The 71,085-nt window shown below is 40.4% G+C and overlaps 4 protein-coding genes and 1 non-coding gene across 11 annotated transcripts; 2 read left to right on the forward strand and 3 right to left on the reverse strand.

Annotated features, from left to right (window-relative positions):
• Positions 1-3,880: 3,880 nt before the first annotated feature.
• rel (v-rel avian reticuloendotheliosis viral oncogene homolog) lies at positions 3,881-18,337 on the reverse strand. Of its 2 annotated transcripts, none has more exons than XM_074676550.1 (11): positions 18,268-18,337; positions 17,949-17,984; positions 16,412-16,551; positions 15,412-15,560; positions 14,533-14,624; positions 8,491-8,631; positions 5,564-5,668; positions 5,172-5,390; positions 5,009-5,074; positions 4,847-4,921; positions 3,881-4,725 (listed from the first exon to the last, which is right to left on the reverse strand). In XM_074676550.1, the coding sequence occupies exons 1-11, from the start codon at positions 18,272-18,274 to the stop codon at positions 3,881-3,883; spliced, it is 1,875 nt and encodes a 624-aa protein (XP_074532651.1). In that variant the 5' UTR covers positions 18,275-18,337. The 2 variants fall into 2 exon arrangements, with proteins under 2 accessions (XP_074532651.1, XP_074532650.1); XM_074676549.1 differs by having other exon boundaries at positions 3,881-4,728.
• Positions 18,338-19,733: 1,396 nt separating this feature from the next.
• On the reverse strand, positions 19,734-36,433 carry papolg (poly(A) polymerase gamma). Of its 2 annotated transcripts, XM_074675488.1 has the most exons (25): positions 36,119-36,433; positions 35,255-35,416; positions 34,923-34,989; positions 34,736-34,817; positions 32,810-32,919; positions 32,595-32,648; positions 32,086-32,197; positions 31,159-31,248; positions 30,856-30,994; positions 30,668-30,740; positions 29,073-29,193; positions 28,678-28,762; positions 28,281-28,334; positions 27,939-28,058; positions 27,706-27,815; positions 26,710-26,831; positions 26,466-26,623; positions 26,235-26,315; positions 26,083-26,198; positions 24,162-24,367; positions 23,999-24,079; positions 23,859-23,918; positions 22,613-22,716; positions 22,414-22,514; positions 19,734-21,600 (listed from the first exon to the last, which is right to left on the reverse strand). In XM_074675488.1, the coding sequence occupies exons 1-25, from the start codon at positions 36,133-36,135 to the stop codon at positions 21,425-21,427; spliced, it is 2,601 nt and encodes an 866-aa protein (XP_074531589.1). In that variant the 5' UTR covers positions 36,136-36,433; the 3' UTR covers positions 19,734-21,424. The 2 variants fall into 2 exon arrangements, with proteins under 2 accessions (XP_074531589.1, XP_074531588.1); XM_074675487.1 differs by having other exon boundaries at positions 26,083-26,315.
• On the forward strand, positions 36,260-43,504 carry haao (3-hydroxyanthranilate 3,4-dioxygenase). Of its 5 annotated transcripts, XM_074675492.1 has the most exons (13): positions 36,260-36,361; positions 36,477-36,602; positions 37,694-37,714; positions 37,840-37,949; positions 39,664-39,742; positions 40,336-40,419; positions 40,581-40,687; positions 40,970-41,059; positions 41,180-41,223; positions 41,368-41,513; positions 42,024-42,092; positions 42,191-42,273; positions 42,719-43,504. In XM_074675492.1, exons 5-13 carry the CDS (start codon positions 39,686-39,688, stop codon positions 42,789-42,791), a joined length of 753 nt encoding a protein of 250 aa, XP_074531593.1. In that variant the 5' UTR covers positions 36,260-36,361; positions 36,477-36,602; positions 37,694-37,714; positions 37,840-37,949; positions 39,664-39,685; the 3' UTR covers positions 42,792-43,504. The 5 variants fall into 5 exon arrangements, with proteins under 5 accessions (XP_074531593.1, XP_074531591.1, XP_074531592.1 ...); XM_074675493.1 differs by lacking the exons at positions 36,260-36,361; positions 36,477-36,602 and adding an exon at positions 36,612-37,190; XM_074675490.1 differs by lacking the exons at positions 36,260-36,361; positions 37,694-37,714 and having other exon boundaries at positions 36,453-36,602; positions 37,904-37,949.
• Positions 43,505-44,031: 527 nt separating this feature from the next.
• On the reverse strand, positions 44,032-52,107 carry LOC141794702 (transmembrane protein 229B-like; the record flags this gene model as incomplete). Its single annotated transcript, XM_074675122.1, has 3 exons — positions 44,032-44,528; positions 46,409-46,480; positions 52,086-52,107. Coding segments are annotated over 3 exons (591 nt in total), but the record flags the coding sequence as incomplete, so codon positions are not given.
• On the forward strand, positions 50,969-51,062 carry trnai-uau (transfer RNA isoleucine (anticodon UAU)). Its single transcript has 2 exons — positions 50,969-51,006; positions 51,027-51,062. It is a non-coding gene; the product is annotated as a tRNA-Ile (tRNA).
• Positions 52,108-71,085: the final 18,978 nt, after the last annotated feature.

Consider the following 71,085-nt stretch of genomic DNA (forward strand, 5'->3'; position numbering starts at 1 on the left):
AAGTGAAAAAAATTATGGGTTTTTTATTAACACATCTGGCTCAGTTTAGCAGATTCATTTTTTTTAAAAATTTTAGTAATAATAATAATAATAATAATAATAATAATAATAATAATAATAATAATAATAATAATAATAATAATAATAATAATGATAATAATAATAATAATAATAATAATAAGAAGAAGAAGAAGAAGAAGAAGGTGATTCTTTTATAAACAGTGAAGCTCAAAGTGAAAGTGCAAAGTCATGTGAGAGAGTGGATGTAGTCATGAGTCAGGATGAAGCTGACTATCAGGTGATCAGCTCATTTTCTCAAACAGAGAAAACCCTCATCTAGCTCAGCACACTGTTGATCAGTTGATTCTGTGTTTATGCTTTGGAGTGTTATCCTCTTCATTTATCTTCAAACCTTTCAAATCAAACTCAAAGCAGCCAGATCTTTATCAAACTCCAGTGTGAGCATGTTACCTTCTTGTTTGATTTAGAGGGTCACAGTTTTACTTTCTGCAAATAAAATGAAAAAAAAAAAAAAAAACAGGAAGTCTTTCTGTTGCACTGACTTTGAGCTTAGTTTGACTAAGCTAACTAGCTCAGATGTCTAAGAACAGCTAGCTTGAGTTGATAAAGGCTGACAAATTTAACTTCCTGAGGAGACCAAGTCATCTTTTTAGACAAAATACTAAGCTAACTGGCTGCTGGTTACAAGTAGGTATAGAGGTGTAAATACAATTAACTAGTTTAAAAGCTCTGAGAACTATCTGTTTAATATTAATGCAGTGATACATTTGCATTGGAAGCAAATAAATGGGGTGCAGATCTTCTTTTTAACTACTTTTTTGATCAAGAAAACTTTTTGCAATATGTAATTTATTGGTATAATGAATTAAGTTTATGAATAATTGGTTTTGGCCCAGATAATTTAATTTCAAATCATGAGTATTGCAAATATACAAAAGTGAGACTATTTCAAGATCACTTATGCAGCCCTTTAAATATGTCCCATATTGCACTCTGTGGAGTCCAGGGCTGACTAAACTAACTTCACATGGAAAGTGATTGAGTGCACAAGGCTGCAATGAATGATATAACTAGAAATGGGACCGCCCTTTATGACTTCCTACATGACGTGCATGACATCATGTAGCTCGTCTTAGAGGCATAAGGAATTTTTATTGCGCAATTTCTTTTTTCCCTTAACCCTGGGTGCTGGAGGGAACAACTGACTGATTTTCACGTGATCAAGGCTCTCGCTGTACAGGCTGAATGAGGAGAAACTGCTAATTCAACAATGTACCCTTCTTTTTGTCTAAACAGCTAAATTGTACCTTATTTTCATGTGTATCAAGTTTAGGCTGATATACCGAGACGCAAACTTTGATTGGACTATCCATCTTCGTTCTTAATCACCTTTTTTTGTATTTCTGTCTTGTGGTATTTCTTTCTTTCTTGAGGGCTTCCCCCTAGGAATCCCGTACATCACGTAAAAGTGCTATGAACTATGGGTAGTTCCCTCATGCTAAGTCTGCAGATGTGCCCACTTACTTCTGTAACAGATAAGGAAAGGGCTCAGAAGTCTGCAAGAAACCCCTCATGCTGTCAAAGATTGGACAGTGAGACGGTCTAACCCCTCACAGATAAAGCAGGAGTGGACATGTAGACTTGGCCCTTGTATTGAGAATAAAGCATTTTGCCTTCTATGCATTCATTCTGATAAAAATAATCAGGGAATAATGCCTGCATGAGGATATGGATCTGAGATACAGAATTGATAAAACCATAAAAACATGAATCAGAGACTGTTTATTAAGAAAAATCAAGTACAAAAGTCCCAAAATAACAGTTCTTACAAAAAGTACAATCTTTCAAGGGAAAAACTTCTGTAAAGTAAAAAATAAACGAGACAACATGTCAGGACAATTCAGCTACAGCTGACAGACATGAAACCTGCAGCAGAGCCAGAGTTTGTTCATTACCAGACAAGTGTCTTCTGATAAGAAGCTCTGTAAGCTAAATAAAACATCTGTACACAGTATTTACAATATGTGGTTTAAGTACTCCGAGAACTCTGAATAACACGTGATCACTGCTATGACATAGTCATTACAAAGGAAACACCACCCTTAAAGTGTTTCCTCCCACTTCTTTAAAGGAAGTTTCAGTACCTGACAGCTCTGGAGCATTCAGCGTGCCTACAGCTTTCACTCAAATGAAGCTAACATGTATAAACAGAGTGCACTGAACAGCAAATACTCTGCTGCAACAATCAACAAGAAAGAGAAAATGTCAAAATTCTTAACAGAAAGTACAATTTTTAAACAATTTTATTATTTCACATCCATACACTATTGTTGTGTCCGAAATCATTCACTCATTTCCTACTCACTACTCACTGTATAGTGAATTAGATGGAGTGGACTATATAGTCCATTCAATTAGCTAAATTAAAACAACATTTTGGACACTACTCACTCACCCGCCAGCCGCTTACAGTGACGTAACTACTCTCGCTCACGGACGGCTGGCGATTCACAGTTATTATTTTTCTCAAACACTGCAAAATGGTATTTATTTCAGAGATAACTAATGTTATACTAAGCATATTTTCCGCGACAGCCAACTACAATAGAATAATTTATTACACATTATTTATCAAATTATTAAACCATATATTTGCGCAGCAACTTATGCCGTGTCTGAGAATTCCAAGGTCCAGTGAATGCATCACCCGTGACGAACGGTTTAGCGGCTAACGTCAGTGTTGTTTGTTTTTCTGCTCGAAGTTGTGAGACGCGTTTGTCCGAAAGTTAAACAGAGAGATAAGTGTCATTCTCTGTCAGTTTTTCTTGTTTTTTTTTGTTATCATTAATCATTATTCGTGTTATCAGCCATTCCTTCTGTTTGAACTGCAATGAATTATAGTATATATGGCTCATATAGTGAGCATTGCTAATACGCTACTTTTCAAAATGCATTGTGGGATACATTGAGTGGACTATATAGTGAACAACCATGCTCACTCAGATTTCGGACAGCACAACAAAATGACATATTCACTATATAGTGAATAGGGAGTGATTTCGGACACAGCTTCTCTCTCTAAAAATAAATGGAGAGAGAATGGAGAGTGAATCAAAGTTCTTCTTAGAAAGAAAAAACAACAATATAGTACATTCACTTCTTTGAAACTATGTGCTCATTGTTCGATCGGTTGTCAAGAAAGTCCATCGCCTGACTCATCAACAAACAGAAACCAGCTGCACTCATGTGAGCTCCCTGTCATCAACTACTTTAAATCACTCAGAGGTCATTAAAACCAACAGCTGGACACCAAACACTGCCCTGGATGGAAGGAGAGACTGGAGACGTTTTTGGTCCTTACACAGTAGGCTGTGTGGCTAAGGTATCGAGATTTTGCCTGATTGCTGTCTGCAGGTGATCGGGGGCAATAAAGAAAGTATTTGTTTATCTGCTCTAAACAGTAGAAAGTTGTTCTGCTCTATTTCCTAAATTGAGCAAGTTTTCAGCACTGACAGTTCATGTTTGATCAAGTTTAATCAAAATGTATGACAGAGCGTCATCAGTGTACAAGTGATGGGGAATTTTGTAAAACTACCAAAAAGCATTTTGGTGATATGTTTGCCGGATAAAGAACCAGTCCATAACCAGTGGTTTTACTTCAACATAACAGCTCTCGCAGGAACCTGAACAAGTCGTCGTTCTGACCTCATTTCTGCAAATGTAAAAGCCTAACCTTGATGGCACTGAGCCAAGGTTCAGACACTTTGGTCCTATTAAGAATTGTTGGCTTCTGCAAAACTGAACAAGATCAGCGTAATCCTCTGAGCTGCTTCAGTTGTGTTCAGGAAACCAGCTCCTCTCAGTTGCTTTGTCTATTTGATGTTGATTTGATGTAGTCAGCGAGGGTTGGATAGTGGCCTTCAGGATTGTGTAGATTCTTGATAGGCTGCGTGTTGCTACTGCCATCCCGCCTCATTGGATCCATACTGGAGCCGTTGATCACAGCTCGAGGGAGCAGGTTAGTGTAAGTGTTTCCTTGGCTTTCTTGTCCCACTGTCATCTGAGGTTCTTGTTTCAAATGGAAAGTGGGCTGAGACTCTCCTCCCACCAGGTCCTTCAGAAAATCCTCTCCTCCAATTTCCTCCAAGAAGGAAAGAGGGCCTCCCCCTCCACCTCCAGGCACTGACCCATTAAAGGGGTTCTGGATTGGATTGAGGGTGTTGTAATTGGGCCATGTAGCTGGAAGACCTTGATTCTGGTTTTGTGAATGGTTCTGGCTCCGTAGCTCAGAGGCAAGCTCTGTCCTTTGTTGCTGCAGGTGGTAGAGGGTCTGGGACTCGGGTTGGCTCAGTCCAGCAGCTTGTGCGACTGAGTCCAAGCATTGCAAGTCTGTCATGGAAAGCTCAGGTAGATCATTATTTTCAAAGTTTCCGTGCCCAACTCTGTAAGGGAAACTTAGTCCACGGCTCGTCTGCAGCCTGGGGTTAGGGCGGGACAGGTTATTCATGGCACCGGACGAGCTGACGGTGACATGTTCCATGGAGAGTTGGGGGTTCGGACTGACCCATTGATGGCCAGCTGATACATTTGGGTTCTGTGGTGGTAGCATTACACCTTGAGGGCCTGGCTGGTATTGCTGGTTGAAAACGGGTTGCTGGTGCATCATAGGTGAGGGCTGCTGCTTCAGGTACATGCTGCTTAGATCTGCTGAGGATACAAAATAGTTTTAAGTTTTACTTCAGGGAACTATCATCCTGATCTGGATTTCTATGACGTGTTTGATTTAACACTTTGAAATTGGAGGACGCCAGGCAGTAGAAGTTACCTTTTCGCATGTGGCCCATAGTACTCTGAGGTACTGCCTTTGGTCTGTTCATGGCCAGTCCAGCAAAAGCACCACCTGAAGAAAGTCCAGAATCCTTTGTTATAACACAAAAAAAGTATATGGAAGGACATGCTCATAACATACATGCATCATATCACTTGCCTGTCAGTCCAGACATCCTTATTACATTCTCCCTTCTGCGTTTCTTTTCATTGCAGCCATATGGATCTAAAGCACATAAAACATGTTCACATGAGCCACCAAACTCCACCTGAACCTTGTCACCACCAGGATGAACCATTAACAAGAGGGGATCACTGCTCACCTTTGTCGTCAGGCAGATATCTAAAGTCCATCGGTTCACTGACTTCCTGATCAGAGGGTCGGCGAAGCTGCATTTGTACGGTGATGGACTCTATGATGGAGGTGTTGTAGTAGGGCGGGGTCTTGAAGACGATGGCAACCTGGCGATGAACATCAGCCTGAGAGAAGGAGCCTTTGGCCTCCCATCCGTCGGAGGAGAAAAACCGCACCTCTATGTCATCTGGAGGGACGTGATGGTGGGGAAACAAGAGCGGAAAACTGACTGAACATGCAAAAAGATGGCGCTATGGATACAAAATGGATGAATGAAGATGAATGGAGAGAAAACAGATGTAAGACAACAGTAAAACGTGAGCTGATCTCTTCACTGTCATGAAGGTTGATGGTATTTACCTTTCTGTACTTTATCGCACAGTAGGAAGATCTCATCCCCTCCCTTGACGCTGCCACTGTTTCTGTTGACCCGGCAGATCCTTAGCTCTGCAGTGTTCGGGGCCCCTGATGACAAACAAGCGAGATGAAAAAATGTAAAAAAACGGACAAGTCAGACTATAAATAACAAGTAAAGAAAACCTCACACTGAGGGACATCTCAAGCCCTTTCACTGATGGCACACCGTGAACTGGTGAGAATATAAAGTGCTGGAGAAGGAAACGCCTTGCTAGGGGCCTGTTTCTGTTTCTACTCTTTGTTTATATTTTGTCTCTTTAATTTCATGATGGTCAATACTCTCAACAGGAAGCTATTTGTAATCTGTAAATATCTACCCCACCAGATGATATATCTCTGAGAAATCTTTTGATTTTCTAGATGTCTCTAGATTACAGAGGCTCTGGTGTCTTCCTGCTAATGCTAATAAATAACGACATGCTTTAAACTGAATAAGATGACCTGTATTTCTTTGCCTAAATTCAGTGGACTCAATATAAATTGTTTTAGAAAACAGCCACACTGGAGCTGGGTCACATGTTGCATGTCTTTCAGAAGAGGAAGTGCACCTTGGTAACGGGCTGTGGAGGGTTAGTGTGTATGAACTTCCTCTTTCTGTGCGTGTGTGAGGAACACTAAAAAACACAAAAGTTGTTCAGTGAGGGCAACACACGCATACACACACAGGTGTTGTAACAAATGCTTGCAACAGGTACATCTTGCCTGAACTGTTTGTTCGAACACTTCATTAACGTTGTGTCAGAATTACATGTTGATTTCAGTAAGCAGCACGTCAGCTCAATGTTCGGACAAAATAGAAATGATGTGAAGATCATTGAAGAAATTAACCGCTTAAACTGAGGAAACATCAACATCACACACTTGACCTGTCAGAGTGATTTGTAATCACTTTCATAATGTCCCCCCTTCTTGTGACAGGCTGATGTGATGTTACAGTGAAAAAGCTGAGCCACCCGTTTTTAGCGAATGTACACAAAGTTGACCCCTTCATGGCTGCGTGTGATCCAGTTTTCAAGATGTACCAGCATACTTTTTAAATGAAATACAGGGTAGGATGATATCTCTGTAATAACATGGCTATGTACTGTGTGAAAATAACCAGACAGGTTTTTCTTGCCACTTTCTGTTCCTCTTCACCCTGCCCCACTTCTCTCCCTCTGAGCAAAAGGTCAGCTCTATGCATCTGTTAACAAACATTGACCCAAGGTACTGGTTCCTGCTGCAAAGAGGTGTGTAAGAGAGTTTTTGCCGAAGGGCTTGCAAAAGTGTCTGACCACCTATTCGTGATCCAGCAAGACTTGTGTGAGCCATCTGTGGCTGTACACTTCAAGGAGGACTGGGAAATAAAAAAGTGCTTTTCTCCTATCAAGATCACAACCTGGGCCAACCCAAGAGAACTGGTTATCAAAACAACAAAAAGAGGAATATTTTAGGAGAGAAGGAACTCGGGCACATGGAAGAGGACGCAAAGTTTTGTTCACTGATTGTATATGGCCATTGATGAAGTGTTCAAAAATGTATTGCTCTGAGGTATGATACCAAGTAAAATACCTGTTTACTAGTAGAAAAACATTAAATAATGTGCTTAAGATAATCTATTTGAAAAAATACAAAAACAAATACTGAGGTTTGTACAGACCAATAAAATGTCCAAATATAATCAAACACTGTGCCAGCAGAGTGTGTTACTATTGATTTGGTTTGGTGTAAGTATTTAAGCCAGTGTATGAATAGTGTTTGCATTGCCAAATGAAGGTTTGAAAGACACATCTCTGACGGTAAAGTTCACAATAAAGCCAACAGGCTGCATAAGCGCAATTGCATGAGCGAAAACGCAACTAAATCAAAACAACACAACTGAAAGCAACAATGAGAGTGTTTTAGATTTCTACAAACACCAGGAAGTTCCCAGGAGTTGGACACGAGCCCATGAGTCATACATTGTTGTTGTAGCAACATGATAAACCTCTGTCTACATATGTCAAAATGTTATTTTGGTCAGAGCCAGTAACAGGTGTACCTTCTGTTGGTTAAGGCTTCATATCTCTGAAATTTCTTTCAAGACTGAAAGGCACATTGATATAAGTGACATTGAAGGAAGGGTGGTAGGATTTTTACTAAAAAATTGAATTATCCAGCTTAATCATCTCCAACTGGCCTCTGTACATGTGTGTCGGTGTCAGTGTCTGCCTCAAACCCCTCCTCAGCCTGCGTGCTGATGTTTTGGTTGTTTCGGGATGTTTCTGGGTAGAGAGCAAGTGACTTTGCATGTTGATAATAGTGAGTGGAAAAAGCTATCCTGAACAGCATTGACAGTGGATGTGGCACCGAGAAAGAAAAACACAACCAAAGGGAAATGAAAAGACAAACAGATAATTTTTTTACTGAACATGGGTGAAGCTTGGCTCGGCTTTCACTCACTTTGAGTTGGTACGTGTCAAATCCTAGTGATTAGCTTGTGCTAACATGCCAAGTCTGGTGCACTGCTCTCAAGTCTCTCCCATGTAGAAACGAGATGTTGCAGGTAGTTTCTGGGCTATTGAATGTACATGTTCATGTAGTCACTGTTGGAGGCTGTGGGTGTGTGCTGCAGCTGGCACTGAGCCAAGGAGGACGAGCCTAATTTGAATGTTGTGTTTACTAACAAGCAACGTAAACTCACGCAAACCTTACCTTTGAAGTAAAGTGACACTACAGTATTATTGTGGCTTCAACAAAACATCAAGACACCAAAAAAGCTGTTTTAAGTTTGGAAATCAAAGAAAGTCGTATTTGCTTTTAAAATTTGGTATAGAATTAATGTCATGATACCTATCATAGCATGAGGCTGTGGCAAAAATCTTGCCCTAGTTTAGGTCAAACACACTCACGGTTGTCGTAGATGGGGTTGGTGATGATGGGGTTCAGAGGTCTGGTGTACTGTCCGTTGTCGTCCTGCAGGTAAACCTGGATACACAGACGCACCACATTCAGGTCATACTCCTCGGTTTGTAACAGCTGCTCCTGTGGTACTGTGGACACACACACACAAACACACACAGATGTCAACATCACAGCTGGGAAAAACCAAATGATAACTTCTAACTTCTGTCACCTTGCAGGTTTGGTTGGTAAAGGAGCAGTTCACTTTAATCACTTCAGGCATCAGATAAAGTGTAACATTCATGCATTTACGTACAGCATTAATTTACACAGAATTATACCTCACAAAAATATACTTCAAGCACGTACGGCTACTCAGCAATACATACTACAATAATGGATATATTGTTAGCATACAAAGTGTTCTCTGGTGTTCACGTGTAGGCTGTCTCTAACCTCAGCTTTGGACAAACGCAACACGTCACAGATAAGATCCTCAGCCCACGCACCCACAAACACACACACATGCATACACACAATAACCACCCTCAGAGGCAACATGCAAAAAGAACACCTTAAACTGAGAGACACCCACCCACACACACTCACAGACACAACCTCTCACACACACCGGCTTTCACATCTGCCCACTTTCTCTTCCTTCGTCTCTCAATTTCTGTGTCCCGCTCAAGTCGACACCTCCACGACTTCTAACTGTCGCCAAAGTGACGCTCTGTGACGTCTCAGCGGAGTGGAAAGAAGAGAGCTTGTGTCAGTGCGTGAGTGTGAGCAGGAGCAGGAGATGACCTGACGCATGTGAAAGCAGTGGGAAACAGCTTAGCTCTTGAACTTTGTGTTTCTGACACATTTAATTGAAACTGGATAAAAAATGTTTGACTGCAATAGGAGATGAAGGGGAACCTCTTCTTTGAGTGTGAAAAGCCTTGTCTGAGCAGACTGCTGCTGCTGACAGCATGAAAACACATGGGCTAGGGTCAAAGTTACAAGTCAGCAGCCCATCTTTATCCAACAAGTGGGCAGCTGATGAGAAACAGGGCTGCTAACACAACTCTCTCTTTCTCTCTCCCATGAACCAAATTAAACATGGACAGTCTCAGTGACTTCAAGTAGAGAGGAGGCAAAGTGAAGCCCACTGATGGAGTTCTCTATGCTGGGAATGCTGATTTAACTTAACCATTGGTTCTAACATGTAAACTTTTGCATCACTTAGCCTTCATCAAAACAACAACTAGAAAAGCACTCAGAGAGCGTAGAGCTCCACCAAGCATATTGTGATTGTCAACAACACTTTACTCCTACTTTAATGTTATACTCCCTTTCAGCAGACTGTCTGCTACAATTTGGTGTTAGTTGCAGGTTTGTACAATAATTTGTTACCTGACAGTATTGAAAATTATGATGACCCAGTACATATTTCAAATTCTGGATCTTAGTATCCAGAATATTGCCAGGATCTGGATCGTTCTTTTATATCTGTCAGAAATTATGGTGACCTTGTCTTGTGTTGTTTTGCAAAGTTATCCGACCATTTATGGTGGAGTTATATACACATATGGTAAAAACGACCCTATCTCACAATGATAGAGAATCTTTAAAAAAAAAATGGATCCAGACCGTGATTCAGATCACCTCCAAAATATAACCAATTCTTCCTTATCTCATTTTTATTATTTCCTAAAAATTTCATCAAGATCCGTTCATCACTTTTTGAGTTAAGTTGTTCACAGACAAACCAACTCTCCCCAAAAAACAACCTCCTTGGCAGAGGTAATTTCAGAAATACAACAATTTGCACCAATAAAAAATTAGGTGTAGAGAGCTAAACTTTGTTCTGTACTGGGCTGTGAAAATGTTTATTTCTCAAAATTTATGATTTTAAATCTTTGAAAAGTTTCCCTCAAACAGAGGCAGCCAAGACCATGGTCCTCAGTTTTTGTGCTAAGGTAGGACTTCAAATGGCCAAAACATTTTTGCATGTTATATTTTTTGCAACTTGGTAACAGTGCAGGTTGTACAGTTTAGTTTGTATTGTGATCTGGGGTTTGGCCTTTTAGATGTGTTTGCTTTAAGTCAGTGGTTGCCATTATGGCAAGTCTGCCTTCAAAATCAAAAATAATGTACTACATATTTCATTACATATTTCCATTACTGAAAAAATATAAACAAAAGTAGAGGTTACATTTTCTATAAAACCATGCAAACTGACAATTTTTGATGTGTTTGCAACATTTCTTTGTTGCCACTAGCCCTCCAAGGTGACTTGGGCAGGAGAATGAGGATAGCAATATGTGCACATAAGTAGTTGGATTTTCTACCAATAAGCCAAAAATACTGTCTGACTTTTTTTTTGTTTGTTCTTTTCTGTTTTTGGATTGCCATTGGATTTTGAATCAATGTATTCCCACCGCTGGAGGTTGTCAGTCTCTTGCACAGGTATTTTGAAGGTTGCAGGCTGAAAAGTTTGGGAACCGTCAATAAATGACTCAGTAAAAGTTATGTAGATCTGATGAGTTACTGTGTAAATTTCAAATAAATGGTGTGAAACTTGAGAAAGTTCTGATGAAGTGACAAACATCTTAAATTAAAGCCTGTGCTTCACATGCAGCAGGTTTGTGTCTTTGGAAGAAACAGAAAAACCGCTTGTCTGTAAAACTCTAACAACCTGCAGCTATGCCCCAGACTTAGCGTGCATGCATGTGTGTGTGGGTGTGTGTGGACTGCAGGGGGTCACTGTCAGTGGTGGTAGTGGGAGACATCAGGATGACGTCAGTGTGTGTGAGCAGAGTGTGAGAGTGAGAAAGAGGAGGAGGGGTGCCGAGTTTACCACAAACAGCATCTCCACTCGGTGACTCATCTCTGGTTTCACAGCGAGCAGTCCCAACGCATCACAAGTGCTTTTATATCATGTGATGTGTGTGTGTATGTGTGTGGCTTAATCTATCAAATGATATGTGTCTGTGCAAGATTTTGCATGTTTCGGTATATTTTTGTTATTAGATGTGTCTCTAACTTTTCATATTCACTTATTTTATGATTTTCTTTTTTTGAAGGAGATCATTTGTCCCAACAGAGCTTTCTGTCAGTGTTAAATATAAACATAGTTGTACATAAACTCATGTCTTGAATGGATGTGTGATAAATCTACAGCACTCAAAAGAATGATTATTATAACAGTTTTTAAAAAAGTGAATTATTCGATTGTTTGTAACTCATGCAGCTGAAGTCAAGTTAACTGCAGCAGCAACTGGTTGAACTATGCTTCCATGATAAATAAGTTACACATGTGAACAGTAAGCAGATAAACATGTTTGTTTGTGCGTGTTAGAGGCTTGAATAAAGATGAGCAAACACACATAAACAGTATATGTATTCTAAAGAACAGATGTGTGACCTCGTTGAGCTCATGCTTTCTCTGTTTCACTATTTCAGTGCATGACCACACACTCACTTGCAGCAGAGGAGAGGTCACAAAGACAGACCGAGTGTGTGCATGTGTAATACATCTGTGCTACGATAAAGCAGAGCTGAGGAGGGACTTTGTTGAAGGGGGCACAGGAAGCAGCTGAGTTTCACAGCAGAAGTGTGCAGCAGATAACATGCAGAAACAACAGACTGCCCATCACACAACCAGCACACCTGTGTCTGTGGTGTTACCATGAAAACATGCCACCTGACCAGTTCTTCATTTTACATACTGATTTAGCAGAGTGATTTCAAAGTGAACTGTGTGGCTGAACCTACTGATGTTCATAGTATTCTCACAGCACCTTTACCTTGACATCATGGTGACATCACTCGTTTACATCTTGATATACCCAAATTTATGCAAGATGGACAAAGAATGTTTCAGCAGAACAAGGGAGAATCTTAGAATGCTCTGCAGACAGCTAACAGCTCCATCTGTCTGCCAAATAGGCCCCGCCCCTAATTATGATTAAAGAAGGGGCAAACTGTCTTCCCTAATTTTAATCATAGATATGTAAATTAACACTGATGTCCATACTGGATGTGTGCAAATTTTCAAACAAATACTCAGTAATTCATATGCTGGAGATATCCCTGAATCTGCAGACTGCTCAAAATAGTCTGTTTTGAGAAAGTAGCATGAGATTTACACATCTACACATTTCTACATCTACACAAGACTTATAGAAGTGATGAGGTCATTGCATGAGGATTTGGACTTGTTTATGACACATTGGAGGGATGGGCCCATAGACTGTATAAGGCAGCCACATTTATTATGGCGCGGCTGGGAGTTTTTCTTCAAGCAGCAACAGGGCGCCCGGCAGTCACATGACCTAAGCTGTGCCTCTGATTGGAAAATCAAACGACCCTAATAACTTCTAAACTGCAGAGATATAAATAATTCACCTGCTGTACAGTGTGTGCCGATAGTGAAATCAGCGTTTTAGACCCAAACCAATTTCTGAACCAGCCTGTAAATATGCTTTGAACACCGTAAAAGTATATTTTAAAGCTGGGTGTGTACGTGACTGCTGGTCTTTCTGCAGCCAGCCTCAAGCGGACTCTCAACTAACAGCGTCTTTTAGCACTTTCACATAGGCTCCATTTTTACTAACCGGATGTCGCCCCTTGGATGGGCTTCAAACACTAAGGTCTCTGACCTGAACAGGCCTCCAGAGGCCTAGCCAATCAGAGGAAAGAGGGTTTGTGAAGTGGTGAGTCTTAAAGAGACAGCAGCATCAGACAGCTGCTGAAACAAGGGTTTTCTAAAACACGTGTAAGAGGAAAAATAGGGATTTCATTCTGAGCTGTAAATCATATAAAACTACTTTTTGTGACAGTATTACAAAAAGAGAACAATAACATCTCTTTAACTTAAAGCCTTCATGTTTTTGAAAGGACAAGTTATCTGTAATCTAACCTCCTTTAGAGTTGATCCACATATGAAAATGGGGTATAGAGAACAGGAGCATGTATTTAACCGTCTGGAAACATGTTGAAATCTGCTGTTAAGATGCATTTGTTAACATGGGTTTTTTTTTAATTGACTCACTCTGGGAGAGCGCCTCAAGCAGACACTTTGGGAACAGGAGACTTGAGTACTCAAACCTCTAACCAGGCTTCAGAATTTAATCTTGATGCATAGTGTGTGTGTGAAGACTTTGTAGTATTTCTTTGTGTGCAGTGTTTGTGAGTCCAGTGCTGGTTGTTAACAGTATTTTCTGAAGAACTATTCCATAAATTGGAAAATAAATAATATTGTGAGCATTGCTGAACAGTAAATGCAGTTGGATAAGGTAAGATGCTAATTAGTCTAAAAGGTGAGACTAGTGTTTAATCTAAAAATCATCAGACTACAGCAAACACAGGGAGAAGCTTGGTTTTATGGCTCTGTAAAGCTGTTATCATCCTCTGTGAGAGCTGGGGAACCCCCTCACCCCGCCTCCCCTTCCCTCCCCTCCCCTCTCCTCGTTAATGAATCCTTCATTCCCCGCTCTCACGTGGCCTTCTGCTCTCTGCTCAATTGAGCAACTGTGAACCAAGAATGAGGAAGTATCTGAGCGCCTGTTTGTACACGAGGACGCAAGTCTGCCTGCAACCCAGAAAAAGAGTTTACACAGGAAACAGCTTAATCACACACAGAGAGTGAGTTTGTGGTACAAACCAGAGACCAGAAAGAAAATCCGTGACTAGATATCAGTAAAGAGTGCTGGGAATTGGGTCAAAACAGACGTGTAGGGCTGTTCTCTGGAACGATTCTACCTTGTTCGCTGTAAAAATGATAACTGCCACATTACTAGCAGTTGCAAGCACTGTTCAGCTCTATAAATGCTCCACTCCACAGCTCACTGCAGGGGCGAGCAAGAGGGCTGACTCAGGTTAACACTCTGATGAGTTCAAAGTGATTGATCTGATTCACATGTCTTTGGATGAAAACTGCAAATATCAACTTTAAATTAATAGTGTGATGCTCTTCAAATCAGCTGATTAAAGAGTAATCCATCATGCACTTGGGTAAGGGTGTGTTTCTTCAACAGAAATAAAAGATGAGGAAGACTCACCGTTGAAGGGGTTGATCTTCTTCATCATCCTCTGTATGATGGCGTCTTTCACCTCCCTCCTCCGTACACACTGGATCCCCAGGTTCTGGAAACTGAAGACATCAAGAACTGTAAGAGACTATAGCAGCTGACTGTGATAAACAAACACACTGGAGGAAGGTGTTCTCCTCTTCATCTACGTCTTCATCAGTTTTCACAAAGTCCAGAAATATTCAGCTCTGTGTCAAGCTGAGCGTCTAATTAATCTGAATTTACAGCACAAAACCAAAGATTTATAATTATATACAGTTACTGACTCACTCACACACACACACACACACACACACACACACACACACACACACACACACACACACACACACACACACACACACACACACACACACACACACACACACATACTGTAGTGATGTCATTTGGGGAATTCCCATAATACCATTCTCATCACAGACATGATCTGACAAATATGCTCTGTTTGTGTGTGTGTGTGTGTGTGTGTGTGTGTGTGTGTGTGTTTTGGTACTCATAGTAGCTCTAACTGTAACACACTCCAATCTGCTGTTCATTTGTTTTTTTTAATTATGCTTTTGTTCTTGTATGTGTTATTTAGGTGATTTATTGTTTGTTGTTGTAAATGTTGTTTGTGTAGTAGTTGTTTTGATGTGTTGTTTTTTTGCTTGTCACTGCTGTGTAGGTGTTTTAGTTGTTTTTGTCATGTTGTAGTTAATAGAAGCAGATTTTGCTGTTGTTTTTTAGATTGTGTCTTTGTTGTGCTTGTTGTTGATTTGAATGTTGTTGTGTTGTTGTTGTTCTAATGTTACATTGTTTTTTATTGTTGTTGCATTGTCAATGCTGCTGTTTGACTGTTTCTGGACTCACGCGATGACCCTGCGATCAGGTCCAAACTCGGCCTCGTAGAACCCGTCTCTGCAGTCTTTCCCCACCAGGTCGTGAGGATGAGGACGGTACGGCTCATTTTTGGTCACCAAGTACACACGCACTTTCCCTTTCCCGCTGTAGTTCAAGATCTGATGACGAAGGAGAGAAAAGGTCAACCACAGAGACTGATTTACACTTTTATTTAAAGACATCTGCACAACTAAAACATCTATCAATGCCTATGTTAGCAGATAAGCTAATATAGATGCAGCATAAATTGAGGAGCATGGAGAATAAACCATACAAAGCCTGGCTGAGAGGGAGTCGGTTTGTTTGGGGTTAAAAAAAGAAGACAACAAAGAAAGCAAAGAAAGGTTAGAAACGACAAGATCAACAGGATCTGGGGTGCGGCTTGACCTAGTGGTTAAAGATCGAGCTCAACAGACAGGGGCCCCTGTGCCTGTGCTCCCCACTACTTTAATTTTCTGTCTCAACAAAGACAAAATGCCCCAAATCACAACATTGAAAGCGCTATAAAACTGGTGATGGTATCGGTACAGGACATAGTAGTGTTTGAAGATGCGTGAAAATAATTAAATGTGGAAGAACACTTACGCACTGATCATGTTCACTTTTTGTTTATTATCGGTGTAAATGTCCAGTATTACATGAGTAATAACAGCTAAACTAATTTACTTTTACAGTCAATCTGGACAAACCTCAATCTGAGAGTGTGACTATCATTACTGGAAGAAACATGGACATTTAACTACTCATTGTTATTGAACCCATGCACATTTCTTTCATTTGATAAAATGAGAGCACTGACAGTGTGTGTAGTTTGACCTTACTGTTAAAGCAGATTACAGTTTACTGCATGTCTGTGCATAAACCTGTAGATGTTTCCATCCTTGCAGAGTCCAGCTGTAACTCTGTCATGACCTCGTCTGTATCCAGTCAAGATTATGTTCGAGGCTCTGTACATTTGAAATTTTCACACCTGCACACTCGGGTAGGTCCGGCTGTTGTCGGAGCTCTTCTCTCCGGGGATGCTTCCAGCAGAGCGACCCTCACACTTGTACCTGAAGCGCATTCCCCTCTGCTTCGGCTGTTCAAAGACCTGCACTGCCGGCTCAGCCACTGCAGACAAACAGAGGGACAGTGAAGGCTTAATGAGAGCATGAATTTCAGGAATGAGAAGGTATCACAAAGCAAAAACAAAAGAAAAAACAACAGAGACAGTGGAGGCATCATCCTAATAAAAGACAACCAATGCACTTACCACATGCATAGATGATAGAGGACAGACTCTGAAGGCATCACAAGAGCACAGAGAAAGGAATGACAGACCGTGAAGGCAACGTGAGGGGAAGTGAAAATGTGTAGATTCAAGGCAACATGAGAAAAGAGAGGGCGGACAGGTACAAATGGACAGTGAAGGCAACATTAGAGGAAAAAATGGAAGTTTGATGATGATGCAAAGACAGGACAGGAAATTCAGCTTGATTTGCAAAATATTTTAAATCGAACAATAAACAATGAAATCTTCCTAGATGTATTCATTCATTTCTTTAACATTGTTAGCCAGGATCAGTAAATGGAGCTCAGGTTTTTTAAGGTAAGCCTGTCTCTGAGAGTCAGAGATTTTTAGCTACTAAGGGCTAAATGACAGCACACATTTTACATTAAGAGTGTGCTACAGTGAAATCTGACAGCTGAAGACAGCTGAGAGAAAAATGTCTCACTGAAGCAGTGAACTGTCTGAGCTCTGTGACTTTGCGTTCAGCCATGATTTAAAGCTCTGAATCCTCTAGGGGGAACAGGAAACATTGATGAACGCTTGTTTCGCCATTTATTTTATCTGTTTCTCCTTTTTGTCTGCAATAATACACTCAGTCCAACTTCCTGTTTTACTTCTGCATCTTATTTTCACTGCTACATTTTAACAAGTGCCGATGCAAAATGCAGCTCTCGGGTTGCAGTTCTGCTTTACAGAGAAATATCTGCAGATAACAAGTGTGAACAAAATTATTGGAGCAGAAAATAAACTCAAGAGACATGAAAGAGTCTTTAAATTAGAGCTCAGTTTCAATCAAAGACAGAGGGAGAGTTTGTCTGCTCTGATTTGAAGAGAAATACAAAGGGCTGTACATAAAGTCTGATAGAGGAACTAAACACACACACACACACACACACACACACATCTGTGCCACAGATCAAACTAGTATTGTCACATTTTTTACATGATTTTAAAATGATAGTGTTGCTTTCTTGAGTCCTGCTTTACAATGCACGTAACAGAGAAACACAGGAATGCACACTACAACAACATTCACACTAACTCTCTCTTTCTTTTGTTCACACATACAGCAGCACTTTAAAAGATGAAAGTTAAAGCAGTCCTGGTTAACAGAGGACAGATCTGCTCAGCTTCAGAGCCAAAAGAGGAAGTGAGAAGCTGTGTTGTGTTCACTGCTTGGTTTGACTTGTGCAGACAGGCAGATCAGTGTAACAGCAGATGTGTTTGATGTACTCACTGAGGTTTGGATCCTCGAGCATGGAGGGCAGCAGGACTGAGGAGGGAACAGATTTCACAGATGAGGAAAAGTGATGTTCATTTTCAGGAGTGAGACTGTGTTTATTGGCTGCTCTGACTGTCAGTTGTCACAACATGGAGAAGGAGGAGGAAGTGTCACTTTGTTGCAAAACTGACTCTAATAACTGTTTAACTGAAACATCAAGCTACAATGGAGCTGTATAAAGCTAGCTGTAAAAATTAACATACATGTTAACTACTCTGAGTCTGTGCATGACTTGTTTTTTAATTCCTTGAATAAAATACGTATATCTACTCACCGTCCATGATGCTGTCAGACTCTGCTTTAACGTCTCTCTCTCTGTGTCTCTGTGTGTCAAAGTACCGAGCTGAATGACTGACAGCAGAGGAGCAGTGGTATTTGTTAGAGAGGACTGTCAGGGGGAATTCCCATATGTCCCCGCCCCCTGTTATCCAAACTGACCAATGAGAGGGGGCCTGGCTCACACAGAGCCCGCCCCTCCTGTACCAAGGGGAGGACACACGAGTGACTGAGGAAGAGGGGACGTGAGTGACAGCGTGCTGAAAACATGAAGATCAAAAACAGGTGAGCACATAAACCGGAGTGTACCAGAGGATGTTTGAAGATATATTAAACAAGAAAAACAACTCTTGTCAAAAAAAAAACTTCAAAAATACTTGAAAAGATTAAGTCATGCAGAGCGGAAAAGTAAGGGCCACCGGAAGCCTCTTCCCACAGTCAAACATGAGAATGATGAGTAAATGCTGCACACACCTCATGATGTTATTAAATATTTTCAAACTTTTTGGTCTTTGGAGCTGTCCACACAATTTTGTGCTGTGCTAGGTGGTCGCTAGTTAGACTTAGAGATGTGAATGTCATCAAGCTACTCTTTAAAACAAAGGGGAAAGTTCCCCCTGATGAAATACACAGTAAACTTCAGAAAACAAAGCTACTGAACTACTTAGCAAAGGATTGTTGTAGGCTGCATAACCCCCCCTTAAATGAAGTGATGACTGGTTGAGGTTTCCTCTAGATAAACAGGTGTCATTTCTTTAATCATGTCACATAGACACAATGACCAAACTGAAACCAGCTGTGGCCAGCAGCCCACTCCTGATCTGAGGTTTCTTTTTACTGTGATGCACCTGATACATTTGGGACCCATGACTCACAAGGCCCTGAAAACTATCAGGGAATTAATATCATTACAGAGGTAGGTACAGAGGGATATTCTGTCATGGGGCCCAAAGTCCTTGGTCCCTTTGATCCATTTTACTGAGTATTATCCATCGACAGTAAAGAGATGGCAGGCATGGTATTGCAATCAGCTCAATTTAAGGAAAGCACTGGCACATTTCACCTCTGTCTACTGACACCATGGCAAAAAGCAGCTTGATATTTTTATGTATCACCAAGCAGGATAATGTATTTTTTAATTCATTCATTTAACCTTTAGTTTAAAAGGTATACTCCAATAGAGATAAAAAAAAAAAGTCTTTTACAAGGGAGCCCTGGCAAAGATGGCAGAAATAGTTCAGTATAGCGAGTCTAGTCCATCCTCCTTAAACAGCCTGCTCACCTTGTACCCATTGTATAACAACTCTTCATGTTTGAATAATTTGAGAAAAAAGTGTTTTAACAATATAAGATGACCAGAAATAAAATCAAATTGCTCTCGTAAGGTCATTAAGGTTTTCTTTAAACCTGCCTGCACATCAGTAAAAAAACAGTGCATGAGGAATAAAAAGAGACAACAGCAGATAGTTTTTGGGGTTTAATGGTGTACAGACTCATTTAAAGGAAGTGATAAACACATAGAAAAATACCCTTTGAATACAGTTTAGAAACAAACATCTAGATGGCCCGTCTGTTTAAATGAGCTGTCAGAAACAGAGTGATGAAGAGTTCATTCAAAGAGACCTACCTGCTATGATGCTATTAAAAAAAAAGATCACATGGTACAAATATGCAAATATAAATAAAGTGATAAGAAAACCCCAGTAATGAAGAAGAATATGTCTCTGAAAAAACTCTTCTGTACATTTAGTCTCTAAACCTGCACTGATGAAGAGGAGGAAGAGGAAGGCAGAGCATCAGCACCACATCAATAATCACCCTTCAAAACCCTTTGAGCTCCCCCCAGACGCTGTTTAAGAACCTCCACAGGAGGCACAGAGGATCGACACTTGACACACAAACAGCCTGCACACACTGAAGACCATTCACACACAGTTCACAATGCATGCACTCAAAGGCTGCAACTGTTCAATTAGTAAATCTGCTTTTCTTCCACTGATTGTTTCATTTTTTTCACAAGGCTGCATGAAAGGCTCCAGAGTCCAAACTGAGACCCTGAGGCCCAGTTGTCAGGTTTAAGGAGCCAATTCAAAAATGTTTGACTTTTTTTGTTTTTAGATGGATAATTTATGAAAAAATATTTTGCAATAAACTTTGTTTTTAATCAATTAGTGTTGCAGCTTATACACACACACAAGAAAGTGTCTAACCATTGTTCTCGTAGCATCACAGCACATCCAGAACCTCTGTATCAGGCTTTGTTGTGAACCAGGGGGATGGGTTAGGTGTGTTCGACTCTCGAGGTCACCTGCTCTAACTGTCTCACCTGACGGTATAAACACACCTGAACAAGAAGCAGAAACTTAACTTATAACCCAACAGCAAGCAAACCCCTGAATGTGAACAGAATTATAGTTCTGATATTCTGTCTTAACCCTAAACAGTAACTGAAGGGCCTCACACCCTCTCCGTAATGTGCCCTGTTGTAGCTGATTCACCTGAGCAGGTGCAGAGTCTTCGGACATCTCCCCCCCTCCTCTTCATTCTGCAGTCCTCTGTGGGTCCTTGGGAACTCTGTCATTAATCCTCCTGAAACTAAATCAAACCTTTACAGTGTTTACCAAAAGATCCAGGATGAGACATTCTCTTTTTTCGGACAAGCGATAGAGAAAACAAAATGTTACAATTTTTTAAACTTTTTTTTCCTTTTTAGATAAAACTACAATAAATGTTCAAAAGACTCAACGGTGATCTTTTGCTTCTTTTTTAAGACAAAAGTTATGTACATCAACATTTACTGTACAGGTTTGTGTGTGGGTGAAACAAAGAGTCAGCGTTCAGCACGAGTGTGCACGAACCGTCTATAATGTTCTGTTTAAAACGTGTTCACTGGAAAAAAAGAATCTGAAAGAAAAACATCTCCGTCTGTACGTTTAAACACTGAGAGGAGACAGCTTCTCCTCGCTGTTAAAGGTCCTGTAGGGCGCTACCCGAGCTAACGGCGCTGGCAGAGCCGACCGAGGAGACATGGACACACCTCCCGTCTCTGTGGAAGGTTGATCCTCTGAGTGCGAGGCAAAGATCTGCCTCCTCTCCTTATAGAACAAGTCTGTAAGCCCCGCCCACTCTGTATAAATCCAGTCTGTGTTCTTTGTTCAGGCTATATGGATCCTGGCCTTCTCTGTCTCCTTCAGCCTCTTGGCCTGCTCGTCCAAGGAGGGGGAGTGGGGTCTCTTGGAAGCAGCTCCATTAAGAGGATCAGCACCTCGGCTCACTAAAGTGGGGATGGAGCTGCCAACAGGGGGCGCTGAGTGTTTGGGTGTAACATGTTCTACAAAGGAAGAAAGGAGGGAAGGAGGGAAGGAAGTAGTTCATTGTCAAACTCAACCAAGATTTAAAAAATCCCTGAAACAAGATAAGTTATCAGCCATAGCCACATGTGCCAGTGTTAGCATGTCAAAATGAGACTAGAGAATACATCTTCTGTCCCTGTGCTCAATGGTCAGATTACAGTCTGAAGCTACAACTTCTAAATAATACTTTCCTCATACAGGGTCTGCCTAAAGAAGATCAACTCATGTGTTCACCAAAACTTCTCATTTCCTGGTTCAACTTCAAAAAACTACTGGAGTCATTTAAAAAATCTACGAATCCTTCTTGAATCATTATGACCCTGAATTGACTCAAATGGGTTTTGTACCACCTGTGTAATTGTTCAGAGAAACAGAGAATTTTCAGACACCCTTTTTTGCAGTGTCCTTGCATATTGAGCTCTGTGCAGTCCAGCACAAGAGTGACAGGTTCAAGGAAATATAAATTAATCCAGAGTGTGTGTTCACCTCTTCCTGCAGAGATCTGAGCTCAGCCAGAGCTTTCAGTAAATACTGCAACTAACCATGAAGAAGATACTGTTGCTCTGTCTATATGACACCAGCGACAGAGACACTGGCACACGCCTTGTGTACAGCTGAGATAATTTTAAGCCACTGTTTTGTCAGACTGGAATTTACATTCATCTATTCATTTTTGTAACTGTCTTCAGTCAATAATAAAGAGGGTCATGTAGAGACTACATATATTCAAGATGAGCACCTGGTTTTTATTCAAAAGAAAGAGCCAACTCAAAGTCAGCGTAAACACTCACTGGACCCGATGACAGGAATGGACATGCCCTTCTCTTCTCCTGCAGGAGGAGCGTCTGTGGGGAGGGTTTCCTCAAACACAGGGGGCTTTGGAGGTGTGATGCTGTAGTAAACAGTTTAAATTTTATGACTCTTAATAAAGTCCAACACTACAAAGTAACACACAGCTTGCATCATGTGTGTGTGAGGACAGATTCTTACTTGTGGCGGTTCAGAGCCAGTTTGATGGAGTTTTTCACCACCCGACAGCTGTTACTGGCAGGTAGAGGAGAGGAAGCGTCGGGCAGCTCCATGCTGGGAAGTCTCTGAAACACACGCACACACTATTCATTCATTAAAAGTCCCACACCAGGAATTAAGAACATCCTGGGCCCCTATTCACAAAGCTTATCAGAGTCCTCTCACAGAGCTCCTAACTTAGCCTAAAAATTCCTAGCAAGGAGTTTTAGCTTAAGAGTGATTCAGGAAGCTTCTGAGCGCAACTCTGAGCAAGGAGGAGACAGAAACTTTGATCTTAGGCCCCGTTTACACGACGCCGAAAACGGTCGATTCCGCAAACATTTCGTTGCGTTTTGGCCTTCCGTTTAGACGAGACCACGTTGCGTTTTCAGTGAAAACGCAAACTTTTGAAAACGCTCCCCAGAGTGGAAAGATCTGAATCCGCTCCTCCATCCAGCTTCGTGTAAACACAGAGCGGAGCGTCTCAGGGTGAAACGCTGACGTCACCGCATGCGCACTCGCAGTTTTAGGTGAAGGCTCCGCGCTCAGCCACATTTCCAGTTGAGCCAGTAGTTGGCGGTAATGCGCGTTATGGTTGGATTGCCGACCGTCTCACACAACAAAACGGCAGAAAAAGAAAGAACAGAAGAGGAGACTTCTCCTCCTGGAGTCGTATGAACGCGGATCGTTTTCACGCCGTCCTCATGTAAACGCGGGTGGCTTTTGAAAACGCAAAGGAAGAATCGTTGCGGGAGTCTCCGTGTAAACGGGGCCTTAGTGAGAAGGTGTGGTTGACCCTGCTGGTAGAAAGTCCCCCTCCCCCCTCCTGACAGTTTTTTTTTTTTTTTAACCTTTGGAGCTCTCTTAAGGCTTATGATGCTTTGTGAATAACTTTTCAAGGGAAAATTCTCTGAAAAACCTTAAACTCAGAGGAATTCTGAGATTTGCTTTGTGAATACGGGCCCTGGTCATTTATGCTCTGAACCATGAAACAGAAACAACTCTTCTACAACCTAACACATCCCTAAAATCTCTTCATCCTGAAAGAGTTCTGTCAGATGTGTGATGCTTTAGAAATGGTGGCCACCTGCCTTCTTCATCCTTTCTGTTGCAAGCTTAACAGTCAGAGATGGGTCCTAAACTTTCTTATCTTTGTTGCCAAATGGTCCCATTTGAATTCTCGAAACCCAGAGCCCTCAAAAAAAAAAAACAGCCCTGGGGAGGTTACCTGTGTTCTTGAGGTATCGATGGTTGGAATGGGTTTAGCCTTTGATCCAGAGAGGGGGGTCTGAGGCAAAAGAGATACACATGTTCTTAAAGTTCTGTGTGTGTTTGCAAGGTCAAAAAAACAGAAACAGTAACACCTACAGTGCTGTGTCCTTCTGCATGTGTGTGGCTGTCAGAAGGAGGATACGGCTCTTTGAATGTGCAGTCATCACTGGATGCCACCTACAACACAAAGACATGTGTCATTTTACAGTCCAATTACACTAAATCAATCAAATACATACGGTAAGTTCCTGCTAATAACCTCAGAGTCTCGGGGCCTCTTGGCGGGGTCCTCCTCTGTTGGTGAATGAGGTCTTTTGGCGGCGGCGGCCCCGTTGAGTGAGTCTTCCAGGCCGTTGGGTTCCTCTCGGGGGCTGCTGGCAGCGTTGGGCTTCACGTCTCCACTCAGCACAGAGCTGATGGAGCTGCAGGGTGGGGGAGAGGGGGGCTTCGCTTTTACTGAAGCCTCTGCACAGAGGAACACAAAACATTGGCTCAGCTTTGATTTCACCTTTTTCAACATGCTTGCTGTAAATAAAATTTGATGCAGACTAGGGCTGTCATTTTAACGCGTTAATTAGATTAATTAATTACACCGCAAATTAATGCGTCATAAAAATTAACGCAGATTAATCTGGATCCCAAACCCGCGAGGCGTTCAAAGACACACTTATTTTCAAATGTCTAGCATTTACAAACCGTTTGTCCTACATGAAAAAAGTGGTGTTCTCGTCAGATTTTCAAATTTCAGACGGTCCCTGAATGTACCACACCTAGCAACATGCTTCGAACCGGGGGAAGAGAGAGCGCTGTAAGGGGACTGCCGTCCACATCTCGTTTATTCACACGTCCTTTGTGAAAATCAACCGTTTGCTCTAGCTCAATTCTGTAAAAAACAGGTAATTTTACACTCTCTACTGCATCAAACAAGCCCTGAATGATCGAAGGTCTTGTATTTAAATCTAAAGAATTCTTTGAAAATTTCCTTCCATCTTCCTGGTGTCATGTTTCAGCTTGGGGCTGCTCTGCACCAATCAGCAAAAGTTTGTGTGTTCAGAGCATGTTAAACTGAGAATACTTCACTTTTCTTTGATCCAAGACTTGAATTAAGTGTTTTGTACATAGTTCCTCACAGTTTTTAGCCTTTAGCCCTGGTTCTCCTGACCTCATAGAAGTATAGAAGTTCATATTGCAGTGAAAATTGAGTCCACATCGAGTGAAAATGTGAACAAAAGCAAAAAACTGTCCTAAAAATGAAATCAGCCTACCTTAGCTGCAGGACTGTGTAGATTTTGTAAAGATAGAACCATAACACTTTTTTCTTTGTTCCTTATGCCTCAGGGTACCTAAAAATTTGTTGTATATATTCCCACCTTATTTTAAAATGTCTTTTAATGTAATTTTAATGTCCTGGAATTCAAATTCTTTATTTTGGGACCTTAAGCAGATATGAGATTAAAATGCGATTAATTAGATTAATTAATTACAAATCCTGTAATTAATTAGATTAATTTTTTTAATCGCCTGACAGCACTAATGCAGACACAAAATCTTTTATAAATACAAGTAAAACCCCCCACAGAACAGAAATATCCAGATTATAAACGACTAAAGCCTCCAGTTACAGTGACCAGTGGTCTGCTGTGTTAGATTAACACAATTTAAGAAGAGAAACCACTGTCACTTCCCTTCATTTCAAGAGTTTACAGTTCTTACTTCCTCATACTGACTATGAGGCAAATCACGGCGCCCTCTTGTGATGACCCTCGGTCTATTTTAAAAAGTCATTTACAAGAAGCGAACCTAGCATATGCAGAACCTGAATATAAGGCTTTAAAGTTGTTAACATCTCATTTTTTATACAAAAAATGTGAAAAGTGAGATTCACTTCACAAAAACTTTTTACAGCTTTTTTGTTCTGTCATTCTAACACTTCAAAAGTTTCAATACCTTTTAAGCTTTATGTAGAGTCATACGCAAAGATATATGAACTCACACTAAATGAATGGGATTTTTCCCCAATTAAACTATTTTTATTACCCAATAAGATGATCTAGAAAGCCACTTCTGAACATTTGTCAACTCACATAAGGAGGTAGCGTTACAATCTGTGTATGGAGAAACCGATGCATCATCGACATACAATTAAATGATGAATTCATCACTAGAGAAAAGTGACTAACTTGATCCAATAACAGGGATGCTCATGCCCTCGTCCGTAGCAACTGGAGATACAGCTGGACCGGGAGCATCAGCTGGTGGAGAACTTGGACCTGGGGTTGGACTTGGCGTTGCAGCAGGTGCAGCTGCTGGTGCTGCAGCAGCTGCAGCGGTGGGTGCAGTGGTTGTTGAAGCCGTGGGTGCAGCAGTGGGTGCTGGGGAACCCTCCAGAAAAAGCTGCTTAGGAGGGCTGACACTAAAAGACAATGAAGATGAGATTTAAGGCTTTGAAAGTGGTCATTATGCAGTAAAATTTAGAGGTTAAGAGACCAGCGTGCATTAAGAAAAACACAGGACAACATCTAAGAGTAATGAAAACATGAAAACACAAACAGGTGTGCTGTACCTGTCCTCTGTATCAGACACAGGTTTGACAGGTTTGCTGGCGGGGGAGGTGAAGGGGGTCCCTAAATCTGTGTCTCTGGAGCTGTCCAGGTGGGAGCTATCCAGAGAGATGCGCTTGGAGCTGCCCCCATTAGAGCTGCGGTTGAGCTCCGCTATGCTCTGAGGGACAAAAAGAGATCATGACATTATTTAAAGAAGCCTCCTCCTGCTAAATATGAAGAAGATTTCACAAAGAGATCCCTCACCCTCTTCTTCCTCTGCACCAGCTCAGGAGGAAGGTACTGATGAAGCTGCTTTTTCTTCACGTGTGTGGCTTCAATCTTCATCCCATCCTTCAGCATGTTGATGTTGTTGGCCTGTCTGTACACTGTATGAAGACAGACAATATGTAACAGGGCTGTTTTCATATTTCTGCTTTAAAGCTTACAAACACAAACAAGGGCAACAGGGAAATTATTTGATTGTACAAAGTTAAAAACACTGATGCTGGTCAAATTCACTTTCTTTACAAACATCGTGACTTCAGTCATTCCATAGTGGTCTTAATTAGTTGATTTTAACAGGTGTGTGTCTCACTCGGGCAGTATGGTAGTTCTAAGCCCCGATTCCACCAGGCGGTCCAGCTCAGTTCGTCTCAGTGACTAATCCTGGGACAGATCCCCAAGTAACAGAAATGGACTGACCCAACGTTTTGTGACCCTTCCACTGGGGTGCCAGACATACTGATCCGACCCCAGAAGGTGGAGCTACAACAATGCAGTCCATTCATTGGTCAGGGGAATCGTCACTTACAGTGCGACAGCTGCTGTATTTCTCCTCATGGCACACAGCCTTCTCAGAAACAAAGCTTGATTACAATTTTTAACAAAGAGATACATGCCAATCACAAAGAAGATGAATTGCTGGATGTCTCCCATAGTTGCTCTTTGTTTACTGTGTGATGTTTTTCTTCATCGTTGGATTTATTAGTGGGGCACACTGTGTCGTGTTGCTATGGCATCACACTATTACGTAACAGAGACAGCTATCGGCATCCGGCTTGCACGCCTACCAAGAGGGGGCATAGTTGGTTGTGGAAACGCAAACAGGGCTAGGCTTCACTGCCTCGACCTTCACCAAACTACTGATCCAAACCAGACTGCTTGGTGAAAACAGGGCTTTAGTCTTTAATGCCACATGCTAATATGCATCCTTTGAGCTCTGCCCTTCTACCCAGCATGGGCCGATGAGAAGCGACTGACCTGTGTCTGTGAAGGACTGGATATCATAGGTCAGATCGATGTTGACGCTCTCTGCATTCTCCACCTTCTTGAAACTGATCCCAATGAACCACATGGACACAAAGTCATTCCTGTGACACATTAGAAACAATCTTTAGGTTATGATTATTATATGTATATATGTACAATTATTATACTATAGACGATTTGTTTTCTCACTAAGCCGTTTGAACATGGGGATACACAGGACTCACTCATTGCGATTTTCTTTGGACACTGGGAAGGACTGAGGGTTGACGTGAGCCAGAGTGATGTACTCATTCCGCTCCAGGTTTCCCACCAGAACTCTGATCTTAGACTCCACCAGACCAATCCTGAGACATGGGAGAAGAAGCCCTTACATCTAAGGATGACTGTAGACATCTTTTTATATATATTCTACTTTTTAAATTCAACTACACTCTGTCATTGTAACATTGTGTTTTGTCACAAACTCGTTTTAAAATGTAGATTGTAAATTTGATCAAAGTCATATTAAAAAAAAAGAAAACATTCCACGTTGTGATAAAAACACAGACGTGTCCTTTAACACTCACCATTCTAAATGGTTTTCTTCTGTAGATGCGCTGGCAGTCAGGACGATGTAATGCCTGCAGCACAAACACACAGCTATGAGGGGAAGTTCATCAAACAAAACAAGTCGACTGAGCTCTACAGACTGCAGTCACCTACAAACAGTCTCAGCAGATCCACCCAACATGCATGTCTGAGGAGGTGCTCAGTCATCCAGGGCAGGGTGATTCACAGCTTGATCCAAAAGTCAAGTTGCTTTTTTGAATCCAGCTTTGAAAGATCTGCCCAATCAGCCTGATTTTAAAATGTGTTTATGACTCACAAAAAATGCAAGTAAACAAACACCAAAGACTTTTTAAAATCCAATTCATTTAAAAAACATTAAAGATCAAACATTTTGTTTGAAGAAAATTCACCTACTTGTACTTCTGAAAAAAATTGGGAGGTTCAAAAAGTTTTGGCCATTCTGCTTTTCCCTGAAGAATCTCGTCTGTGACGCTGAGGCCTGTTTAAACAAAATCACACACGGGACACATGAAATCAGGTCGAGATTCCCACAATTATAAGTTGCTGTCTGAATGACTCATGAGAAGAAGTAGTTCAAACGATTCTGCAAGAGATTTCAGCCAGCAGTAGAAAAAGATTTCTGTACTGGCTAAAGCATAACTATTAATCAAACAGCAGAACATTTTGTGGAGTTATAATTATTGTTAAAAATAATAAAACAGATTTTACTTGTATCAAAATGTGTGTAATAAGAGAACAGTTTCCTTCTGAGAACATTTTCAGCTCTAATATTTTTTAGTATGCGTTACCGTATTTGAACTCCTCGCTCATGATGGTACGCGTTGACGTGGAGACATTGTAGGTGGAGTTCTGCTGGGGATAGGCAGGTGTGATGATGGGCATCAGGTGGTATCTGTCAGAGGGATTTACCTACAGAAAGAAACAATGATTGGCTTCATGATGTCAGCAAACCCCTCTGTGCCCGTCAATCAGGGCAGAGGAATGTTAAACTGTCTGAATCATCCATATCAAACACTAATGAAAAATGTGGTGTTTTATCACTGACTATATGAAGTGCACGGCAAACAGGAGTCTGTGGTAAAAATACACTGTGTCATCTTAGTGCGTGTGTGTCATAGCTGTGTTTCTAAAAGTCATGGTGAAAAAGGGTTACTTCTCTTTTGTCCCTGCATGGGATTTTCTCATCAGAAAAAAACAAAATTTACAGTCCCTGGCTGAATCATTGTGATTGTACTCTACTCAGATGCCAGCCATGCATACAAACACTGTTCAAATGCAACGGTTAACTTCTGCCCAGAACACAAGGACAAATACTACCAATAAACACGAAGCGGCTGTATGTGCTTTGTACCATGTCAGAGACTGCATCAGTAGGACAATATCTAGGGTCAGTGACTTGGTTTAGGCTTGAGCTTACATATCCAGGGGGCCTCTTGGCACAAATCAAAACTAACTAGGGATACTCTAAAGAAAACAATTTCTTGGTTTTCTGTTTGTTCTTTAGTAGAACTTTATAATCTGACTGATGAGCTAATATAAAGATGTGAGGAAAAAAAAACGTAACAGTAAGAAAATAACCACAACAGCCAAACATCCAAAGCAACACCATACATGCTAGGGGTGGGAGAAAAAAATGATGTATCATATCCAGATCGAACCAAACTTTTTTTTCAAGTTTAAGTCCTCAATTTAAGTCTTTGTTTACTAGCTAGGTAGGAAAAAAGTTGAGATGTCCTAAGCAAATCCCTATAAAGTGACTCACATGCAGTGTGCATTTTTGGGGAAATATGATAAAATCTGAAGACATCATCATCATTTAGCTTTTTTACAAGTTCTGGTGGTAGAAAGAGAACTAAAAATTGCAAAAATCTGGAAAATCAACGAATCACAATTTAAATCGGCACCACAAAAATCGTGAAAGAATCGACTTGTGAGTAACACATATTGCCTCAGCCCAAATACGTACATTACCATACATTGGTATCATAGACAAGAAAAACTAAATCAGTATTCACAGCCTGACAGACGACTGAAACATCCATTCATTATCTGAAGCACTCAAAAACAGTGCAAAAAGTGTCCTGTTTTGCATATTACACAGGTTTTTCTATTTAAAGTGTGTTATTGAGAGTATATGTGTTTGATAGCAAATGCCTATGTAGTGTTTTTCAGGGTCCAGATTGGAAACCTGGGCTAAAGAGTTAAAGACTAACCATAGAGATCTGATCAATATAGAGGTCACATGAGGACAGAGGGACTACAAGTTAGAAATAATTCATGTGTCTGTATTTTTAAGCACAACACAAACAGAAATTCAGCTGTTAACAATTTTTGTCTGTAAAAAAAATAAAAACACTTTGTAACCATAATGACGTTAACTCACTCTGGGGTCCCACACAGGTAAATTCAGGTTACTGTCCTCAGGTTGTTTCAATAACACAGGATTGGGCCACTCCCTGTTTGAAGGATAGAGCATGTAGGAAAATGAGTTAGTGGTCACAAATAACTGAAACACTGGCATCAAGTGGAACAGGCCACATAAATATGATGACACATTCTTTTAGGTCTGACCATTTGGAAAAGACCAGGAAGAACTTATGGACCAGCGTAGCAGCGACAGCGTTGGGGTACAGCTGGCAGGTACGGGCCACCAACATCGCCCACGACACTCCACCAAGAAAACCCAGCATGTTGGAGTAGATACCTCGACCTGCAGACAGGAATCAGTCACATCAGTGCATGTGAAACTGAGGGAGCCTTTTTCTTATGCATGCACATTAGTAAGGCTACACAGATCAGTTACAAAAACACATAATAACTGCAGAAAAATTAAACAAAAATTGCCAAGTGATGTATTTCAACAGTAACACTTACGTTTGGCCCAGAGTTTGATGGCTCTCAGAGTCAGTCTGAAGTTTTCTTTGTTTGGCACCAGGTACAAAATCTCATCAGTCACTCGACAACCTGAAAACAAAAAATTAAAAGTCAGATTAAGTTTCCAGTGCATATTTTATAATTTATAGAAGTTTTGGGGTGTCATCCTCTGAATTTAGCAACAAAAATAACCTGATGTGATTTCTTGAGAGTAATCGCAGTATTGGATGAAATACATATCAAGTGTATGCAAAAAATGAGAAAATCAAACACATTAAATGAAAAGCATTTTTGTGCTATTCTATCAGGAAGAAAACTGTAGCTTGGGGGCGTGGAAAGGAATGCACTTCACCAAGCAGCAAACTCAGCAGTCAGCCAGAGAGGCAACTTTGACCCAGCTACATTTAGAAACTGAAGCTGAACACATACTCTGATGTATGGAAGTTGACCTTTTCCAGGTTAGAGGTTTGCTCCCTATAGCTTCAGTTAAGACTGTCATTTCACTTCATCTTATGAGTTTTAGATTTTTCCTTAAACTTGTCAAACAATTGCCAAGAAAGTTCAGTCTGTCATTGCCTCACCTTCTTTGACTTGACTAATATCAAACAATATTTGGAATAAACCATTGAATACAATTAAAGTCTCTGAACATCAGAAGAAGAAAACAGGGTTGATGGGATGGATGTGGGTTCTTGATGTACTTTCAAAATTGTGTATTGCTTCTTAAATTTGCTTTATTTTCTATCAATTCATGTATAACATTGATATAAAATATAATATAAATGTAAAAATGTACATCTTTAAACTGAACTTGTGCTGTGTTTCATAACTTTGAGCATATTCTACTCCTTAACACCAGAAATTTTAGACTGTAAAGTTCATCAGCTCTTTTTTTGTTTGTAATCCAACAGAAGCCATGCAGGGTACCATTGAGGGAGCGGATACAGCGGATGTCCAGGTTCCTCAGAATAGAGTCACCCCTCAGGTCCAGGTTGTCTGGAATGGACTGTAAGGCCAGTCTGGCAAAGAGCAGGTCAATCTGAAGGGGACACGAGGAGAATTAAATTAGACATGTTCCTTGGTCTGTGCTTTTCTGTTAATCTTCCAAACACCACCATAATAAGCAAGTGTCCCTTATAATGTGTAACTTTTCCAAAGTATCCCATATTATGAAGAGCATAGTGTGTATAAGTATATAGAACTTAAGTTAATGCTATGTATGACTACTTTGCTCAAGTTTATCGCTAGAAATGATACAGAATCTTTGAATAATACACTACACCTCCACTGATGCTGGTGATCAAGGTGATGCTGATCATTTTAATCACTATTTGTAATATAAACCACAAAATCAACCTATAACCTATAAATGCTGAGCCAAAATAGCTCTACTGTAACCTCCAGAGTGTGTTCAAAGTGAAATGTAACATGCTAACCTCTATGCCATCGAATTTGAACTTTATCACAGGTACAAAAGCGTCCTCAACAGCCTGGAAAAAAGTAACAGAGAGAAAATCAGCAAATTAAAGACAAGCCGAGGTCACATAACAGATGGATTCACAGTAGATGGACAAGATAACTTATTCAGATTCCTTAAGAGTGAAATACAGATTTGACCCAGCTTCACTAGTTTCATGAAGTGCAGACTCACCCTGAGGTCTTTGATCTCTTCGTGCTGTTTTAACTTCTCAAAGAAGGACTGAAAAAAGTCACTTCTCTCTACATGTCGGGGAGCCACACAAAGGGCATCAATATCAGCACCTGCAGAAGGAGAGGACAGAGAACTTCAATCAGTGTGCAACAGGAGGGTCAAGAGTTTGGTGACTCAAGTAACAATAGCATGAGTAAACAGATCAGAGTGTTTTCATTTATGTTGGATTAACAATGGATAGTTATCTTCTCCCACTTTCCGCTAAGAAATCCTAAACTTGATTCGGTGTTTCATCGTGTTTGGCATCTTATCTATTTTTTTGAAAACAAAGAAAAAGCCTTCAGATTTCTGTTTCTGCTAATGACCTAAAGCGAACCCAGTATGATGAGGACAAACATGAAACTATTTAAACAATGTGTTTGAAACTTTGCACAACTTTGGTCTGGAACTTTACATGACTGTTACATAAACAGGGGGGGATGCTGAATTTAAGAAAGTAATTGTTTAGTGGTACTGATGTTTTTTATCAGTATATCACTATATCACTATAATGCTGTTCGGTCGGCTTGACCAAGAATAAATGCACCACGACACACAAGACGACATGAACAAAAGCTGAAGTAAGCCGTCATTAAGTAACTGTAACAGCAGCCCAAGATTTAACGTTTAACTACTTTTAACTGCTATTTTGTTGGGCAACATACCAAGACAAAAAAAATCAGTGTATGTCAATTATCTTGTTCTGGTATTTGATGAAAGACTAAACTACATTTAAAGGAGAATTGCCAACCTTATCTTGGAACACACTGACACAACATAATAAATAAATACATGCAATAAAGGTGATCAGCTGTGACAGTGTTACAGCATAAAACAAACACTAAACCTTTCATAGGGTTCATGAAAATAAAAAAGTTTAGCTGAAACCAAAAAAGAAGTTTGTTTTTATACCACTTTAGTCATTCATGTTCTATCTGCACACAGAGACAGAAATGAAACTGTAACATTTTCACTTTCTCACAACTATGCCTACACACAGGAATGTATAAATACTGCTGCAGCTTTTACATCCTTTAGAGTAAAAATCACTAGTCCGGAGTCATTGTACTCAAGCCCACATCTCAGACTTGCGTCCAAATCAAATCATTACTGTCAGGACACTCATGCAAATCTATTGATGCAAACATGAAATAATGGACTAAGAGTTGACCCTGATATTAGCAAATAGTGTGTTCTCTATCCAAGACAACTCGCAGTCAGTCTAGATTCAAACAGCCGTCTTCCTTGCAAAATTAGTTACAACAATGAGGACTCTACTCAGGAATCAGACCCAAATTAGAGGGACTGGACATTTGTCTGGTGTCTCAGGCTTGAGATCTAGGGGCTCAACTACAACATTGCACGTGGCATTCATCAAGACTTACAAAAACTAATCAATCAATGATTTAGATAATCACTGTAAGCACCATATGCAATTAACTGATCAGCTTAAACGTTAAATGATAAACTTTTTTAATAACTATCTTTCAAAGTAATGCGGGTGCTGAAAAATTACAAAAATTACCAGTGCACACTCTGTTCTTGAGCCGCCATTTGTAACCTTTCCTCTCACATGCTGTTTGTTTTTAAAAAACAGGGATCTACTTAGAGCACATTCACACCTCCAGTCCTTACAGTCTGTGTTTGCTGCTTTCAAAACCAAACTGCTCTTTACAAAAACCTTTTCTATAGCAGAGAAATGTGACAAAGGGAGCCTGCGCTTTAGTGTGGTTGGAGTGAACTCAGCTTTCAAAAACAATGACAGATGCCTGTTCAAACAGAAGGCTGGTATGAGACACGACAGTTACCTGTTTGAACAGCCAATCAGTGTTTTCAACTACACAAAATCAAAAAGCAACTTAATCAATGAACAGCCAGCAAACATACCTTTTGTGTGAACTCCAAGTCTGTATGAACCAAATGTGAATATCTTTCCACCAACACAGCTGATGGCTGATGGTGGAAGGTTCTGTAGAGAATGGAGACATACACAGAAACATTAACATGAAGCCGTTTGTCTCACAGGACTGTAATAAACAACCAGTTAAAGCTTCAACAGCAAAGCAGAACTTACCTTTAACTCACTGATTTCTGCAATCCATTCTTTTACAAAGTTATTCAACTTTCCCAGAACAGCAAGCCTGAAAAGACACAATTGTTTTAATCACAATCTACCTTTATAATAACACAAATACATTCTGTGGGGATTGGATAAATGCAATGCTATGGAATATAAATACAACATACAAAGTGAAATGCTCATAAATCAATGCTATTTTAACTCAGATTCCTAAAACTATAACAAATATTTGTTGAAATGATGATTAAGCAGGTGCAGGTGAGTTCCTGGTAAAGTAGACGCTGAGCAGCAAACAGTGTGTGGCAAATATGCATAATTTTCTTTACCTATGGTTCAGCTCCTCTTCATCTTCAAACACCCCAAATGGTTTCATAGCATCGCAGAGCTTCTTGGTGTACTGATGGTCTATTTCTCGCGGGGGAGCGAGGCTGATGGCGGAGGTGATGCCGTAGTGCTTTTGAGTCTGCTGCTGCCCGCCAGGCATGGTGCTGCCAACCAACATTGAAATGACATCAGACAACATCAACATCGTTGCATACTGGTTTCCTTTAACAGTCGTTAACATAAACAATGATGAAATCGGGTATGGCTAGGCTGACATTAGTCGAAACATGGTGGTTGTTATTCTATGCTTATCTCTGCTGTCTCCATACTACCGCGAACTCATGTGTAAACACACTTCTACATGCTCTAACAATTAAATTCAACATAGACAGGACTACTAAAACAAGCATGTGAATGGTTTTAAATTATTCAATGATAAAATAAAACTTAAGTTTTGTGAAACAAAAAAAATCTGAATTTAGTGTCAGACTGTTCAGCTTCAGCGAGCTAACGTTAAGCGTAGAGGCTACAAACAGGTTGTAAGTGCTAACAAATAAGCTAATTTAGCAACTTAGCAAACGCAAGCTAACTGATTTGGAGAAATAAATCTGTCGACGTTGATAACTTACTTTCCTGTTGGAATTAACAAGAGAAAAAATGTACACTAAGTTAAATTTGTTTAATCTGGAAGACAGACAGACACTACCAACAACAAACCATCGAGCTTGTAACTAGCGGCGGCAGCAGGCCTTGTGTGGTTGTTGTGACAGTTTGCTAACGTTAGCCTTTTAGCCTATTCTTTGGGGCTCTCCGAAAAACGTGAAGAAACATTGTGGAATCTGGAATGTGTCGCGTGCACGGCTTACCTCGACATTTCTTTCATGACACTGTAAAAAGCTCGCGCTGTTTTTTCCGCTGTAAATCCCCCCAAAAGTGGGAAAAGTCAGCAGGTGGAGCTGATAACAGCCTCGACCTGATTCCAACAATGGTCACTTTCCAGAGAGCAGTTCAAACCTCACACTGACCCGGAAACTCTTCTTATAACTCACAGAACCAGCCCGAACCACACAGACAATACTCATATCCCATTTTTCCTGCGAAAATGAAAGGTAAGCGCGTCTCAAGTAATATTTTGTCCTTGTTTTCAACTTTTAAACCGTAAATGTAACGGTATTCTTCGAGATGACGTCTGCGTGAAGAAATCTCATCAACCATCACTCGCAGCTAGGCCCGGTGATCACGTGACCGAGGCCTGACCTGACACACAGAAGTTAACGGGAGCAGCGCGCAGTGTTACCAACACCGACACCGCACAGGAAGGCTAACTGTTGCTGAGTACTAGATATACAGGTTTGTAGGGATGCATAGATATACATATATTTCTTTTAAATGGGCCTTAATAACGGCAAAGAACTTTGGTGAGGTGGCATGTCCTTCATTTTTATGTTCGCTAACATTAGCAGTGTTTTAGCCTGTGAGAGTATTAATGAACCGAGGTTGATGGTGTAGGTTCCTTTTTTTAAATTCTATATCACGTGTGCTAATACACTGTGCACATGCAACCTTGAATACCAGTGATATTCCTTAGTGCACAATCAAAGGAACAAAGGGAATAAAATTAATTGAATCGAATCGAAGTAATTTGCTTCTTGAATTAATGAGTATATCGTTTATTTCCTACTGCCTCACGTAGAACTTGTAGATAATAAAATCAACTTGAGACAATTAATCACATTTTTTTCTCTCTGTGATGTTATCTGGTCATGTAAGCATATCACACATATGGAAAAATAACATTTTCCTATTTTCCCCTGGTTCATTCAGCTCTACATTCAACTCAATTTTGAGGTTTTCTTCTTCCACTCAGAAGAAATTGTGGATATCAATTTTATATGTCCCTGCAGTTTTTGGTGGATGACACCCAGCTTTATCTGTCTGGTAAACCTGACTCCACTCTCCCCCTCCCTCCCTCACCCTTTGCCTCTGAGATTAAAGCCAGGTTCACCTCAAACATCCTCAAACTCAACAGTGATATAACACAACTTCTACTGGTTGGCGCCAAATCCACCTTATTCAAAGCTAACAGTTTATCTCACCATAGACAGCTCCACAGTGTCCCCCTCCCCTCAGGTAAAGAGTCTGGGTTTCATCCTCGACAGCTCACTTTCTTTTTATTCTCACATCAATAATATAACCCAGTCTGCATATTTCCATCTACGCAACATTAATTGTCTCCACCCATCTGTCACCCCTCACTCTACTGCTGTCGTGTTAAACAGCCTCGTCACCTCACGCATTGATTACTGTCACTCACTCAATTATTATTACAATTATTATTACAATTATTATTATGTAAAAAATAAAATGTGAATATGTTTGAGTTAACAGATTAACTAGTGGCCAAAACTCTGTGAAATTGAAACATGTTCTGTTTTTAACAGGTGTTTCTTGTTTCCTGAGATGTAAGTAACTTCAAAATGTTTGACTTTCTGTAATTAAATTTGTCATTCATAAACAGTGTGTTTTTGTGATTTTATTTGGAACAGCTCAGCCTTCAGGGTCTCACACATATCTTTTTCCTCACCAGGTACCGCAGCTTAACCTTAAGGATGAAACTGTATTAAACTAATGACTTGTGAATCTACTCGTAGTTGGAGTGACTGATTCCAGCACACAGTTTACTACATGACTGTTAAGGTGACATCAGAAACTTCACAATTTTCATTGCAGTCAATCAAAAGAAAAAAGAGCTTGTGATATTTGACAAAATGAAACAAATGCTGCCCTCTTCTGACCCCTGTAGGAACACAGTAAGCCTGTTGCAAAGAATTATGGGATTGAATTGATGAATACTGAAACTTTGAGCATGTCAGTACAAAAGTGGTGTAATCTTAATTTTACCATCAAAGATCAATTCCAAAATCTAATACCTTTCATGATTTAAAACAAAAACTTTCCAATATACCTTTATCTACTAACTTGTATTATTGCAACACTCCCCACATGCCCCAACCAGCTCAGATATATGGAACTCACCTGCCACACTTTTAAGCAGAACCAGTGACACTGTGTCAGCGGTATTAAACTCCCCACACACTCCAGGTATGGTGCATAATCAGGCATTCACATATGGACTTTTAAATGTTCCTGAAGCGTAACTAAGAGCTAGTCACACTTCTGCATCTACACACTTTGTAGAAACGGACGTGTTCATAAACTCAGCACACTGTCTGCAGAACTCAGCCTTATTAACAAGAGATACTGTGGAAAGCACATTAATACAGAAGAAAACAGTCTTCAAATATGAAAAAGATTATCATGATGTAGAGTCAGTATTTTAGAAAGTGTTTCAGCTTCAATAAGTTGTTGGGTGGAGCTTAACACCATAGAAAAGGTCTTCCATATAGAATCAAAATGTAATACTTTTTTTTTTTTCTAATTTCTTACACTCTCCCAGGACCACTCCCAGTTTTGAACTCACCCCTTTTCTTTTACTTCAAAAGATGTTCTGGTTTTATCACTTCGACTTCATATCAAAAACTCCTGCTGAACATTATGTTGGTTTTGGCTGCCCAGCTTTGTTTTAAATGCCTGTAATATATTAACTCTAAGTTGACTTGCAACCAAATATGGAATCAAACTGAGTTAAAATTTTAAATTTAGCAAATGTAGCAAGTTAATGATTGCTTTAATATAAATCATGGTGAAATAGAGGCCTAATTCATTTTGCTTTTGTTTCGCCTTGGAGCTCAAGAGAGCAGATGCAAATCACTTTATTTAGATTTCATAGGGTAAAAAGAATGGATTTAGTAAAATGAAAAACTCAAAACTTTTTATATTAAATTGAGCTGGTCAAAAACAATTCAACATTTAATTTCACTGACAAGAAAGTTTAAAGCTATCTATAATATGTAAATGCATAGCAGGATTTATCTAAAGAAAACTTGTTTCAAACTTTATCTGCTCAGTATCTGGTTAAATGGTCACAGAACAAGTTGACTGTTAAAATCAACCTTTGACTCATGAGCAGCAGAGCTCCGCCCCCTTAGTCTACTCCTACTTCTGCTTTTTGGACTCTAAACCTCAGTCAGAAAGTTTGGAGCTGATCAGAACAGCAGATCATAGAGGATCCACACACGCACACACAGACAAGATGAGTCAGGAAACAGCCTTGGTTAACGTGGAGAAGTGGATCTCTGAGAACAGGAATGCTTTCCTGCCTCCTGTCTGCAACAAACTCATGTGAGTCAGTTTACTGAGAAATCAGACATTGAACAGACAGACTTGTATGACCCTAAATGAACTGTGTGCAGCTACAACATGGATCAATGATGGTTGTATAATGCAATGAATGGTTACTTTTACTTTTGGTGTGCTTAGTGAGTTTAAGTTCGGTAATTTTCTTTCCCAGGCACTTTTTCCAGCTGAACATCATGTTTGTCGGAGGTCCAAACACCAGGAAGGATTATCACATTGAGGAGGGAGAGGAGGTTAGAGATTGTTCTGAGTAAAGTCTCGCTTACTCTGTCTAAACTCTGATTACATTACACTTCCTGATTAATGTGCTGTAAACTCTGCATGTAACAACACAGACCTGTCTTCACTTTCATTTTCCATTTTCTGTCTGACTGGTAAAGCTTCACCCTTTATCAGGTGCAAACAGCTCAGAGCTGCAACAATTTGTCTGATAATGAAATCTTTTTTCTGCCTGCTCCCTGCATGATTTTACATGTGCAGGATGACAGGTGGTCATGTGATTATCATACAACATGCTGTTAATCAACAGTCAGACCTGAGTTCTGTGTTTAAAGATGTGATCGCTTTCAGGAACCAAAGATTCCCTGCCTGAAGCACATGTATCATATCACTTCAGCAAATTCTATTCTTCTTCCTGCTTTTTTATTTTAATTTTCAGTTTTATTTCAAATAGTTTATTTCAACCCAAACAGACAGAACAAAAAACCCCAACGAACTAACACAAAAAATTAATAAAAACAAAAAAAGAATATATATATATATATGTATCAAAATTAGCACTAAAATACATCTTGACCCACTAATTTTCGGTTTGTATTTTGAGCAGCTCTTCTACCAGCTGGAGGGGGACATGTGTCTGAAGGTGATTGAAAATGGGCAACACAAGGATGTGCACATCAAGGAGGGAGAGGTGAGGTACCGATGTTAGGTAGAATAATTCAGTCATCACTGTTTATCTATGCCAGCAGCATTGTTGATGAATCTAATAAGCAACTGCTTTGTGACTTTGTGTCCCTCATGCCTTTATTTCTTGATAATCTGAGGTCTCATATGCCCTTCCATGATGCTCAGATGTTCCTGCTGCCAGCTAGGATCCCTCACTCCCCTCAGAGAAAAGAAAACACTGTTGGACTGGTGGTGGAGAGGAGACGTCTGCTGACAGAGACAGACTGCCTCAGGTGAGCTCCTGTCTTACAGAGGGGTATAGTGCGTTCATCTGAGCTTTATATTGTCCTTCTACTAATACCTGTTGTAACTTCACATGATTTTGCTGTTTAAAAAAAAAGTCCCTCTTTTAGCCTCTGTGTCTACAAGGCTCCCCTCTCAACAAAGCCCCTTAGGCTTAGCCTCTAGGGGGCAGACCTTGGTGTTTAAGGCACACACCTCCAAAATGTCACAAACGAGTCAGGAGATCTGTTCACACTAAAACATTAGTAAACGGAGTATGTGTTTGTCTTCAGGTACTATGTGGAGAACAGCACTAACATTCTGTTTGAGAGATGGTTCTACTGTGAGGACCTGGGAACCCAGCTGGTACCAATCATTAAAGAGTGAGACCATCAGTCATAACATGTTTATATAAATAAAGAAATTATTCAGTCAGTTTATGGATTATTAAATCTAAACCAACCAGTCTGACCGAACTGTCTCTGTTTGTGTCCCTCCTGCAGGTTCATGAAATCAAAGCAGTTCCAGACAGGAAAACCTGATCCAGGTAAGTTCTCCTTGGACTTGCAGTGATGACCAAACACTAAGCAGCTGTAGACTTTTTGCTCCTTTCCAGTATTTGAACTTCAAACTGTGCAGTGTGTGAACTTCTCTGTGATGATGATGATGATGATGATGTTTGAATAAACAGACGAGGAGTTCAGAGAGCCTCCATTCCAGATGAACACGGCAAAGGTGATGTCTCCTTTCAACTTCCGACAGTGGTTGGACACGCAGAGGCCGACTCTGACCAGCAGGGGGCAGGTTGACATGTTCGGAGATCAGTTTGAGACTCAGGTAACAGAAAGCAGCTTCACACACATACACACACACACACACACACACACACACACACACACACACACACACACACACACACACACACACACACACACACACACACACACACACACACTAAAATTCATGTAATATATTTAAAAATGAAAGATGGAAGCGTTATTTTAACCAGATATTTGTGCAAGTTTGCAAGTAAAACGTGTGTTATATTGAGATAAACTGAAGACAAATAAAAAAGATGATTTATGTAGATCAGGTGTCTATCTGACAGTGGTCCTAAATCGTAACAAATGTTAACCAGTCCTGATAAGCCCTATTTAGTATTAGCTGGAGACATTCAGAGCATTTTTAATCTGCCCTTTTGCTACTACAATTTATTTAGCAGTCTTAACTTTGACTTTACTGGGGATACACCAGTGCCATACTGCATTAGGGCATGTGTCCACTAACAGCATTTTAAAGTGACACACTAAGAGCATGTAATGAATGATGATGTGCATCCTGTAACAGGTGAAAGTGTTTGGTCCTGGACACACTGGGACATCAGTGCAGCAGAGTGATGTGTGGATCTGGCAGATGGTTTGTTCTTCTTTTGTGATTCACCATGTTCTAAGCAATGTTTCCTGCCAGTGTGTTTGTCTGTGAAACAGTTATTTCTCCCTTTTTGTGTCCTTTAGGAGGGAAACTCAACAGTTACCATGAACCAGCAGCAGTTCAGACTCTCTGCAGGAGACAGTTTACTCATCCATGAAAACAATCAGTGAGTAGATATTGACGAATGAGTGTCTTAATCAGATTGTGTGGAATTAATATGACAAAGAGATGTATGTTTTAGTGTTTGCAGATCTTGACCTCAGGGACTAATAAGACCGAGTTACCTCCCCAGAGTCTAGAAAACTGTTTTATTACAACTTTATGCTGATGTGACTTTGTGAAAGTCCTCTGATGGGCTGTGGGATAAACTTAAAAATGTTACGGGAGAAAATTTAACCTTATTTCTCAAATAGAAGGAGTCTGTTCAGCTATTGAGCTGCATAGTTGCAGATAGACCTGGGACGCCTAAACTGTGAAGTTGTGACTTCTGCGGGACAAACTACTGAAAAGCACCATTTCTAAATCACTTCAGCCACTGTCCATTGAGTTTTACTATATTGTGTAACTTGTATTTTCTTTAAAAGTTACAATGTTTGTGTGTTTATTTGCAGGTATGAGTGGCAGAGGGAGAATGGGACTGTCGCTCTATTTGTGGTCCAAAACCCAGGAAGGAAAAGACCGTGAACACACATTAAATATGCAGTGCTCTGTAGGTGTTGGAGAGCACATTAACTGCACATAAGTACTAATTCAAGGTAACGTTGGCTGGCATAGTACAGGCTGAAAACATACAGGATTTGTGAGCCTCAGACAAAATCATAAATCAGAAGAGTAACACTAAAACCCAATGATGTAATAGACCATGATGCATCACTGTAGGTTAAACCATCTAACAGTATGAGAGTTAAAATAATTAAAAATAAACCAACAGAAAAGGCTGCATGCAGCTTAAAGGAAGCAGAAATGCGATTCCAAAAGTGACAGGTTTAATAGTCAAAAATTAAACAGCAACCACAATTCTTTTACTCCAGACATTTCACTTAAGCTAGGTAAATGTGGGACTTGCATATTTTTACAGTATTTTATAGCAGTACATTTTCCATTACAGTATTATGTAAGTGAGCAGGTGCATCAATGGATAGTGAATGAATCATCATAACAGATATTGTTAGTCATCAATTCATTTGTATGCCAATAAAAGTGAACATTGAACATGACAACATTGAATATATTGACATTAAAAATGTAAGTTGTACTTAGTTTGTCTTAATGGGTAATGATAGCATGCTGATTACACAAATCATATAACTAATTAACTGAGTTTAAGTTGTTTTTAATCATGAATCCAAACAAAAGCTCTATCTCCCAGTTGTTTTCTTCCCAGTGTATCTGCACCTGCAGGGATTATAAATTAATAATAATCAATTTTAAACTGTGAATGATTCAACTTTCATTTTGATGAAACCGTATAGGATTTTTTTTTTTTTTTGCTGGAAACAGAAGTGAGAGAACAAGAGATGACATGTTGAAACATGATGAAACACTGTCACAGAATTAAAAGGTTTTTTTTCTGACATCAAAGTCACTTCTGTATTGCTTGTGGCCATTTGGGGGCAAGTCTACGAGTTGCCAAAAAAGAGAAACAAAATTACAAACTTTAACTTTCAAATATACCATGATTTTTTTTTTCCAATATTTGGTTAGGGTTGGACTACGTGTGATGACACGCTACTATGATAACCTTTCAAAGATTAAAGAGATTCAGAAATGTGTCATCCTTTTTCCAAATATGGTCTTCTCTGGTTCCAAAATCAAGATGGCAACTCCAAAAATGACAAACTTAAACGTTAAGAAAAGCTCTCTTCAGCGTATTGTTGCTGTGTGTGTTTCCACTGAGAGGCTCAGCAGTCAAACTGATGTCAGATCAGTTCTTCAGCCTCATCCTCAGTGTGTTCCTGATCACATGATGCTCTGCGATAAATGCTGCTATGGCCCAGAACACAGCATATTCCAAAGTCACAAGTCCTCCCAGGTTGAACCTGAAGCCTGAGTAGTCCCAGGGACACGCCCCCAGGAGCCTGAGCCCCACCCCCCAGCTGAATTCCCAAAGGTAGATGAACAGAGTGTAAGTGGTCAGACGGATAGTCAGATGCTGACCCTGGGCCAGCAGGCGGCTGCTCAGATACTCCATCACGAAGATTGCAGAGGCGTACATTGGCAGTGCCCACAGACTGCTGTGTCCCCCCAGCCTCACGTCTCCAGAGCTGACCCCGTCCCACACTGCGGTGAAGACCACCTCACACAGACAGCCGTGCAGAGCGTACACGTAGAGACGCAGAACTGCAGGCAGAGGACGACCTCCTTCAGCATCATCATCATCATTACATGGCCATGATGCAGCACAATTTTTAGCTCCAGAGGCTACAACATAAAAAACAGTAATGGTACAGTTTCATTAGCTCGCATTATCATTTCTCAGTACTCTAAACATGAATAAAAATTAACAATGTTGGATGTTTACGCTAAACAAGCACATTTTTGAAGTGCTACGTATTTATATGTTGTAGACTGTAGAACGGACTTCTAAAAACAACACAAGATCTACATGAGATCTACATAAGATCTATACTAGACTTGCTGATATTATAAGGTCATAGCAGCAGGATCTCCTGACTGATTCATGACAGGCTAGAGGGGCAGGCGTCATACAGCAAGTCTGCCCATAGCCCCCCTGACAGACCTCCAGAGGGCTGACCAGTCAGAGTGGAGGAAGCCTTAAAGAGACTGTAGCTTAATGTAATGCCTCTGATAGACCAAAATACGTGTTTTCTAGCAAACCAATGTGATTTTTTTTTTTTGAGACGTAAATTATGTAAAGCTACTCCAGGGTTACCAGAAAGACAGTATAAAGCCTAAAAGAAAGCACATTACCCCTCTATAATAGATGTACCAGCTTAATATTGGAGATGACTAACCAGCATTTTTTTTTTTTACAGATAAAAAATCTCCAGATATTTCTGATGTGCACAAACATCATTCAGAATTTGACATCAAAATCTCATCTTTACCTGTCATATAAAGAATTGAAGGTTGTGATGGGACTTCTGCACTCTAGGGTTAAGGTGTCACTGATGCTTGAAAGGTTCTACCTCAGGTCAGCCTGCATGGTGACCTCCCAAGGTGGTAAGTAAAGTTAAGCAGGGTTGCCATGGTAATCAAGGTCCCTCTCCCAGATATTGTCCATATCTACATATTCTTTCAGACTTATTGTCTCCTCCACAGTACACAGTTGCGTCTCCGTGCATGAACCACCTCACAAGGACAAACAAGCTTGTCTCTAACTTAAGCATCATCATTGGGGATTTTTGCTTCTTCAGCAGAAAGGTCTGTGATGACTGCACTTCTGCTCTGTGTTGTTTATGCCATTTCTCCTTCTACCACAAAAATATGTCAAGCATAACTGCTACTTGTTTTATCACTGTATTAACTAGAGTTCTTAATCAAAATAGACACGCAGATACCAGGACACACACACACACACACACACACACACACACACACACACACACACACACACACACACACACACACACACACACACACACACACACACACACACACACACACACACAGCTCAAGAGTTTCTACAGTCCCGTTAGGTCCCTCTTCCTCTGCGCAGGCACTCTAATGTGGATTAACTGGCTAATAACAGATTAGCAAACCAGCGGATAATCTTTGGCAGGTTTTCACCCTGCACTCGAAAATAGAGCTATTCATTTTAATCCAAATCAACTATCTGTCCTTTTAATTCAATTATTCACTCAAAATAATAGAGTTAATGTCCACCCTGCTGCGGATCACCACCTGACTGACTCCACGTTATCAGGATCCAGTGACACGAATGATAGCAACTTGTCAAACTGGAAGTATACACCATGTTGACACTTACAGGAGACTGTTTACACGTTAAAGAAAATGTGTAAAAAATTAATTACAGGTATTATGCACACAAAAGATGAAATTCTTGAAAATTGACATTGGCTTGCTGAATGAAAATTTGATTAATACAAACTTTTCTGAATCAGTTTAAATAAAAGTTTATTGCTCATTCAATCCTGTTTTATCATTTAGTAGATATAGATGTTAATGAGACAGATACCTAAAAAAAATCACAATTATAATCTGACACTTCCTCACAGTTTATTGCTTTGCAGTCTTTACATTAGTAAAAATAAATAAATAAATAAATAACCACAATATTCCATGGACATTCATTATTAATGGAGATAATTAACTCTCACCTGTTTTACTATCACCTGCTGCTCTCCTCACAGGAACTTTTCTTGCCTCCATCCCGGAGCTGCATGTGTGTCAGTGTGTGTCTGTAATCCCTTTGCTTCCTCGTGTGAGTGTGTGTATGTCCATGTGTCAGTGTGTGTGTGTGTGTGTGTGTGTGAGTGTGTGCCCTGGGCTAAACATTAAGCAGCTTCATGTTATCACAGTGACACAGTGATGTGTGCGCGTGAAGCTGTGATCAGGAGGACGCCCCAGGAAGCAAAAACCCGTAGTGCCTTGAGGAAATATGTGTGTGAGTGTGTATACCCAGTTAAAGTATTGATCTGGCAGATTAATATTGGTGTTAAGCATACATTAGGTCACAGCTGGGGTGTGTGAGTCTGTTATCAGTGTCAGGCAGTAGTGGGGTGTGACAGTGAAGCTGAAAAAAAGAGTCTTCGCACACCTTTACTGACAGAACCACCAAATATTTAACATACGGTGGATCTTAAATGTGTACAACCAGTTTAATGCTTAATTAAAATCTTACGAGTATTTCTTTGTTGGTGTGTATCTGACTTTGTTTTCCTTTGGGGGCTTTGTAAAACATTCCTGTGCCCAGACATCCCTAGATACAGTTTGTTTCTTTTGAGCCTTTGAAATATGTGTACAGCGTTATACTATTTGAAGCTGTAAATGAATCTTTTTTTATTTGATGTCTTTCATTGTTAGTTTTACACTTACAATAAAAATCGATTTCTTATGACACATTCAGAACAAACCAATTTTCCTGGAAGGAGCTTTTACCATGTACACACAAAACATAATCCTGCTTATTTCCAGTGTTGGGAAAATTACTTTAAAAAAATAATTAGTTACAGTTACTCATTACTTTCCCATTAGAATATTTGAATCAGTAACTGAATTACTCCTTCATAAATGTAAATATTTACTTGGAAAAATAATTACTGTGTTACTTTATGAAAAACTTTTAAGCATGTAAAAGAATTTGGATTTTTGACAGAGTTTTGTTCTGGGGCATAATGTACACTACACACATATGGTCTTGTTTTTTACATCAACAATGTTTAAGTAATCTGTGTACTTCCATCTTGAAAACACCAGTTTGAACCAAGTGACAACCTCTGGTTTAGAAATAGGAGGAAATGCAGAAGTGCTAATGAGTCAAAAAAGCCATTTTCACGGCACAACAGATCATATTTACAGAATGGTACAAAAAAGAAGTCTCCTGTTTGAATAGCTAATTTCTCTGACTGCATACACTGTGGTTACTATATTTTAACATGGCAGTTTAAAATTAAGATCTTGTGTTTGCAGAGGCAAGGAATGTTCAGAGGCAGAGCTCAGCTGATTGACAAGATTTCCAATATGGCCCCTATTGAGGTTTTGCTTCAAAACTCAGTTTCAGAAACAGATGGTCCACGTCACAGTAAGTAACTTGACAGACTGCTCCAGACTCTTCATCGTTGCATCTAGATCTCTTAAGTGGCTGTTTGAGGAGTGTCGATATTTGCACCAACAACTCCCACCTACCTGAACTTGTGCACTGAATGGTTGACAATGAAATTGTACTCTACTTTTAGTCAGTCATCATCACCTATCTGTCAGCCTCTCCTCACTAAAGAAGGAACAATCAGAAAAAATATATATACATTTGATTTGCAGCTCCCTATCTGTGCCTGGCCGAGCAAGCCTGGTTTGAAAACAGCTGTTAGAGTTCAGTGCATTATAATGTGCCACAATTTCACTGTCGGTAATGGTAATGAAATTGTTTGAAATATTAATTCATCAGATTACCAGTCACTGGAAAACAATAACATCATTATAGCACTACTTATGACCTGGCTACCAACTAAAGACATGATGAAGTTGACAGAAATGTTAATTTAAAAATGGTTTTATCAGTTAAAATAAAATAAAATAAAAAACAAATCATTCAGCTTAAAAAACAGACTCGTCAATGTTGCCTCTGGATATACTTATATGCCAATGCTCTTCAGCCTCCTTGAGCGACAGTCTTACATTAAAGTGAAAGTTTCAGATGTTATTATCACTGCTGTTTATGTTTTAAGTTGATCTGAAGAGATCCACAACTAGATGCTATCATCATATCTACTGCTGTTGTCTGGATAGCAGGACAGGGTGCTGCTACTGTTTTCCTTATCAGAGATTCAGCAGCTCCTCAGGCTTCTCTCACTTTTGTGCTTGCATTTGTTCAGAATGCTAGCAAGAATGATTTTACCACAGCGTCAACAAGGGGATGGGAAATGTGGTAGGGCTTCTCTTACATAGACTAATTTTACATTACTTGTGTGAACACATTGTTCCTGTTGTTGTTTTTGCATCTGATAATTAATCACTTGCACAATCAATAAATGTCATTGATGGTTTTGACCAATCAGAGTCAAGAACTTAGCACAGATACCTACTAAGTATATGTGCTAATTTCTTGAGAGAAGAACTCTTCCTCTCAACATTATCCCTAACATGTTCAATTTGTATTTCAAAGCCTTTGCTAACCTTTTCATCAAAATTCTTGAAACTCTTGGCAGATAAGAAATGTAAGATATATTAAATGTCTTTATTAACTATTAATTAAAAATATGACAGCAGACACACATTTATACACTGTATAAATACAATCCAGATCTGTGTAATTATAAAGTGTGTGTGAGCAGATGTGAGTGCCCCTGAGTGTTTGCTTTGTGTGTTCTCTAATAAAACAGTTAACTGAGCAGATCAGAGTCCAGGCTTCGAACAAACACTCCTTCAGCTCTGCAGAGTCAGTGACCATCAGGTCACCAAGCTCTCTTTCTCCCTCTAACACATACATACATTGTTCTCTACAACAGTTTGTGTGTGCTTTATTCTGAAAGTCTGTGAAGCAAGTTTGTATAGGCAAATTAGCAGAGTCTACATCAGTGATAAGGTTTCTATTCATACAGGTCAGGGAGAAAAAAAAGAAGCATGGAGATGGAAATAAGCTTTGAAGAATGAGACAGAGCGGATGAGATAAATTCAAATAGAGATGAGTAATAAAAGAGATCTTGATGTGATGATTCAAGTCTGCATAAAATGAGACACAACAATTGATTAATATGAGGTTTGATAAGATTTGAAATTCGAGGGATCAGAATTGTAAAATGTAATACAAAAAACAGCACATAATGATCAGGAGATGAGAGCAAATTGAGATGGTGCCTGAACAGAGCAGAAGCAGGCTGTTTGCTCTGATTGAATGGCTCCACATGGGCTTAGGTAAAGTCAGGTGAGGTCAGCTTGAGATGCAGAATGTTCACGAGATTTTTTTTCTTACCCTTTGCTGTCTTTTGATATTTTTTTGTATTTTAACACCAATAGATAAGATAAAGTTGCACCCATTTAATTTACATCCAAAGGAATATATCTTATAAAGAGACGACAAGGACAAGGTTTGCAGACTTTTTAAGTTGACCTGTACTCTCCTCACTATGTAGGGTTCATTAAAGATAAAAAGAAAGGAGATTGACATTCTGATTAAGAAGAGTTTTTGTTCACCAGGAGGGGAGAAAAGGTGATGCTATAGTTATTTTGAATGAACTTTTGTTTATGTATAGAAAACTTTGCCTGTAGGTCAATAAATCCTATCAGATATACAAAAGCGCCACCATCAGGATAAATGTTGCAAGAAATAATATTTTCAAGTTTACTGAGGTGCTTATCACTTACTTAAAAAAGCAAGACAGTAGATTGACATGAACCTTTTAGGTTATTGTTCAGTCAGAAAATTGGGAGCATAGTGTTTGGAAAGGGTGTTTGGTGGTAGCTGAGAGGCTTTATGGAACTTAAAGCAAGAATCTTCTCAGAGGGAGAAATTAGTGTCTCTTTCACTCAAAGTTATAAATTTTAAACATAAAGAGGAGTTTTATTTTTTTATTTTTTAATCTATGTTTAGTGTGTATACTGCTCACAAAACACACTTGACTAACGGCAAAATATAGGCTCATAATTTCCAATATGCAAATATTATTTCGGTTTTCTGTTGATTTTCAATTTATCTTGCAAAAGTGCTTAAGAGGGGGGCATGTGATCTAGCATTATTCAGGGTCCCTGTTCGGTCTATGGGTTGTGCACATAGACTGTAAAAAAAGGTTGTGCATGGCGGCGGCAGAAGTACCCGGAAGTACATCACAGCTTCACCTCTTGAATCGAACGGCTTGCCGCGGTGAGGAGAAATAGACTTTAAACCTAAATAATTATAACTTGTTCGAGGCAAGACGTCTGAAAACTACAAAGAAACTGCTTACGTATAATTATAAATGGATTTTATGTACTATTCGGGTTTCTGTGTTAATATTACCTGCGCTGTCTGAATCAAAATCGATTTTACACGTTGTAAAAGCGTTCTGAGCAGCAAGTGGTGCGACACAGACGATTAGTGGGTCCATCATTGTGTTTTGCCCCTGGATAACGAGTACAAGCGAATCGTATTAGCGTAATTGTTGCAATGTTGTACCAACTATATGCATATTGAGTAGACTTGTGGTCCTAGATTCATAAACTGATCTGCAGCTCGTCAACAGTGAGCTCCAGTGGCGCAATCGGTTAGCGCGCGGTACTTATATGACAGTACATTGTAGAGCAATGCCGAGGTTGTGAGTTCGAGCCTCACCTGGAGCAGTTTTTTGGTGTTGTACTCCAGGAGGTATGACGAGCCTGTGGCCTTTATTCATGTAAATACTGAGTTTTATCTTACGGTATAAATGTAAAGAATAAGTCCTCCTGTTGCTTAGTGTGACAATAAAAGATTCAAATGACTAAGACCCCATTGTGAAAAAAATGATGATAGAACTGTTACAGGAAAACATTTAGAAGCAAATATGTCTTGTATGAAGAGTAAATGTAATATATCTTATTGATATGTTGTATTTCCATGTTCAAAGCTCACATATCTGTAAGAACATACATACACTCCATCAATTGAAATACTTTCTGTTTAACTATATTGAGTAAAAGTTGAAAACAAAATATCATGCTGTGAAAACATGTATGATATACCTAGTACTATTTATGTTGCAGACTCCTCAGCAGTACTTTGGCTGTAGTGTCAGGAGGGGGCAGCATCTCTCCATCTCTTGAAAGTTATTCTCCATAAAGAAAAGTAAAGAATGCTCTACTTAATGCTTGAGGTATATCAGCAAGCTCATCACAGGTTTAATGTACTGTTTAATTTCTCAATGTTTTAGATCCACACCAAATAAACTCAAAATCCTGTATCTATGGTGTACTTTTCTTGCAAAAGATCTACTAAAGTTAAAAAGACCAAATAAAAAAACAAAAAAAGAGAAACTCTCAACATTGATCAAATATTAAAAAATGTGTGTATCCTAATGTTAATTTGATAGAGAAATAATTAAACAACTTTACCTCCTCTGAGCTGACATCCTAGTTTGAGAGCATGAGAAAGAATCCCTCCACTGGGTGTCGCTGTCCCCCACTGTTTGGACTTGCTGTTCCATTTGCTTCCTGTTACAGATGTAAAGCTTGAGCCTGATTGGCTGTTTCTTCTATTTGAATGAAAACAGATCTGTCAATAATTTAGTGTTGCTCATATGGATGTCTGAAACTTTTTTTTATTGTGTGAATGTAAGCAGTCTAAAGCTCTCTCTGTTGCTTGTCCGCCTTTTTTCCCCCTTGTGTGTGTGTGTGTGTGTGTGTGTGTGTGTGTGTGTGTGTGTGTGTGGTGTGTGTGTGTGTGTGTGTGTGTGTGTGTGTGTGTGTGTGTGTGTGACAGAGAGAGCACAAGCAGTGCAGATCATAAATCACTGTCATCCTTCAGATAAATCACCACATAAACACAGATGATTCATCTGATTTGTGGTAACTGTCATGAATGTAGACCAACAGTCATTGAGGTGAAGACTTTATTTACCTGTTCAGACTTCATCTGTTGTTTGATTACTTCACACAGAGGAAAAAACAGTGTGCAAGTATTTCTATGTATGTGTGTAAGTGTTTGTAAGGATAAACAAACATCAGATTTGCAAAGTTTGGATAACTCTGCAGCAACTTTCGACACACAACCCTCAGCTTGAAGGATTACTCCTCTTTTAAGTTGCCCTGCAGCAGTTTGTCAGGATCCCAACCCACACCCTCACCTGCTAACCACATAGCTCTGTATCACTGTTATGACTCACACCTTTCTGTTGTTAGCCAGTTACCTGAGTGCACACACACTCTGTCTCTCTTTCCCAGCTGAGCTGCAGAAGATTTCAGGCTCATGGTAAGTGAACTAATGAGTTTTAATCCCAGCACTTTTGAAGGCAAGAGAACGACATAGAGTAAAGTCATTTAGCCCTTGTACACATGTAGCCAGGAATTTTCAAAAACCAATATCCCCACTTATTCCTTTTTAAAAATACTTTTGTACACGTTACCGGGCAAATCCCCTAATAAGTGTAGCTCAAAGCATGCCAAACCCATATCTGGCAGTGCTTTTCAGACGTGAAACCTGCGTCAGCCAATCAGAATGAACTCCGTCATTCAGCTGTTATGTTTAAGAACCAAAAACTCTCTTTCCCAATGTACACGTGAAACCACAACACTGGAGTTTTCCAAACCTTCACTTTTGCCAAAGTTTTTCAGAAAACATCATTTTTTGTGTTGTAAGAAGGCTGTTTTGTGTGGATAACTGGCCTAGGTTTACAGAAATGATTTCCCAGATACCTGGCCATGTGTGGACTCAGCTTTTTAGTTGATTTAGTTTGGGCTCAATCAAAGTCAAGTAATATTGATAACCAGACTTCCAGTTTGAGTCAGTTTTTGAGGGTTGACATATTTCAGTCCATCTAAATGTTACTGTTTGTACCAGATTAATGCTCTGGTGATTGCTTTTTTACCCTGCTATAAACAAAAAACTGCAAAATGAAACAAGTATTTCATGCAGTGCTCCTTTTTCTGTCCACAGTTCTGATTTGACCTTTGACCTTTGAGGAGAAGATTGTATGTTTCAAGTTGTTTGTAACAAGAGGAAGTAAGATTTCTATCTGACATCGGTTTTCAGTAGTCTGTATTATACATATTTATTTTTTTCTCTTTGTTCTCATTCTGCAGTCATGAAGAGTGAGAACAGCAAAAGTTGAAAAACTTGTCCAGTTTTCAAAGTTTTCCATGTAGTATACACCAAGTTGCAGGTTTGTGTGTGTGTGTGAGGGTGTGTATGTGTGGACAGGGTTGTGAGGCTGGTTGGCTGTGTTCCCTGCAGCACCTCTTTAACCTAATTTACCATCCCCCATCAACACACAGGCAAAAACACGAGCACACACATTCATTCTTGGAAATGACTTTGGGTTTGAAAGCTTTGCAGCCCTTCAGTCTTCCTTTATGGGCTCTGGGCTCAGACCGAAACATGTTGTATGAATCAGTGTATGTGTGTATGTGTGTGTGTGTGTGTGTGTGTGTGTGTGTGTGTGTGTGTGTGTGTGTGTGTGTGTGTGTGTGTGTGTGTGTGTGTGTGTGTGTGTGTGTGTGTGTTTGATTGTGCTTGAGTGTGTAGGTGTATTTTAATGAACTCATTCCCTTGTTTTACTTCCAGGAAACTTTAGACTTTAAACAAAGTGGTTCAGTGTCTCACTTCCAGGATACTTGGACTAAACTTCTGCAGCTTCCTGAATCTTCCCAGAGACATTTAAATCTTCATTGTCAGAGGAGTGAAGAGTGAGAGGAGCAGATACCGTGCCGCAATAGATTCTGTCTTGACAGTGAACGGTAAAGGCCCACATCCTGTCCAACATGTCAGTTCAACCAGATACACAGCACAAATAATGGGGGAGAGCTAAGAGTGTGCTAGATTTATGTGCGAGTGAGGCGTCCCTGGGAAGAGGAGGAGTGTGTGACCTGATGAAGGAGCCAGGAACATTGGAAAAGTCCTGAGGGTCTGATCCAGACAAACTTGGGCCAGTACAAGAGGAAAGATGTTATACAATTTGAATACCAAAGAGTATAAAGTCACAAAAACTGGAGTTTACTGAGAGTCCACTCGAGGCTACCTACAAAGGAAATCATTTCCCATTAGGACCTCATGTTATGATGTCTAACTTTTGAGTAAAAATACACAAGTTTACAGACAGGGATCAGCCCATTTTTAACCCCAAATGATTATACTATTTGCTAAAGCTTTGAGCCCAATTACTGTTGTGTGTAGTTAAAAAAATCTCAAGCCTCGGTCATGACTAGCTTACTGAGACAAGATAATAGAGTGAGACAAATGATAAGTAAAATTTGGAATGACATGTTCATATAGTAGCACATGCTAATAACAGCACAAAATGATGTTTACTCTCTTAGGGTCTGTATGTAGTTTTATGGCAGGTCTCATACATGGTTGTTTTCTGTACTTGTCTACAGCATGGAAGGGTTTCTTATTTTAAGAAACAGACTCCATAGAATATGTTTTCTCCTCACAACCACTGATGATACAAAAGTAAGCATCGAACAACGTGCATGCTTTTGATTTCTCTCTGATGTATATGTCGATTCCTCTACCAAATAACGTGTATTTACCTGAACTCTGAATAATTTGGTAACATCCATAGTCTTTGAGGGTTGACTAGGTGTTGTACTTAACCATACTTCATGTGCGTCATCATTATAAGCTTTAAAATGGTCTATGAAATCTGAGTCTAAGGGGAAGTGAGTGGTGGATTAGCTCATTAGCAGCTAATGACTGAGTAATGGGCACAGACTTTAATAACAAAGCATTTGCTAACTCCTTTTATCTCTCCAGCTCCACTAACTCAACCAAATATGGTCTTCTGAAAAGCAAACCACTATGTGTCATCATATTGGCTACAACCATTATTAATACAGTCTGTGATCCGTCTGCGTACACTGTCGTCTTTTCCCATGAACAGTTTACATGTGCACATGGTTTAACATCTAAATCTGAAAAATCCTCTAATAACATCTGCGCACACACACGCACACAAACACACACACACTTGAAGGAAAACACAAACATGCTCACTTTCCTGTGTGTTTGTGTGTATTTGTTGCTTTGTTGCTACAACAAACACAGTGACCTTCATGTTAGCATGAGTAAGGTGTGTTTCATCATCATCCACATTCTTCTCACAGCGATAACTGCTCAGTCTGTGTTCAAGATTTCAAAGCTGTAAACAGTGAGGGTGTGAGTCAGATATGGATGCTGGAATAAACAGACAATGACCTTTGACCCTCTGATCCTAAATCAGAGTGATCATGTTTATTTCCTGCTTAATGTCACAGCAACATGAGGAGAATCAAGGACGGATGTGTGTGAGTGTATGCGTAAGTCTTTCTGTGTGTGTGTGTGTGTGTGTGTGTGTGTGTGTGTGTGTGTGTGTGTGTGTGTGTGTGTGTGTGTGTGTGTGTGTGTGTGTGTGTGCTGGTTTGCTGATGACAGGGTGTGAATGTGTTTTCTTGTATATGATTGCTTCAGTGTGCTCTGTCAGGGCATTGTGAACATGTGTTTTTATGAATGAATGTTTGATCTCTTTCCTGCATGATGATATGTTTTTTTTTCCTGTTTGTAAGCAAATACACTGCACACTTGCACTGATTAAAGTGCATTGATTGATTTTTCTTTAAGTGTGTGAATCATCACATGATAGCCAAGACTGAAAGACTCCCAATTTTTCTGTCTGAATCGCAAGTATGTTGACTACATGAGTAAGTTAAATACTACACATCAATTAGCAAAAACAAAAACAAAAAAGTAGGCATATCTTTTAGCATGTGCTAATGACTAGCATAAAAATGTGTGCATACGATGCCCTTTTCCCTGATGAAAGAAAAATATATGTAGCAATATATTTTTTTAAATGAATTGTAATATATTATTAATATATTATGATATACATGGAATAATGTATTGAGGGCACATATACAATATATTATGTATTCATGAAATATGTTGCAATATATTGCAAAATATACAAATAATTGCTGCTTTCCATATATTGCAATATTTTGGAAAATATAAATACTAAATCTCATATATGGGAATATATTACCTAATATATAGCATGATATTTTCCAATATGCTGTAATATATTTTTCTTTCGTAAGGGTTGGTACCTTTTGTACTTCATCAAAGAGTTAAATAAGTGCTCTAAACCAGTGTTTCCCAATCCTGGTCCTGGGGGACCCCCTGCCCTGCATGTTTTTTTTATGTTCCCGACTCCAGCACACCTGATTCATAATGATCAGCTTGTCATCAAGCTCTGCTTGAGCCTGATAACGAGCCATTCATTTGAATCAGGTGTGCTGGAGTGGGGTAACATCTAAAACATGCAGGGCAGGGGGTCCCCTAGGACCAGGATTGGGAAACACTGCTCTAACCAGTGTGAAGCGCACCACCATCATTCACTGTACAAACCTGCCACAATCAAAAATTCTCTTTCGTTCATTTGGTATTATGATTATTTGGTATTACGGCACATTACAAATGTGGTAGCTGAAATAGTTGCAACTCCTCATGGCAAAAAAACATGTAACAAGAAAGACCTACACAGCTGCATACAAACTGCACATTGTTGACTTTGCTGAACACAGTGTAAATGGACAGTTTACAGCATTTTCCCTCCAAGAGAGCCTTAAAGATGACCTAGTCTGAATGTTATAGTTGATTTCATTGAATTAGAAGTTTATTGTCAGTATGCTAACTGCTATCTCTTTTAATTAAGAGAATGTCAGCCTTTCCTACCAGGAGCTGCTGTTATTGTACCTGGTGTTGAGGTTTATACCTGCTGTTTCTGAGGTTTGTTTGTGGTTAAAATTAAGGTTTGGTTAGCAGCATTACGTTAAGGCAAGCCAACAGACTCAGCTAGTAGCCAAAATGTTAGTTGTTGATGGGCAGTGACTAAAAGCCTGTGCTTGGTGGATGTTCTTAGTGGTGGGATTATTGGCTGTTGCCTTGTTGAGAAGACTGGAGAAAGTGTAAGTTCATTTGTGTGTGTGTGTGTGTGTGTGTGTGTGTGTGTGTGTGTGTGTGTGTGTGTGTGTGTGTGTGTGTGTGTGTAACTGTCGGCACCTGGCCTGTCGCTCCCTGTGGGCACATGACGGGCGGTGTGGAGGCTGGAGCTGCTGACATGAGCGGCAGGTTCAAAGAGATGGAGCAGGAGATGCAGGCAAAGAGGGAACAGAGTGTCTTTATGTTCACCTGAGCCCAGCCTGGGAAAACTCTGCAGACTCCACTACTCTCCTCATGCAGACCCTCCCTCTCTTTGGCAGGGAGGCGTGTGAAGCTACAGGTGCTGCATGGTGCAGCACAGACTCCATCACAGTCTGAGATCTATAAACTCAGCAGTGTGTTTCAGTCAGAGCCGGGGCTGTTGGTGGTTTAATGTTGGGGTTTAAGGTGTGTGAGTGCATTATAGACTGATCTGAACACCTTCAGACCCTGTGATATTTCATTTCCTGACTTCTGACAGGACAACCTTTGAGCCATATTTATGGTCATGTTTTTGGTGCTTGAACACCTACTATTTCACAGAACTTCTGATTTGAAGATATTAGAATCAGTATGGTAACAAAAATATTTAGCATAGCTATTAAAATCCCAATTTAAAGGACTCATGAAAGGACTTTCCTGAACAAACTAGCGCTGGTATAAGCTACTAGCTTTATTAACCCCTCTTAATTGTACCTCGAATCCTCTCAAGCTGTTACAATTGAAAATGTTACTTTTATACTCTACATTCTACACAAATGCTTGCTTCCTAAAGTCTTCAGTCAATTCTCTGGCCTGTGTCCCAGTCTGATTAGAACTTGAGTCCATCTCGAGTAACAAGTCAGGTGTGAGGTACTTCACATCCCTAAAAGTAGGGTTTACGCAAGTTTTCGTTTTTTGTTTGTAAACACAACTTTCAATTTTTTGGCTCCTCCATCTTGATTCAGTGCCAGCAGCAACGCACACCCACTGCCTCTGACTGTGACAATGTGAGTAATTGGCGGTGTCGGTGGCGCAGTTGGAGAATGCGCTTGGTCGGTAATCGGAAGGTTGCAGGTTCAAGCCCAGCTCTGGGCGACACATGGCGATGTGTCGATGTGGCAAGACACTTAACCCCTAGTTGCTCCCACTGCTGTGTCAGTGGTGTGTGAACTGTGTTAGATGTACTGATGGATAGCTGTCATAGTAAAAGATTGGATCCATCAGTGTGTGAATGTGAGAGCAAATGGGTGTGGATGGGTAAGTGTGACCTGTGGTGTACAGCAGCTTTGAGTGGTCCATGACCAGAAAAGCGCTATATAAGCTCAAGTCCATTACCATTTACACACTCACTATCCAAACAACCACCTGTAGCATCATGTTTCTGAGTGGGAGAGACTTGAGAGTATCTGACTTGTTATATTAGCACATGCTAATCATGGGCATTTGACACATACCAACTCAATAACAACCAAAAGGTCAAAATAAAGGCTGAGGAGGGGTTGAGGCAGACACCGACACACATGCATAGAGGCCTGTGGGAGATAATTGAGCAGGCTTGTTCCCATAAAAGTTGACATTTTATCATTTTAGGAAAATCCTGCAGACTATACCTTTATGGTAAAAAGTGGTAAATGTACATCATTAATGTCTCTGTCATTCTGAGCTTTTTTATTTCTCATTAGCTCCATGACCTCCTTCATCTTTACTTTTCTTCTGTTTAACCTCTGATGTATTTGAATGTCAGTGGATGGTGTGTGTGTGTGTGTGTGTGTGTGTGTGTGTGTGTGTGTGTGTGTGTGTGTGTGTGTGTGTGTGTGTGTGTGTGTGTGTGTGTGTGTGGGTGGGTGGGTGGGTGGGTGGGTGTGCATGCGTGCGCACATAGGGACATGACGTGTGTATTGGCTGCGTGGGCAGGTGTCATTCAGCAGGACCTCCATTTTTTATTAACCCTGTGACATGTTTAGGTATAGACCCCATGAATATGACCATTCAGGGGAGGTTGTGTGTGTTGTGTGTGTGTGTGTGTGTGTGTGTGTGTGTGTGTGAGTGTGTGTGTGTGTGGCGGTTGGGTTGAATGCTTTTTGTGAGAACCGGTTGAGGTAGGGATGAGTGTTGTGCAGGTGTTTGATTTTAGTGTTTGTGTTTGTGTTAGGAGTGGACAGCCTGACATCACTCCTTCCACTGCTGGGGGTCAGGTGGGGTTGGTGGTGGTGTTGGGGTTGTTGATGTTGTTGAGGAACATAAGTCACACCACTATTCAGCTTCCCAGAAACAGCAGCTTTGTCATTTCCTATTATATACATGAATACTAACCCACAACCAGGTCCACACACTTGCACTTGTACGTCTTCATGCTATCATGTGTGTATGTGCATGAATGTGTGTGTAGGCACAAGCTCAAGGCTCAAACAAATTACTGTGCATGCAGAAAACATGTTTCACATGGATTTATGGGCCGTGACAGCACAGTAAGGGAGAAACAGTCGTTTTCACTGAAAGCAGTTTGAAGGTGCAATCTGGATTTTATTTCACCGTCCACACTCGTGTGTGCTTTAAAAGTTTAGCTTCTGGGAAACAAGGCTTCTTTAAAACTTTGTTAAACCACAGAAACTTCATACAAATGTTGGTCAAACAAACAAACCTTTGATGCTCCTCATCACTCAGATTATGGCTTCTTCTGAGAGGAAAACATTAAATTAAAAGATGTTTGAGGTTTAAAAGGAACCAGTCCTTTCGACAAGATTTCACTCTGAACCAGAGATGATAAGAATTGACCCAGTTAGCTTCATACGTTAAAGAAATCTGCAAGGAATTTAATGCTAACTGTGTCTTGACTTAATACTGAGTCAACTGCACATAGCCTTCATGTTAATGCAAAAGCATGTCATTGTTTTCCACCATCATGCTATGATCGTTACACTGTGGCAGCGTGCTTTTGACGTCATGTCCTGCTTCCAGAGACTCATCACCCTTCCTACTCAGCATCCCCTTTTAACAGGGATTACTTAAAGTTATTGGAAATGTGGGGAGAAAAGACTTTAGAAGTTTCAGAGGCAGAATTAAACTTTAAAAAGTTTTAAAATAAAAGCTCAAAAGAAGTGTGATACCTGCCCTTTGTTACGTCACTGTCACAGAGACGCTGTGAAAAAATGGCTTTGTCTGTTTGTTCATCTCACTGCGTGTGTGTGCAGGTGAAGGTAGCAGTGGGGATCTTGGACTGAGCTCACTGTGTGTTTTTCTGGGATTAGTGAGGATCTAACGCTGTCCCAGTGTTGTTTTAACCTTCAGTCAGTCCAAACCAACACACACACTCCAGACCAGGACGGGGACAAAGACCTGGACCTGTGTTGGTTTTAGGGGTCTGCATCCTCGCTACACAGGGATCAGGGAGGTCTGCTCTGATGTCCAAAGGCCTGGGGGCAAGAGTGTGTACATTTGAGCATTTGTGTGTGTGAGTGTCGGTGTGTGTGTGCGTGTGTGGGTGTGTGTGTGTGCATGGGGTCACGTCAGGCCGTGAATGACAGTGTGTATGTTTGGGACAGTGGAATGTGAGGGGGGAATGGAGGGGACACGCAGCAAGGGACATCCCATTAATACCAGAGCTAATCTTCACCCTGGGCACTGAATACACACACACACACACACACACACACACACACACACACACACACACACACACACACACACACACACACACACACACACAGTCTGATTCAATCACACCAGGGATTTCGTCTTAAAAGATAAATGCTAACACACTAACCAGACATGAACATGCTTGCTTAGTCACTGTAACTATTTTGACTCTTTTTTTATGTTTATATACTGATCTAATTGTCCATTTAAACGTATTAATAAGGAAACATGAGCAAAACTGCAGTTTTTAAGGCACATTAACAACATTTACTAAGCCACCAGCAGGCCAACATCTTTACACTGTGTCCTAAGGTAAAGTTTCCACTGTACACTATGTCTGACTGAAAAGTTCTCTCTGCAGATTTTCACTTAGGGTGTGGTCACATTGGCCATCCAAACCGTGCCAGGCTCAAGCCCAAGCCCCGGATTTGTCGATTGAACATCCATGATGAGAATCTCCAGTCACCCCACATCCCAAAGCTGCTCTGTTGGATTGAGATCTGGGGACTGTGGAGGCCATTTGAGTACAGTGAACTCATTGTCATGTTGAAGAAACCAGTCTGAGATGATTCCAGCTTTATGACATGGAGCGTTATCCTGCTGGAAGTAGCCATCAGAAGATGGGTACACTGTGCTCATAAAGGGATGGACATGGTCAGCAACAATACTCAGGTAGGCTGTGGACTTTAAACCATGCTCAGTTGGTACTAAGGGGCCCAAAGTGAGCCAAGAAAATATCCCCCACACCATTACACCAGCAGCAGCCTGAACCGTTGATACAAGGCAGGATGGATCCATGCTTTCATGTTGTTGAGGCCAAATTCTGACCCTACCATCTGAATGTGGAGCAGAAATCCAGACTCATCAGACCAGGCAACGTTTTTCCAATCTTCTATTGTCCAGTTTTGGTGTTGCTGTGTGAATTGTGGCCTCAGTTTCCTGTTCTTAGCTGACAGGAGGGTCACCCGGTGTGGTCTTCTGCTGCTGTAGCCCATCTGCCTCAAGGTTGGACGTGTTGTGAGTTCAGGGATGCTCTTCTGCAGACCTTGGCTGTAACAAGTGGTTATTTGAGTTACTGTTGCCTTTCTATCAGCTCCAACCAGTCTGTCCATTCTCCTCTGACCTCTGGCATCAACAAGGCATTTGGGTCACAGAACTGCCGCTCACAGGATATTTTCTCTTTTTGGGACCATTCTCTGTAAACCCTAGAGATGGTTGTGGGTTAAAATCCAAGTAGATCAGTAGTTTCTGAAATACTCAGACCAACAACCATGCCACGTTCAAAGTCCCTTAAATCACCTTTCTGCTCCATTCTGATGCTCACTTTGAACAGCAGCAGATCATCTTGACCATGTCTACATGCCTGAGTGTATTGAGTTGCTGCCATGTGATTGGCTGATTAGAAATTTGTGTTAACGAGCAGTTGGACAGGTGTGCCTAATAATGTGTTCGGTGAGTGTAAGTGGAACTGACCACTTTTGTGAATAAACACTGGTATTCCAAAGACTAGGCCCTAATGATAAGGCAGCAAACTGGACAGGAGTTAACACTGTAGCATCAGACAGGTTGTTTTTCCCTCACTGAAGCTGCCCCCTCCTGCTTGGTGTCAGTAAAAAGGGAAAAAGACATGACAGGAGTTTCAAAAATGGCTCAACTTCAACCAATGCTAGCATGGAATGAGCAGTGAGTACTGAATAACTGTACCTGGATGATTTTCAGACGACATCTGCTTAGTTCATTTGTTCTACTCACATGAGATGTAAATTCAGTTCAGTATCGAACATCTGAACATTAAAAACAACACAGCTCTTCTTAACCTGTGGCTCCTAAACGGTCCTCTGTGACTGCTATCCAGGAGAGAGTTAAACTTTGGGCTGTCCGTGTAACGCACACTGACTTTAAAGAGGGTAGAGAGAGTCAGAACACGGCACACGGTTTGATTTATGGCAGCAGAAACACATTTGATATTCATTTCCGTAGCTGCGGCCAGCTAAAAAAACAGTCCACAAATAGACCCACGCTGACAAAGGCCCTGTGTGTGTGTGTGTGTGTGTGTGTGTGTGTGTGTGTGTGTGTGTGTGTGTGTGTGTGTGTGTTAGGGCCTGCGTGCATCAGTCCTGTTTCAGAATAGTTTTGAGGCTCTTCAGTCAGACTCTCTGCAGATGTTTCTGTTTGACTGAATAAGTATAACAAGTAATTATTAAAAACACCTTTGGATTGTGTGCTGCTTCGTTCTGTGTAATCCGGCTGTGGGTTTAGACCCCAAGCCAGAAAACAGGCGTGCAGTCAGAGTTTCCCGAGAGAAGAGGAGAGAAAGAGGAGCTTAAGGAAATATTCTCCATCCTTCCTCAGAGACAGACGGAGAGGAGGAAGAGGAAGGGAGGAGAGTTGAAGAGGAGCTGCATTAATAGTCAGCTTGAGAAAGATACAGAGATGTGGTGGTAAAAGATGAATTATTCAGTGTAAGGATGATTAACTGACACACCAGCTTAGACCCAAGGTGCAGACTCCTTTTCCCACTGAGTACATAAACAAATATGGCGGCTTGTGTTTGTTAGTTAACCTACCAACCAAATAAGTCATGGCTGACTTCAGGCAGAGAGGATGTGAAAGGCTTCACCATAATTTGAGCAGATGAGTAAATTTGTAAAAAGCTTTAATGCTGCTCATAAAATACAGAAGTTTGCAGACTTTTGAGTCAAGAACAAGCTAGAATTTCTTTGATATGTTGAGTCGTGTTATGTGAAGGCAAACAAACTTCAACGGCAATGTGAAGATGCAGGTCCACGATGGCAAAAAAGGTGGTTACAGTGATGAGAGAGAGCCTGGTATGACAAGCGGGGCATTCTCTGCACTAAACCAATTATTTGGCCACTAGATGACGTCCAATGATGTTGGCACCTAGCATCAGCTGACAACGGAGTCAGTTAGCCTAGCACTATGCTAATTTCCTCACCTAATGTAGAGTCAATTTGCTGTTCGTTGTGGTGTCTGTGTTGGTTGTGGTCTCACTTGAAACAAACCGATCCAATTTGAAGTGAGCTGAGACCATCTCTTCTAGACCATCTTCGCTCACTTGTTTTTGTTCCATATCAGCATGCGATCTGGGCCAAGGAGAGAAACGCCCCCTGGTTTAGTTTCTCTGAGCAATCGAGATTATTTTGAGTGCATGAATGAGTTCACACTAACAGTATGGAAAAATGTACAACACTTTAATACCTCAGCTAGACTGTTTATAGAGTGGACAGCATGGCCTTGCTATTTCCCATCATATGGTTTTGAAGCCAAAATACCCCCATCATAGACATAGCCATTGTAGCAGTTTGCAGCCAGAGTCTGCGCAGTAGAGACTGTGAGGGATTCTGGGAGAATCTGAGTGGAGCCGGGTGACAAAAATAATATATATTTTTCTTTAAGAATCTAATCACTTCTTGACTCTCCCTCCTTACATATTTTACAATCCCCGAAAATATACACAAGAACGGCAGCTGTCAAACATTATTAAATGTGACATGAACCCTCTTTTTAAGCTCTTGTAACTAATTAAAACAAAACTTTTCAGAAAAAAAGAGGACTTGGACACAAGGCAGCCAAATAATATCTTCAAATCACTACAACAATCGGACGTGAGAAACATTTCTATTAGGTGTATTAATTTTTTAAAGTTTGACCACAGCCCATCTGGAATAACTGGAGAGACCAATTTTTTTGACCTATAGTGCAGCCAGCCACCAGGGGGAGCAGTTTTTGTGGCGACCTCACTTTCAGCTGAGCAAGATGACGTCCAATTTTATTTTTACAGTCTATGATTGTGCCTCACAGCACCGTTCCCCTTTATGAGGGTATGGCCTGCGGTCTCACTACTTCAATATGAACCAGACTTAAGGCACACACATGGCTCGGCTGCGTCATCATGAAGTGTCTGTGCAATCTCATCAGAGTCAGCAAAATAAGACACAGATAATACTGCTACAACTAAAGTGATTTTTCTGGTCTGACACAGCCATCTAACACCCTGCTATCGTTCAAAATGATGGTCAAGAGGAGTGGTTGTGGGGATCGTGGATCATAGGAGATTCCTCATTTCGGCGTGCCTGTGCCCATGCATGAAGTGAACTGTGGTCGCTCTGGCCAACAAACTGGACTTTAGGGTTGAAGCGTGGTAAAGCACGGTATGGTTTGACAGTGTGACCGCGCCTTTAGCTACGTAGTTGAAGAGGCGGGAACGGATCAAAGGATGGATGACAGTTGTAATTAATGAATAACAGAACACCTGTGAACAGTTGCAAAGCAACAAATTTTTGATTTGAGACATTATCCTGTAAACATTAGTGCACTGCTCTAGTAAGTACGTAGTATACATAGTAAGCAGTGTACTAATAGAAGTATACCAATTTGAGACACAGCTTTGGTAAGAGGACACTTTTTTCAGTCATTAGCCTTGAAGTAGCTGTTAGCACTGGGCTTATTTGGCACTAGCTAGCCAGACCAAGGTTGTTTACAGTGTTGTGCTTTTTCCTCGTTTACCCGTTTACACCAACTTTTGTTTTTCACTGCTAGCTGCTTTTAGCTATCAGCATCACTTTTGAATCAGTTCCTGTCACAAAGTGCTACAGGCCACCACAAACAACATGAGGTCTGCCACAGAAAGTGTTAACTTATTTATTTGCCGCAATAACAATGTCAGCATGAGGAAAGTAAAAGGCAATTCATGTCTGCACATCCAAACACAAACAGCCTTTGAATGGATGCTTACGCTTGGATCGTACACACTCACTTGACAGAGCACTTCCTGATATCTGCCGAGTGAATTATGTATACATTGGTCTCTTTTGTTACGCTGTCTGTTCTAGGATGAGGCTTCTCCCTGCAGAGCTGCTTTTATAGACTTAAGACTTTCTGACTTCAGAGCTGTGTTTATACTAGTTTACATGTCTACAAATTGGAGCATGTGATTGTATGTGGGTGTCTGAGTTTCTTTGTGTTTGTGTTTTGCGTGTGTGTATACCATTCAGAGAGAGAAGGAGAGAGATTGGAGACAGGATGGGGGATGACAGCCTGGATCTGATTACATGTCGGAATGGTTTGGAGGGTTTGCGGTGCAGAGATTTCTCAATAGTACATTCCTGTGTGCAGGCCCAAGCAGATCCACAGCTCCAGGCGGGGTGGTGGGTGTGGGTGAGAGGACGCCGTCAGAACAAGCAGCCGCTCTTGCAGTGAGGAGGTCAGAGTTAGATATTAGAAAGAATAGATGGAGGGATATCAACCCAGACGTCTTACCTGCCTCCATTTGAACCCTGTTTATGAGATCCTGCAGCTCTGAGGAGGTTTTACTGCTTCTGTACTGCAGATTAATGTTTCATTTATATCACCTTTGAAAGTGTCAACATTTCAAGGAGTGACCTTTCAAAAGGGAAGCCGACTTTTTTATAAGCCCAGGGTTGTGAGTGTGGGTGTGTGTGTGAATGTGTGTCTGTGCCAGCAGGAAACGTCTGACATCTGTACCAATCAGCACTTTTAAAAGTCAGCAGCTGTATGCCAGCATGAGCACTGAGTCCTGGAAAATTCAGACTCACCTGCTCTGTCTGTGAACTAAGAAGCTGAGTGTTGAACACTGAGCCTTTCTTTCAATACACAGATTAAACAACAGCAAAGGAAGAGTTTGGAATTTCTAAGTTTTATCTTTATTGTATTGTATTTTGGGGTCTGAATGACTAAAAGGTACCTAATGTTTTTGATGTACTCAAGTAGTATTCCTTTAGTCTGCAGCAGTGAACAGGCTGTAACAACTGTAACATTCTCATTTATTGATCAAGGAGTGCATCCAACAGAGTCAGGGTGGGCGGAGTCAGCACATTTATTTTTGTTTATTGTTAATATTTTAAAAGGATCCCTATTAGTTGCCATCAAGGTGACAAGCTAATCTTCCTGGGGTCCACACAGAAAGACAACACAAAACATATTACACAATGCACATGATAGTTACAACTAACATAACTCACAAATCGGATCTTAAGTCTTAAAACATTATTGACATCATTACAACAAACATCATCAGAAAATTGTGAGATTAGTTGTTATTTTTACAATTGTTTTCCAGTGGCTGAAAACATATCTATTCTAGAGAAATATTTTACTAGGAAAGTTTAAAGGATGAAATCAGGCCTGTTGGTCTTAAAGCCAGATTTTTAACTATTAAGAAAACTGGCCTCTCTTAACCTGGATTGATCACAGTGCCAGTTTTACCTAGAGCGCAGTCATTCAAGGTTAGAAATGTGCATACTACATCAAAAGGTTTCTGTAGCTATCACTGTTCACGGCGTTAAACTATGGAACAGGCTGGGTGCAGAACTTAAACAAATTTCAAATATAGGTCAGTTAAAAAAGAGGCATTAAGATTTGATTCTCAGTGGATTAATATCACAAGGTGTTAGCTTGTTTAAAAAAAAAAAAAAAAAAAAAAATAATAATAATAATAATATAAAAAAACAGGGAATAGTAACTACAATTGTAAAGTATTTTCTGTATAAATTATACATTGTAAAGCTATTGTACATATTTAAAAATGTTTGTAAACAAAAAACAGTGTTGTTTTTTAAAATAACACATTTCAAAGGAGGAGGATTAGTTAAGTAGATACTTCTTCCTACTCCTTTTCACTTAACTGAGAAACTAAAATAGTGATTGTCTTGTTTTGTTTTTATTTCATTTTTCTCTGGTTACCATTTATTTGTATTACTCACTTGTTATCTACCTGAATGAAATACAGTCATTCATTCATTCTTTCATTCATACTAGTCATCCATACCGTGCCTTTCTATAGCACGATTGGCCCCCTGCTCTCTCTCATGTCCCAAAGCATAGTGTACGGTGCCTGATCATGGTACACTTGCGGTCACACTAGTCAAACAAACTGGACTTTAGGGTTGAGGCATATTTGGGCACAGTACTCATGGGCAGTGGGACCACACCCTCCTGGTTGGTACCAGGCTGTGAATGCTATTGCTTTGGCATTCCACTGAGACTCATAGAGGAGCAGGGATCTCCCAGAACAGAGACATTACCCCAAATATAACTTATTACATGCAAATAGTGAAATCTTTTGCTGAAAGTAGGCCCAAATAAATATAATGGTTACTTTGCGTTTTATCCAGTAAGACATCGAGGGGACACGATCATTTGATTAGATTATAAAATCAATGCATCATATTTGAACCAATCTAATCATTTCTTGATAGGGTTTGCTCTTTGTATTACCACAGTTTATAAATTATATAAATACGAAGAAACCACATATTGATGTCTACAGCTCACGATAAACACAATAAGAAAAACAGGAAAAATCTAACCCAAAGTTAATCCTGTGCTCAGAGATGTTTACAATCTCAGTACCACCCTGAACTGACTGACCTTTCACTATGACAGTCAATAAAAACGTCTGTCTTTAGTCTGCGTCTGCGCTATGAGTCATACACACACACACACACACACACACACACACACACACACACACACACACACACACACACACACACACACACACACACACACATTCACGCTCCCAGTGTCAAGTTCAGACTGGGGCTTTGACATGAGTCACTGAGCAACGCACTGGTTCCCATGCTGAAATCTAATGAAGTGTGTGTGTGTGTTCATTTATTTCTGTGTGTGCTTTCTTGAAGGCGACCGGGATGCCGCCCTTCATGCAGGCCTTTGTTCCCTCTTTAACTTTCGCCGCCATCAATGCTGACGGTAAACACCTCACCCTCCTCCTCCTCCTCTTCCTCACCCTTTAGTTTGATTAACTGCATAAAGGAAATAACATTAACGCGCCCTCTCCTCGGCTCTTTGTTAACAGGTTTGTTTACTACTCTCTGGATGGAAAATCCTGCAGGAATGTGGAGGAAGTGGGTGTTTCCTGCAGGAGCAGCTCTCTTAATGGGGCTGGGTGGGAACTTGAGCGGGGGGGAGGGTGTAGGTGCTGCTCCAGTATCCCACAATCCTTCAGGTGGTCTGGCAGGCAGGGTGTGTTTGAGGTGGCTTCAGGTTACCTGGGGCAATGAGGCCTGTTCTTTATCGTTAATTAAAGGGGAGGGGCCTATAAGATAGCCTTCAAACACACACACACACAATGTGAGAAACTTTGTGAAATACGTCATATCCCCTCTGTCTTCTCTTTCCTAGTTTTTCCACGGCCAATCTTTACAAGATAAACACAGAGGGAAAAATTCCTGACATGAACTGTGAATGTAATAAAGGCTACTACAACTACCTCCTTATTGCTGTTGTATGTGAGTTGCTGAGGTGACCTTTGACCTTCATGCAGTTAAAACACACCTCTGTGATTGTAAAGACACACACTTTCAGATACTTCAAGTTCCTGGAAGCTTCACTGAAAAGAGATGAGCTGTAGGGTCCATTGTTAGCAGCACACATAGAAACATTCCCACAAACTCACACACAGCGTGCTGTTGAACTGAGCTGAATCATGTGCAAAGACTTCAAAATCATCATGACTTTGATGTGTTTGAGTCCTGAGGAGACTATGCTGCAGGAGAACATCCTGATCCTCCAGAACTCTGTGGAGAAGTGTATGTTGGCTACACACTGTGTGTGTGTGTGTGTGTGTGTGTGTGTGTGTGTGTGTGTGTGTGTGTGTGTGTGTGTGTGTGTGTGTGTGTGTGTGTGTGTGTGTGTGTGTATCTATCTGGTGATGATCAGGTGATGAGCTGATCTTGTGCGTGTGTTTGTGTTTGAGGAATCTGGCCCCTCATCTTCAACCTGCTCGTCTCTCAGCACTCTTGTAGCAGCAGATCGACCCCCCACCCATCCAGCAGGTGATCACAGGACTTCTCCTCTACCTTACAGAAACAGGCCTGTCACAGAGGTATGTGTCTTGTCTGTTCACACTCAACACATGATCTTCGCTCCCTCACAGCGTACATCCAGGCTTCTGTTGAACTAAGCTGCTTTTAAACCTGATTAAAAACAAAATACTTTTCTGTCATTGGTTTCATTCAGTCTCCAAAATGGACATTTCCCCCTGAATTCATCTGAGGAGCTTCTGCACAAACTTGTTTCAACAGGCTGGAGATTAATTTTCATATATTTTTTTAAACCTTTGATGTTTCACAACATGTATTTACTGGATACCCAGATCTAATTCTTAAGTATTGGACCAGGGCTGATTTTTGCATTTTCCAATAGATCTTTCTAATTGATCTTTGATTTGATTCTAACTAAAGCCTTACTGCTGTTGGGCACAGCCAGGCAGCTAATGTTGTAGAGCACAGACAGCTAGCTGGTCTGTGCCATAGAGCACAGACACATTGGCCCTGCACAGCATCTCAATGTGCAGCAGGGCCTCATATCCACAGTGTTCCCTCCTCATCCATGGTTTTTCCTTGTGGGTTTTGCAAATTATTGATTTTCAACACCTGAAAACTTTAAGTTGGACTGATACAAAATGTTGATTTTAAAGGATCAAAAATATTTGGTTCATTTGACCTATTAAGTTGTGTTAATAAAGCTCATTAACTTCATTTCAAATAACTTGATTTAGGTGTGACTAATTGAAACAATTAATTTAAGTTGGTCCAACTACTTCTTTTTATTCGCCGTAACAACGCAGAATTTCAAGTTGATATGATCCACAAAAATACATTGGAAACTTTTGAAAATTTTGAGTTGGATTGATTAAAAAAATTACATCCCTTCAAGTGATTGAAGATTTTTACAGTGTACAGAAGGTAAGCTAAGCAAGAAATGCTCACCTTTAACCAAACAATTTTGATGGTTTAAACTTTTGTTTCCTGGCTTTCATTGAAGACATGTGCATTTATTTATTTTCTGCCGTGAACTCTTGAAGATGTCCTCACATGTATAATTTTTATGGGCAGTAAATGATCACCAACGGGTATACTGTGAGTACTAATGTTGTGTACAAAAGCCCTCGTACAGGTTCACAGTATTAGTTTTACTTTTAGATGAATGGGTTATGTTTAAATGTATTAACGAAGGTGAAAGTAAAGAAAAATGACAGTAATGTTAGAGCAGCAGAAGAGGCTCTTGTGACAGTCTCAGATTGTCCTCTGA

Source organism: Halichoeres trimaculatus, unplaced genomic scaffold (assembly GCF_033239565.1).
Source record: "Halichoeres trimaculatus isolate MK-OKI-2021-1 unplaced genomic scaffold, fHalTri1.1 fHalTri1_scaffold_8, whole genome shotgun sequence".
Taxonomy (NCBI): domain Eukaryota; kingdom Metazoa; phylum Chordata; class Actinopteri; order Labriformes; family Labridae; genus Halichoeres; species Halichoeres trimaculatus.

Coding starts and splice junctions, on each gene's coding strand:
- rel (XM_074676549.1), bottom strand. Junction 16,552..17,948: donor GCTCGAGGATCCAAACCTCA/GTGAGTACATCA, acceptor GTTTGTCTGCAG/TGGCTGAGCCGGCAGTGCAG. Junction 5,669..8,490: donor CAACCCCATCTACGACAACC/GTGAGTGTGTTT, acceptor GTTTGTCATCAG/GGGCCCCGAACACTGCAGAG.
- papolg (XM_074675487.1), bottom strand. Junction 32,198..32,594: donor TCAAATTCGATGGCATAGAG/GTTAGCATGTTA, acceptor TGTCCCCTTCAG/ATTGACCTGCTCTTTGCCAG. Junction 24,368..26,082: donor CATCCCTGTTATTGGATCAA/GTTAGTCACTTT, acceptor TCCTCTGTGCAG/AGGCTTCAGTAAAAGCGAAG.
- haao (XM_074675489.1), top strand. CDS start 39,406: ATGAGTCAGGAAACAGCCTTGGTTAACGTGGAGAAGTGGATCTCTGAG. Junction 39,743..40,335: donor ACATTGAGGAGGGAGAGGAG/GTTAGAGATTGT, acceptor TATTTTGAGCAG/CTCTTCTACCAGCTGGAGGG. Junction 41,514..42,023: donor GAGATCAGTTTGAGACTCAG/GTAACAGAAAGC, acceptor ATCCTGTAACAG/GTGAAAGTGTTTGGTCCTGG.